Source organism: Mytilus edulis, chromosome 13, assembly GCF_963676685.1.
Source record: "Mytilus edulis chromosome 13, xbMytEdul2.2, whole genome shotgun sequence".
Lineage (NCBI taxonomy): Eukaryota > Metazoa > Mollusca > Bivalvia > Mytilida > Mytilidae > Mytilus > Mytilus edulis.
Window position 1 is genome coordinate 14,133,138 of NC_092356.1, and position 72,089 is coordinate 14,205,226.

Below are 72,089 nucleotides of genomic sequence, written 5' to 3' on the forward strand. Positions count from 1 at the left end.
TTATGGGTTTTTTTAAATGCAGATTTTTCATGTTTGCTTTACTTGTCATCATCTGAACTGCTGGTTAACTCAACCGCCGGTTACCATATCTATATAAATAGGGTGCAAATGTTGATCCACCATTCTGCCTCTGATGAAGGTCCTTTTTGGACTGAAACCGGTCAGGCTATGAAACATCACCAGGCGTAATCAGATATACAAACTTGTCAGAAATGGAATGGTCATTCTTGATGTTACGAGATACAAATCTTTGAAAGTTGCATGCCATCTTTTAAATTGGTACCTAACACTACAGGAAGATAACTCTGTAAAGTCATTTAAACGTTTTAATTACGTTGTGTTGTAAAGGGAACATGAAGCTTCTCAGTGATCAAAATTGGTGTTTGTCAAACTGCTATAAAACCAGTGTAATTTTTCTGATAAAATGGTTGGTTCAAAACTTTTGAAATTTTTATATTTTTGTTAAAGGGTCAAAGTAAATACTTTGTCAAAATTTTATGAAAATTAAACGAGCCAAATTAATTTTAGCGAAAGTGTTGGGTACCACCGAAACAATCACAACAGCAAATAAAGAAAAGAAGTGTTTTGCCATGCTGTTTTTAGGCTTGTCACAACCATAGTTTTAGAGACCTCTCAAGAAAATATACATGTAAAATTTACAAAAATTGGCCAGGAAATTTTCATTTGTTTATTCCTTTTTTTTTACACAAATTGATGAAGTGAAAATGATACATGTATATTATAGTTGGAACATCCTTGTTCTTTATAGGTCTAATTGGACAGCAAATCTTTTTGATATATTGGCAAGACATTGGATGTTGCTGTAATGATTGAGATTTCTTGATTCCTTTTTTTGCCTTATTTTGAGTAGATCAAGTGACAAAATTTGTCTTTTATTTTTTTCAAGATATCTCAAAAGTAAAAATTAAATGATAAAAGCTTATTGATAATTTTGAGAAAAAGTAATAACAAATAGAATTTAGTATTTTAATAAAAATTAAAGCAGTTGTGTTATCACTGAAGTTGAAAAACAAATAGAACTTACAAATAAATCTTAATATAGTTTGAAACTATCAGGTATATGCGTATTATGATGTGTTGTGTTTTTATAGTTGTACCTAATCTTATATTATTTATTGATGTGTGTTAACGTGTGTGTATGTTTGTATGTATAAATGACTCCTTCAAAATAGTATTTGACTTTTTACATCAGTTTTTGGCCTCATTTCTCATTATTTTCAAATTGTTTTGATAAAATATCAAACTAGCCCCTTGCAATGTGACTTCTTGTTCATTTGATAACAAATTGGTTATTAAGTCGTTCATACAAAATTACACCCTAGACAGAAGCAACAAGTCAATAGCAGATGGTTTTTATTTCTTTGAACATCCTATACTTACATGTACATGTAGCTGTCAAAATATGAGCTGCATCAGATAGAAATCTATTTATTGCAAGTGTACATGTACATGTATACGACTAGTTGATTTTGGAACTTTTAATTATGAAATAAACGAGGATTTTTGATGTACAAATGTATTTAATAGGGTTGTTATATCAACACAATTCTCAAACAGTTGCAGACTTTGCATAGAGAATTTTAAAACCTGAAAAAGGTTAACATAATGTATTCCTTTGCATAAGGAAGATTTTTTTCTTCCACAGTTCATTTGTTTGCCAAGCCGAAAAAGAAATCTTGAAGACTGGACTTGGTAACACTAGTAAATGCATTTTGAACATTTCAATCATTTTGGTCTAAGCAGCATCTGAAAAGTAAGAACTTATAACTTGAGTTTTAAGTTGTTTTTCAGATATATTGTATAGTCATTGTATTTATATTTGAATTTACTGTTATTATGAAGTGATATTGTTTCAGGAATGAAATCCCTCATGCACATACTTTCATTATGCACTAGAAGGTTGTGTTACATGTGTATTGTTGTTTTGAATATATTTGTTATTTTTTTGTAAATGATGTATGAAATTTTATATTGTAAATTTTTATGGTGAAACTTTAAATTATAACTAGTCGCTTAAGCTCAATATGGGAATAGGAAGTCATATCATGATACAACTGCCAGTAGAATTTATTATTAATGATTTTAAACTATTAAGAGATGACTATTTTGGATGTTTGAACAATCTGATGTAAGTTATCTCCCATGGGGATTTAAAAAAAAAATTCTCTGCTGCCTTTGGTTTAATTAAAAAAATATTTTATAAAAATTATTATTGTTAGAGTTTCATTTCATACATTTATAATGCCTTTTCAGCACCACTTGTAGATTTACACATTTTAAATTATCCTATAGTGTGCTTTATCAAATCAGAAAATAAAAAGAAATCATTTATCTATTTAATCAGAAATAAAACATAAATGGTTTAGTTTTAGTTGAATATTACTACTATATTAAGTTTAGTAGATAATTTACATGTTTGAATGGAAATCATCCCTTTTTGCAGGTTGATTTAATACAACTTGTACTGTAAATTCAGAAATTATTGTGTGATGTATTATTGCCATTTTTGAAGAATGGAAATACACAAGATTAATAATAATGATTTCAGGAAAATGTGTGTACAGATATATGCATCAGATATCAGAATGCAAGTTTTAATTATTATGATACTCATCCAATTGCATTATTTGCTATACTTAAAAACCTGGCAATAATTTCTGGATTAACTGTAGATTGATCTTTGTTTTCAAACCTATTGCACACACAAAACATTTGACAATCAACCCTTTAGCCAATGTAAATTAAAGGATAAAAATGATGTATTAAATTGTGATTTCAATCTCAAAGATTATTTTACATTAATTAGTTTAATTTATGATGAATTCAGGATTAAAAATGCATTTTTCCATATTAGTGTGGTGCTAAAAAAAATGTATAATTTTACAGATTTTCTTTTTGGTTTAAAATTCTGTGCAGTTTAGCGGCTGAGTATTTTTAACCTTTTCAAATAGTTTTCTATTTTGCACATGTCTCAAATTGAACAGTAGATTTTATACAAACCTTAGTGTACATCCATCAACTTATTGTTATATGTCATGAAAGTTGTTATAATTGGTGCTTTGGAGGACCGTTATCTCAATAAAAGCGAAAAGAAAATTATTGTTTGTTTTAGTTGTTTCTCTGACTTTTAAACCTTTTGGATCTGGATAAGTTTTATTTATTTTTCTTCTGTAAAAACCATTCTGTCCTTAACTAATACCTTGGAGGTACCATTATCAATGAACAAAATACATATTTAAGGGGTGTAGCTCTGTATACATTATCACCCTATAGCCTTCACACTTTCTACTGATACTCATTAATACTATGACTAGTTTAAACATTGTCTGACCTTAGTAATGCCTCTAACTTTTGTTTCCATTGCTGGGCGACAAACTAAGGCAACAGGAATATACCAGTTCCAGCTCAATAGATTATAACTACCAGAAATAATGTTCTGCCCTGTAGTTGATGCTTTAATATTTGCAGGTGGCCTCGATGGACAAATGATCTATGTAGTCTAACAACTCTTGCACTTGTCTGTCAACACTGGGGTTGTGATTTCGGAACCAGTATGTGACAGGTGCATTCCAATCTTAATTAACTTGGATTTTCAGGACTCCCATGTGTTATGCTCCCGTAACTCCGAAATATGCGTCAAAGATATCATGATGCGACTATTTGCTGGAATATCTACACTTTTAACCTACTAGTAATGTATGTGACCACCTGGGGTTGAAGTGATAAAACTTTTCTCAGTGCTCCGAGTACAAAATTCATGCTTTGGAGTTTGAGTACAAAAATCTGACTCGAAAGTTTTATGACTTCTAGGCCTGATCTCTCTTGAAAATCCCTACCCAACTTTACAGCCCAATTAACGAGAATTAAGTCATAAAAGAATAAGTAAAGTCACAAAATTACCAAACTGCGAGGAATATTGAAATCAGAAAGTCCCTTCTCAAATGGAAAATCTAAAGCACAAACAGACGTAATAGGTAAAAATGTAACAGCAGTCAACATTGTTTTATAATCTTTATCTCATAAAAGACGAACAAATATGTACACAAAGAAAAAAAAATGCCATACAGACAAAGCACATTTATTAGCAAAATGACACGCAAGAATACAAAAAATGACCACTGCAAAGCAACACATTGCATATTTATTTAAGGTTTTAAAGTTCCACAACAAGGATATTCCCAAAAATTTACTAAATAGTGAAAATTAATAATTTATAAGGACAATTAAAAGAACACTATAACGCGAAATTAAGATGATTAACAACGTCAGTATCTAGCAAGACCATAATGTATTAAGAATATTTTATTTCCAATTAAAGGGCCCTATAGGTTGCACTTTGTAAATACAGCTGTTTCTCAAAACATGCCTCTTTTGGGGAGTAATTGAATATTCATAGAAAATTCATTTTGTTTACATACTGGTTCCCAGTTATGCTCTCTGTGTTCCATATCGCAGAGACAGAACTTGGGAATCTTACCAGTAAATAAACATGTGCATATTGTTTACATTGAAATCTGTGGTAACCTTTCATTCGAGGTAGGGGTAGTTAAGAAAATTAGTGTTAGTTTAAACTCTGAGAAGTTCAGGGCATATAAACGTTGAAAATATGCCCCACAGCCCTATATTTTGACCTTTGAAAAAAATTGTGGTGCATATGAACTTTCAATTCTAGGATAAGATTTTTTTCAAAACTTCATAGTAAAAGTGGTACAGTTTTAGCCGTAAAAGGAGTTCCTATGGGAAATTGCATTGTCAATATTTACAGAAATGCAACCTATATAGGGTGAAAAAGGGGAACATTCAGAATTTAACCAAATTTGCTTTATTCCACAGATTTTAAAGAAATTAACTCAAATAAGAAGTTTTATAAATATTTAATGAAGATTGATAGAATCCTGGGCCTTAAATATGATGACTCAGCATAAATTCACAGTTTACAGTATGCATAGTTTACTTAAAGTCCTGGATACAAAATTAAATCATAATATTTGCATATTTGTAAGTTAAATTGTTAAGAAGTGCCTATATTTACTCTTCACAGTCATTGAAACTCATAGATCCTTCCTGAATATTATTTATGGGGTATTTGTGTCCTTTCGATAACCCAAAAGTAAGCCGCAACACCTAAATCTGCTTTTTTGTCACCACGGCATAATAAATACAAGCTAGAAAAACAAAAATATCTCAAGAAAACTTACAATAGTGTGTTCTATCCTGAATATGTACTAAATATTCCAAATTGCTAGAAACAGCAGAATTATTTAGGAAATTTGAGGCCCCAGGGGCAAGAAACATAGAAAATTGCCTACCCCCTGGGTCATAAAACATAGTTTAACTTGTAAATGCTATGATTTTATGATTTTATAGTTCTTGATATAGTAAACAATAACTATGCTTGGAAGTTATGCAAAAATCAAATGTTAGCAGTCATCTCTACAACATTTTAAGTGAATTTATATCTCAGACTGGTATCTGCATACATACAACTATTGCAAATATGGCTTTGTTTGAACACTTCTAGTATATATAGTAGCTAAATTGTGTCAGATATATGGTTAAAGATGATACTGTTGTGACAAGAATTCTAAATTGACCATTTGAGACAGAAAATGTGTTCTTTAATTGACAAATAGGCATACCGTAAGATGTGGACTGGAGATAGAGGCTGGATTGGATACTTTATATAATCTTGAATGTTGTAATGGTTGACTGCTAAACATTACATTTATGATATTTTGATATGCTTTCAATATGTTATCAAAACAGTTTTTAACAGGTTCTAGGCATTTTTTATCAGAAAATACGCAAATAGGGTAAGCTGGCAATAATTAAAGTCTTGTTTTCAAATTCTTTAAAAAATTGAAACAGGGGAAGGGGTATAAAATGTATAGTAAAGAAAAACTTAGAGTATACACAGTGATTTCTTTAAGACTTTAATTCTGATAAATGAGTATTAATGTGAGAAAACTGATTTTAGAGAGTTTTCTATTTGAATAAATGTCTGTATAGGTTGCACTTTGTAAATACAGCTGTTTCTCAAAACACGCCTCTTTTGGGGAGTAATTGAATATTCATAGAAAATTCATTTTGTTTACATACTGGTTCCCAGTTATGCTCTCTGTGTTCCATATCGCAGAGACAGAACTTGGGAATGTTACCAGTAAATAAACACGTGCATATTGTTTACATTGAAATCTGTGGTAACCTTTCATTCGAGGTGGGGGTAGTTAAGAAAATTAGTGTAAGTTTAAACTCTGAGAAGTTCAGGGCATATAAACGTTGAAAATATGCCGCACAGCCCTATATGTTGACCTTTGAAAAACATTGTGGTGCATATGAACTTTCAATTCTAGGATAAGATTTTTTTCAAAACTTCATAGTAAAAGTGGTACAGTTTTAGCCGTAAAAGGAGTTCCTATGGGAAATTGCATTGTCAATATTTACAGAAATGCAACCTATAAAGAGCCTTCATGTGTATTATTTGCGAAGTTGATACGGGATATTTATCAACAAGGTCTTCGGATCGTCCAATGATTTTTTAGAAAATCTCCCTGCTCAGATACTACAGGTGATATTGAAGTCAAGGAAGCAACTGCAGTAATCTTTAAATTATAATATTAATGCCAGGACCACTTCAAATCATACATCTGTCCAAATTTAGTTTTTTCGTTTTTAACACCTTTTGTTTTATTTATTATTTTTGTATTCTGTGGCTTCCTCCGTGTTATAGTTAATGGGCTTTTGGTACATGTGATTATAGTAATCAAGAGACATACATAGGATATACACATGTAAATATGTAAACACGTCTCTGAGTCATCATTTCCATTGCAACTGAATTTATTTTTATTGATCACTTGTTCTCTCTTCCTCTAGAAGTTTCACCATTTTACTGAATTATGTTTATGAAAAAATATTTACATAAACAAAAACATTTTATACCAACTCAAACTGACTAACGAAATTCAAAAATATTTGGTATGTGCGAACCTTGTATGGTCCTCATGCCCGCCAGACAGTTTTCATTTGACCTTGACCTCATTTCATGGATCAGTGAACAAGGTTAAGTTTTGGTGGTCAAGTCCATATCTCAGATACTATAAGCAATAGGTCTAGTATATTTGGTGTATGGAATGATTGTAAGGTATACATGTCTAGCTGGCAGGTGTCATCTTACCTTGACCTCATTTTCATGGTTCAGTGGTCAAAGTTAAGGTTTTGAGTTTTGGTCTATTTATTTAATACTATATGCCATAGGTCAAACATATTTGGTGTATGGAAATGTTTTATGATCTATATGTCAGTCGTGTAGGTTTTATTTGACCTTGACCTCATTTTCACGGTTCATTGCTCAGTGTTAAGTTTTTGTGTTTTGGTCTGTTTTTCTTTAACTATAAGCAATAGGTCAACTATATTTGTTGTATGGAAAAATTGTTAAAATGTCTGCCTGGCATGGTTCATCTGACCTTGACCTCATTTTCATGGTTCATCGGTCAATGTTTAGATATCTTGGTTAATGTTAAGTTTATGAGACAGTTGTAATAAAGCTTTATATTTAGTACTATCAACATAGTTTATGAGACAGTTGTAATAAAGCTTTATATTTAGTACTATCAACATAATATCAATGATTAGTAAAGAAGGCGAGACATTTCAGCGTGTGCACTCTTGTTTTTATATAGATTAGCCCGTTAGTTTTTCTGTTGAATTGTTTAACATTAATCATTTTGGGGCCCTCTATAGCTTGCTGTTCTGTTAAAGCCAAGGCTCCGTTTAAACAGCTGTACTTTGTCCTATAAGTGTGTACTTTTTACAAAGAGGAACTTGGATGGAGGGTTACCTCATTGACATACAGATGCATAACACATCTTCTTATCTCTATATAATAGATACAGGAAATCTTACACGACATTAAGTATTTTCCTTTTTTGTTTACTGCATATGTTTTTTGTTGACTGCATACGCTTTATGAATTCAGATCAAAATTTAATTTTTCAATAAAATTAAGTAGAATCCCAGGCTTTACCTTATAACATAAATAAAGGCAACAGCAGTTTAATGCTGTTCATTGGTCATTCATTAAGCAGGAAATAAAGTGGGTTTAAAAACCTGTCTCTGCATGATCATTTATTATAAACATATACATTAGTTTTGAATACAAAATATGTATTGGATGTCAATAACAATTCAGTTTCTAGATCAAACAATGTCGTACCAGTCTACCGACCCATCATGACTATATAATAATAACCGTTTGTTACGTTTGTCATAATGGACGGAAGATGGGGATCCGGATCTACGTAACAGCTTCCTGGCATATTGTCCGTCGGGAGATACAAGAATGACGTCATACGAATTCGGGGCAGTAGTTTTTGCTGCATCTGAGTAACCAACGACAAACACATTTCCACTGCTGTCAGGACCTAGACCATGTGGCCGGCTAATGTTTTTGTCTTCGAATTTCCACATTTCCTTTCCACGCATGTCACAACAGTGAACAGTTCCAGCATCAGTATTTGTATAAAACAGTCTACTATTTGACGTTGTGAAGAATCGAACGCCATTGACGTTTATTGAAATTCTCTTCTGCACATTACCGGAAATATCCATTACTTGAATACCTTCGGTTTCTACTACAACGTAAATTTGGCCGCTCATATAGGAAATTCCTCTGCAAGGATAATTCGTTCGATATCGATTTGTTACGATTCCGTTGATTTTTGAAATATCGAGCATTTCTATAAAAGACATTTTGTCATAGGTGACGGCAAACGTATAATAATTGATAGATGTAACATCAAACGGGTGCGCAGAAACAGGTATGTTATTATAAAAGTTACCTTTTGAATCATAAATACTTAGAACTTTCTTCGATGGTTCTGCAAATATCATTTGTCCATTTGAGGAAGAAGTGCATCCTTTCATATATTCACCGGAATCTGATGGCGATTTTATTGTTTTTCGCAGATGTAATTTGACCCTCATGACAAATCTTGGCGGCGTACTTATTTTACCAGCACGGGATTCCGAAAGTTTATGCTCATCGTCTGTAACTTTGTCTGGTTTATTCACCATTTCAACAATTCCGAATGATGTTATATCGGACACGAGCGACTGAACTACCGGACTAACGCTCAATCTCAAATAAACATGTTTGATTCCACGGAGCATGTCGGAAGTATGCTTTTCGTCTATGGCATATCTTTTCCGAAGCTGTTGAGTCCCAAGAAAAGTTTCGACATTTGTACTTAAATGCTTTATTTGAATTGTTTTATCTTTCAAATCGTGGATCAATGTTTTCTCTCGATCTAGTTCTTTTAGACTTTCATCCAGCTCATCTTTTGTGCGTTCGTACACTTTGTTCAGTTCACCGAGCAAATTTTTCTGAATTTTGGTAATATGATCGTTTATCTTTTTTCTGAGAGCTTCCAATTCCGTTTCAATTTTCTTTTTCTGGTCTTTGATGGTGTTTAGATTTTTCGTTCTTGAAGCTATTAATTTCTGTAAAGTCCCCGATAATTCAGATACTTTTTTCTCTAGATCAGACAACTGAAAAGATGTTTTGGCATTTTTTGATGCTTCTTGGATTGTCTGAACACCATTGCATTTTGAATGAGTTTCCGGTTTACATTTGTTACACGTGATGTCATCATGGAACTTGCAGTAAATGTGAAATTTGGAATCATGGTCATGTTTGCAGATTTTATGCACAGTAAGAGCAAGTTTGTTGTATTTTTGAATGGAAATGAATTTATGATTAGAGTTACCAGATAAATGGGTATATCTACATTTATGACAAAATGCTTTTTCGCATGTTATGCACCATGCATCTGCGTCTCTACTGACATGCCGTGTCTCGCAGTGGTAGCACGGTTTCGTATCTAGTCCTGACATTTCTGGAAAAATAGAAACGAAGAAGCATTAACGGTATCAAATTAAAAGCACCATATTGGCATTTCAAAATTCAACATATCTTGAGTGATGAGAGCCCAAAATATTTGAAAATCCAAGACTTATTCATAAATGAACCACTTATATTTACAACCACTGAGTCGATGCCACTGCTTGTGGAGTTTTAATTTCCCCGAAGGTATTACCAGCCCAGTAGTCATCACTCTGTGCTGACATGAATTATCATTGATATGGTCATATTTATAAATTACCTGTTTACACAAACTTTGAATTTTTTAAATACTAAGGCTTTTCTACCTCAGGAATAGCTAGATGACCTTAGCTGTATTTGGCAAAACATTTTGGAATGTTGGTCCTCAATGCACTTCAACTTTTTACTTTTAAACTTTTTTGCAAAAAAATTCATAAAAAAGGAAAGGAATGAAGGACCTTCATCTCAACCCTCAGAACCAAATGTTTATTTATCTTGTGTATCCATGTTGATAAGAATAATAATTTGTGTACAAGTAGTTTCTGTTTTTGATTCTATCGCTTCACTTTAGACTTGCAAAAAGTGGGAAAAAGTCAAATAAAATACAGGAAATGGAGCAATTTCCAAGATAATGAAAGCAGATATACTTTAAAAAAAATAAACTAAATCCATTAAGACAACACTCAGATATAAACTAATCAAAATAAGAGAGGTTGCCACCTACTTGTGAATAAATATATACAAATAATCCCAACCCAACCTCAAATAAAAGTATACATTGAATTAGTTGTAAATTCATTTAGTAGCTTAGATTTGCACTTTCTTACCTGACTAACTTTCCGTTTCGGAAATAAGTAATATTAGATATATACTATAATTATCATATTTCAGTATAAAACCTCGTAATGAATTTGATTTATTTTCTTGTTAGATGTTGATATATGGCTCAGTATTGTTGCTTTTGAAATGTTTTTCTTTTTCTCTATAATCATAAACGAATATACATTTGTTTTTGCCAAATATCATCTTTGTCTTTAATCTGGCATAATTGATCATTAATTTGATTAAGTTATTAATCGAAAAAGATAAATATATACTCACGCTTATTCTAGCTCGTAAATTAATCTTATAACGTGGTTTAAATTTTAGTTCAAAAGATAGAGATCTTTTAAACTTTGGCAACAAATGCGAAACAGTAAATTAAATGTGTCACTCTTTTTAAAATAAAGTATTGAAGAATAAATAATTTTGAATACATTTTGTAGTTCTATACTTTGTAACATTTGAAAAGGGCTAAACGAATTAGCTATGTCCATTTAAGTAAAACAATTACATTAAAAAAAGTTAATCACCATGAAAGGACACTGACAAAAGACAATATATCGTATTATAGTTATACTTTAGATCATATTTTTTTTCTTTTTACTACAACGTATCTGAAGTCTTGGTTGAATTGGGTGGCTTGGGTCTTTATTTCTGTATTCTTTTATTCTTTAATTCATTAGGCTATTTTTTTCTATATTCTTTACACTTTTCAGTCCATTTTTCTCTTTTCCTTTTATCTGCACTTTATTTTCCCCATTTTTATATTTAACGTTACACCCAAACATTCTCTATTTGTTGTTGCTATTATTCTCTTCTGTTAACCCTTTCTAGAGCCTCATATCTATTCGTGCTGATGTACTTTCAGAATATATTAATAATCAGTGTCTATTTTTGGTTTAGAGATATATAATACAAAAACAGCACAGTTTTAACCTAAGTGAAAGTCGGTCAAAAAATAAAGAATCTAAATATGTTTTTGCTAAATCGAATAGAATTTCAATCAAGCCAGATCATGTCCTGGACTATACTATAGCTATGAGATGGAAGCTTCTAATCCAGCAACAACTTTCTACTTAATCAGTTGTGCTCAGTTGCTACTCCTCGTTGAGCTACATATATGATAAATGCATAGTTTTTTTACAAGTATCAGTCCAAACATTGGCTGAATAATTCCCCCTATTAAAAAAATATCTGGATCCTCACTACACTGATAAGTCTTTTGTAGACGAAACTCGCGTCTGGCTGTATTAAATTATAAACCTGATATTTTTGATGAATTTATTCGTTACATTACGTTAATGATTGAAAATTTATAGCAGCCTCAGCTCTTCTTTTTTTATTACCTAAATTGGAAGAAGATACATAATTGGAAAAAGATACATAATTTGAAGAAGATACATATTTTTTACCAAAATTGGAAGAAGATACATATTTGTTTACCTATATTGGAAGAAGATACATATGTTTTACCTAATTTGGAAGGAGATACATATTTGTCTACCTAATTTGCAAGAAGATACATATTTTTTTTACCTAATTTGGAAGAAGATACATATTTTTTAACCTAATTTGGAAGAGGATAAATATTGTTTTTACCTAATTTGGAAGAAGATACATATTGCTACATATTCTATACTCTAAGAATTGCATTTGTATAGAGGATTTACAGTTCCGTTGTTTAATGACGTTTGATTTTGTCATTTTCTATGGACCTCCCCTTTTAGTCTTTAACTTGGGAGTTCGATATTTTTGTTATACTTTTATAGAAATACTGGGATTCGGAAACAAAAAGAACTTATTTAAATCTGTCTAGAAGTTTAACATGTAGATGGTCATCAAAAGCCAAGGCTCCGAGTTGAAATCCGTTTTTTGACCTATAATGGTTTACTTTGATAAACTGTGACTTGGATAGAGAGTTGTCTCATTGGCACTCATACCACATCTTCTTATTCTATTAGTAAAAAGAAATATACATTCGTATTTTTTCAGTTTACACATTATAGCAATTGTCTTGAAATCTTTATAAGCAAACCGACCTCGTCCAAACTGGTAACTGCCACAGTTCATAAATGTTGTGCTTCTTAGGCACTTTCCTGTATTCATCTCCACCAGGGACTCTTAAATTTGATTATATGAAATCATGGAATACGTTGGAAAGTTATGAGTTAAATGACCAAAAAATATCCAAGCCGAATATCCAAATTTATAACAGGCTTACTTTTTTTCTATGGGAGATGGAACCCTTTTATTCTTTATAAATTCTTAATTTATGAATGGAAATTTAAAATAAGTATATATGTTATAAATCAAGTCAGTATTGAAACTCTGACCACTGAGCTGGTGATTTGAACAGGTGCTGGTGACATGGATTACTTTTTGTTAATTATTATACAATGTATGAACATTTATTTGAAATGGTGGTATTATGTCATCTTCTTTTTCCTTTTTTGTTGTAACCCACAAAAAAGATACAAGGTTTATCACTTGGAATATCAAACACACGTTGCGTCTACATATATAGATATACCCTCGGGCAAAAACGTCCGCCAACACACGTAAATAGAAATTAACCAAAGAAATATATAATTCGGTACGCCAGACTAACTTTTCGTCTACATATAACATGTATAACTCATCAGTGTCGCAAAAAAAAATATTTATGGAGAGGCTTAATCGAACAAAAGTTGAAAATTCTGAAAAGTTGTGCCAAATACGGCGATGGTAATGTATGCCCAGAGATACCAAACCTGAAATTGCTATTTTTGAAGAATTGACTTTCACGATCATATGGGATGTGTGTCTCGAGCTCTACATTCTTTTTTTCCGGTATTTAGCATGTGCGTTCATCTGCTGTTACACATGCTTATGCATGTTATGTATAGCCAAAATAATTTCCTTTTTATTTTCCGACAATTTTTGTTGTACAATATGCATTTTCATTCGGTCTTTTGCTACGCTATTTATTTTCAGTTCATATCAGGCTAATATATTTATTTCTTAAATTCTCCTGTATTGTACTGTTTTGACCACTGGATGTCAATTTGGTATTTCTTTGTCTATGTGTTGCTGTTATTGCGTTTTTTTGGAGATTGTTTTTAAGCATTTATAAATATATTTGTTAGTTGGTTCTGTAGACGTTTGAGTTGAAATGTTATTTCGATGAGTTAATTTGGCACTCTAGATCACAGAACTACTTAATTGGTGCAAATATTTATTATTAAACTATCTAAAAAGTTCTTAAATGTACATAAGATAGACATTCAAATAACGGCATACAAATCTGCCGACCCATCAAGACTGTATAGAACTAAACGCTTATGTTTCTTGTCATAATCAACACCCGATGGTCGACCAGGTCTCTTCAATACAACTTTACTACTGCTTCCATCGGGTGCTATCGCAACGACGCTGTACGAACTTTCCGATGGAGACTCTGTTTCTGTATCGACCGCGTTCGATCCCAGCACGAAGACAATTCCTACGGAATCCAATGTTATTCCCTGTGGACATTCCACGGATTTCTCCTTAAAGGTCCAAATTATCTTTCCTCTCAGATCACAACAACTAACTTCTCGCGTGATTTCGTTTGTAAAGCAGAGTCTGCTATTGGAAGCAGACAGGAAACGAACATCGGCTACATTTATTGGAAGTATCTTTTTTATCTGACCCAACGTGTCCAGAATCATTATTCCCTCATCTTTGACAACGACAAACAGCTGGCCGTTCATGTACGATATACCTCTGCACATGTTTTTTGCATGAATCGTTTTCGATACCTTTTGGTACGTTGTATCAAGAATCTGAATGGAATTTTGTTTTTCAAATGTTACTGCGACTGTGCAGTAATTAATCGCGGCAATGTCGAATGGATGACCCGGTACAGTAATACTTGTAACGAATGAACCTTTCTTATCATAAACTACAATCATTTTGTTCTCAGTTTCCGTAAAAACTATTTGCCCGTCTGATTTAAACACGCAATTTTTTATAAACCCTTGGTGTCCAGATGGTTTCTTCACGCTTTCTCTTAGTTCGACCTTCAACTTTTCTAAAGACTTGGTATTCGACTTTGGTCCATTTTTAGGTTTTGTCTGTTGCTCTGGTGTCTTTTTATTGGAACCACCTTTTTGTACCTCTATATTTCCAAACTCCACTACCTCGTCATAGAATGTCTGCAAACCAGGCGCATGTTTAAGGACTAACGTTGTTGGTTTCGTATTTTTAATGGCGTCTGTAACTGCTGTTTCCTCTTCTTTAAATTTCGTTCTCATCTGTAGTGTTCTCAGGAAGTTATGGATACTGGTAGATGGCGACTGGTTCAACATAACGGACTGTTCTTTGAGATTTTGCATTTCTTTTTTGCTCTTGTCTAAAGTTTTTAAACACTCTTCTATTTCGTGCTTCTGTTTTTGATAAGTCTTCTGTAGATCTTGTAGAAGTTCGTCCTGGACTTTATTTAATTTGTCGTTGATATTATTTCTTAAAGATGTAATTTCGTCCTCAATTTTAATTTTTCGGTCTTTCATAGATGTCAAATTCTTAGTTCTATTAACAATAACCTTCTGTATGTTGCCTGCCAATGCTTTTATAGTTTTATCAAACTCCATGGTAACAGTTGATAATTTTAACTCCTTTGCCGCTGCATGTAGTGTCGAAAAAGCGGCACATGCCTTGTGAGTTTCCGGTGAACACACGACGCAAACGACCTCATCGTGTGATTTGCAATAATAGTGAGATTTGTTCTCGTGGGTTTTGCATATTGCACTTTCGGGTGCGGTTTGCTTTTGGTATTTTTCGACTGTTATGAATTTGTGGCCCCTATTTTTACGGTTAGATAAATGATTATAACGACATTTGTTACAGAAACCCTTCTGACACATGGAACACCATGCTTCTGCTATTTTGATTGTGTGACGAGTTTCGCAAAGTGCACAATTGACATCTTCTGGCTTCATGACCTACATTTGAGAAAACAAAATCAAATTGTGAACATTCAGTGTACAGAACAACAAATAATGTTCATGATAATAATGATGAGCTTTGAAACAGAAAGGCCATTTTAAGAAGATTTTAAGTCAAAACCTTTACAAACATATGCATTGGGAACAGGACATTTTTATAGCCCCCCCCCCTTTCAACAACCCTTTATTTTTTTCCATTATGTTTAATTATTTTTGCGTCTTTTTGTGTATTTTCAAGAAATAACTTGCAATTGTTATTTAATATCAATTCCAAGTTAACTATCAACAGCGGGCAAAACATGGGCTGATTTAGCGACTCTGCATGCAGAGGTAAATATATCAGTGACTGTTGTGGGTAGTAAAATTGAAATTGAAAGTAAATAGCAAATACAAGATATTCCTAGTATATTTGTGTACGTATAATAAAGTAATGCGAAAATAATTGAAACGAATGGGAAACAAAATAAATAAAGGACTTTGGAAACTTAAGGGGGAATAAAATCATCCTGTCCCCAAGTACCTACATGTAGTATATGGTTTTAGAATCTATTGTACATGAAGAAGTTGTACCCATACCGCTATCAAAGTAACAGCAAGTTTAAAGGAAAATAATTTAATTTTTATCATGCCCCAATTTACCGAAAAACTAACTGCTCTTTTTTTATATATAGCATTTTGATATAAAAATTAGCATGAAAATACAGATAGATTCTTCTTAACGTGGTTTCAATAACAAAAATAATAATAAACTACAATAGAAATAAAAAAAACCTTTAAAAATTAATAACAATATTAATAATAATGATAATAAACTTTAATACTAGTAATAAAAAAAATATTTGAAACACCCTTACCTTTGTCATGGGTTGCAATTACTTTGTATATTTGTGTATATATTTTTTATTCAAATGTGTGTCAATGTATGAAAGAAAAAATATTATATAGCAGTAGTAATTGTTGTTCTTTTAACCATTTCACTGAATTTAAAAAATCTTTTGAAATTATTATATATATTAATCTTGATTACTGATTTTTTTTAAACAATTTTCATTCATTTTTTGTAACTAAATGAAAAAATGCTAAGATTATAAAAAAAATAATGAAAATACCAGTGCGCCCGAGGTATCTCGGTTTGCCTGTATTCATCAGGAACTCTCAACACCGATTTTTTTATAAAACAAATGATGTATAAAACCGAAATAGGACCAAGTATGACCAACAATGATAGCCTAATTCATATCAAATATCAACTTTGTTGTTATCTTTTTTGTTTACTAAACTTCGACGTAGTGGCTTTCATGAACTGATCCGTTGTTTGAAGAAAAAAGGGGGAGGATGTCGTGATTGTGTGTAAAAATTCAAATGTCCGATCAAAAAGAATGTCTATCCTCCTCGATTAATCTTTCACTGGCTTAATGTTCTGCGTAAAGATGGTGGTTTCAACATGGCCAAATACCGACCCGCGCCGAATCTTTATGGTTTAGTGGGCGAATTGGACATTTCGTCCACGAGTGTATCACCAGCCCAGTAGTCAGCACTTCGGTGTTGACATGAATATCAATTATATGGTAATTTTTATGAATTTTGCACAACGTTTTGGAATTTTGGATCCTCATTGCTCTTCAACTTTGTACTTGTTTGGCTTTACAACTATTTTGATCAGAGCGTCACTGACGAGTCTTAGTGTAGACGAAACGCGCATCTGGCGTATTAAATTATAATCCAGGTACCTTTGATAACTATTTACACCAATGGGTCGATACCACTGATGGTGGACGTTTTGTCATTGAGAGTATCAGCAGCCAAGTAGTAAACACTTCGGTGTTGACATTAAGATCAATTATATTGTCATTTTTATAAATTTCCCGTTTACAAAACTTTGATTTTTTCGAAAAACTTAAGATTTTTTTTAATCCCAGGCAAAGATTACCTTAGCCGTATTTGGCACAGCTTTTTGGAATTTTGGGTCCTTAATGCTCTGCAGTTTTGTACTTGGTTGGCTTTATAACTATTTTGATCTGAGCGTCACTGCATGATGAGTCTTAATTATCATGATTATGTAGACGAAACGCGCGTCTGGTGTAATACGTTATTAAATTATAATCGTGGTACTTTTGATAACTATTTACACCAATGGGTCGATGCCACTAGACATTTTGTTCTTGAGAGTATCAGCAGCCCAGTAGTAAACACTTCGGTGTTGACATTAATATCCATTATATGGTCATTTTTATAAATTTCCTGTTTACAAAACTTTGATTTTTTCGAAACACTAAGGATTTTCTTATCCCAGACATAGATTTCATAAGCCGTATTTGGCACAGTTTTTTTTTTAATTTTTGGGTCCTCAATGATCTTCAGCTTTGTACTTGGTTGGCTTTATAACTATTTTAATCTGAGCGTCACTGATGAGTCTTAATTATGTAGACGAAACGCGCGTCTGACGTATTAAATTATAATCTTGGTACCTTTGATGACTATTTACACCACTTGTCCACTGGGTCGATGCCACTGATGGTGGACGTTTCGTATTTGAGGGTATCAGCAGCCCAGTAGTCAGCACTTCGGTGTTGACATGAATATTAATTGATTATGGTCATTTTTATAAATTTCCTGTTTACAAAACATTGATTTTTTTCGAAAAACAGTAAGGATTTTCTTATACCAGGCTTTATAGCTACATTACCTTAGCCGTATATGGCACAATTTATTTTGGAATTTTGGGTCTTCAATGCTATTCAACTTCAAGTTGTACTTGTTAAAGTTGTTTGGCTTTAGAACTATTTTGATCTAGAACTCTGTTTGCTGAAAATGACACACACACAGTCAAATGAATAACGTAACGGTACCCAAATTGCACCTATTTAGCAAAACTAGCAGCGAAAATCTTACAAGATTTTCTAGAGACTAAACAATTTGTTTTTTTATGATTTGATACTAAGCACATCTTTCAACATAGGTAAAACTATTTAGATATGCACAAAACGTTCACAGTATCTATCAAAAGATGAAGTATTTACTGAAAAAGCAAAATGTACTGAATAGTCGCCATGCGACGTCATCAAAACGTCATCTTTTTAAAATGAGCAAATACAATATGTTACAAGTATCCATTTAAAAAATAATGAAGAGTAAGCATGGACTAATATCCAATTGTTCAAAATATTTAAAGAAATTAAACAAAAGCTCTGTTATTAGACTTTTGACTATGTGAGTTTAAGCATGGAAGCAATTTGGGTACTCCTCATTTCAGAATCATTGATGGTTTGGAGGTCAGTTTAGACCAATTTTTCTATGATTCCATATGGAATAAAAATCAAATTGGTGTACCTTTATAATAAAGAAGGATAGGGCTACAAAATAAACACAGAATGGACATTTTTGTTTTCATCATAAAAAAACGTAGATGAAAAAACTGTCAAAATAGGTGCAACTTTGGGTACCGTCACGTTAGAGAAATGTAACTGACAAAAGATATAAAATGAATAAAGGATAAAAAGTATACTGAATACTGTTGCCAAATAAAAGAGAATATGTTTTATTATATGGTAATTACAGAAACTTGTAGGCCATGATGTGCCACCGGACAATTAAACAACAATCGAAAAACCTACAAGTTGTTGATCAAGGTGCTTTCATTTCAATTCTTTTAATTCAAAGTATACTTACCATTTTGTTTTCTTCGTGATGAACTTTTAAAGCTATTTTATCATCCCACAATATTTAGATAACTAGCTTTTAATATTTTAGCAGTTTGAAATCACGTCTATTGAGGTCCGTCGTTGTTCTTTCGATTCGGTTATTAGTTTTTATAAAGAAGGTAGACAACTCTGCAAAAACATGTGAAAATGTCCTGTCCAAATGAATTAAGAATTTTCCAAAGGTTATTGAGAAGAACGATATGCTTGCATCGAAATTTCTCTGCTGGTAAAGGATCTTGACATTTTACTTTTAATTTTGTTTAAATTGTGCACATTTAAAATGCTTTATTCCAAGGTTGACGGCACAGGCACTGTTTTTTTAGGGGTTCGTATGGATAGTAAACCCGGCAATTGTAACAAGCCCCTGTGGGTAGGTACGGAAAGTGATTTTTTTTAAATCAACTATCTAAGAAAACTTTACCTCATTTTAAAGGCATTGTAAAGACATTTTCAAAACAGTTTCACTTTTATCAATACAAATAATAACAACGAAGAAATAGCAAATTTTCAAAATGGTAATTTTTTACTGTTCTGGAAAAACTGTTTCCTCTCTTGAAAAAATAATAAAATATATTTTTTGAATCATTTGGGTTCTAGTTTTGTTTATATTGCTTCTTTTACATCTTGTTAGTCAATTTTAATCCTCAATATTAAGTTTTTTGGTAAAAATAGAAGCATAAAGCATGAAAAATGTCAACCACTCTCATGAAATTCTATCGTCCAAAGTCACATAACATGACGATACCGTTATATATTCCTTTTTTCAGAGCATCAGTTGATATATTGAAAATGTAAAGAAAACTTTATAAACATTTGAATGTAAAGAAACAAAATTTAAATATGAATATTACTCTTTATATACAATTTTGTGTGTGTGTATAAAAAAGAAGATGTGGTATGATTGCCAATGAGACAACTCTCCACAAGAGATCAAATGACTCAGAAATTAAGAACTATAGGTCACCGTACGGCCTTCAACAATGAGCAAACCCTATACCGCATAGTCAGCTATAAAAGAAATGACAAATGTAAAACAATTCAAACGAGAGAACTAACAGCCTAATATATGTACAAAAAATGAACGAAAAAAAAATATTTAACACATCAACAAACAACAACCACTGAATTACAGGCTCCTGACTTTGGACAGGCACATACATATAGAATGTGGCAGGGTTAAACATGTTAGGGGATGCCCAATCCTCCCCCCCCCCCCCCCTGAACTGTGACAGCTAGTACAACATAAGAACAAACTATAAAAATCAGTTGCACCATGAGAGACAAGAAAAGTTTTGAAATATGTCATCTGTCTTATACATGTATAGTCATGATAGTTTTAGAATGTTCCCTTTTCATTAACATTCTATTTAATGAAATATTCTTATTCTTATATATAGCATGCATAGTGAATGCTTATAAATTAAAATAAACAACAACCTTCTAACAATTATTCTACAGGACTAAAATACCTGTTGCACTGTAAAACAATGAAAATAATATAACATTATTTTTATTCAAGAAATTTCAAACAAAATAATTATGTCAGATCACTGTAAATACTTGTATGTATACAAGTAAAGTAAATTCATAACTGTATATCAGTTACAATATTTATACAGTGAAATCTGTAAAACAATCTCATTCAGGACTGAAGTTCAAAATGCAATACAGCATTGAATGTGAATAGTATTCAGTGAACTGCCGCTACTGCAAGGATTCCTATGTATTTTTTTTTATAGTTGAACATGTTGAAAATACCAAGGATTTGTATAGTAAGATCTTACTATACAAATCCTTGAAAATACATATATATTGTCATTGATTGTTGTTAAACCACATTATTCAGTATCCTTACTATCTCGTGTGCAATGGCAAGTGCTCGAACTATCTTTAAATCTCAATAAACTGGCTGTATAATGCAAAAAAAAACCTATCACCGCTGATTTCCAATCAAAACTAAACCAAAAGTTGTCCATGCAAGGGAAATAACTCTGTATACACAAAAAGGAGGGTTATTTATAAAAATTAATTTTGATATGAACACAGCTTTCTAGATTTATTTATTGGACCTAATTATTTAATTAGTATATTAAATTTAATAAAAAAGTACATTTTATGGCTGTATAACGTTCCCTAGTATTTTTTTGAAACGAATGTAACTTTCAAACCCTTGTTTGTACCTCAAATATTTCATCGTATTCCCGAAAATTATAATATACAGAATCATGAATATTCATATCATATCTATCAAAAGCAATCAGAACCTTCTGAGACTTAACAAGTTAATAGAAGGCCGTAATCGGAGGTCACCCAAAGATTTTATTTTTACACACATCTGAGAACAATTATTTAGGGTAATTTGGAGTTATCTCCCATTGGTTTGCCATACCTACCATTGGAAGACCCACTATCAACGTATATTTTCTGAAAGAAAAACTTTTCATGAATCGAATGGTGTATGGAACAAAAAAATTGAGATTGAATTGACAGAGAAATAAGGGTTTTAAGCGGAGAGGTGAAAAAAGTAGTTGGGTACCTTCTCGTAAATATATCCCCGAGGAACCAGTAATGACGCACCTAACGTTGTGTTTGTCTCTGCATTTAATCTACCATTTAAAAGAAAAAGAAACACGGAATAGAATGAAAGATTGATCACTTGTTAATGTATTTCAATCATTAAACAGTTGATTTTTGAAACAGTAAAAGCAATAAAAATCATGTTTGCTAACATTACAAACGGACTGTCAACTTATGATGGGTACCAGTAATGACGCACTATAAACAAACCAGTAAAACCACTTGCAGTGTACCTGATGTTCGAAAAACTGCTTCAATCCGGATAATTTAAAGTTAACACTATTCAACAAATTTAATTTTAATAACAAATTTTGACATTTACAGTCACTTTTATGATCATGTTGATAGCAACACAATTTTTTTCATTAATTTAATTGTAACCTATATTTTATTTCAAATTTTATATAAAATTGTTCAAAATTTATCAAAGTGACATATATATTCCATATACTTGAAAATAAGAAGTAATTGCATTCATAAAACAACATTGACATTAAAACATTTATCAATGTATACTTCGTACAATGAATGAAAAAAATCGATAAACAATAGAAAATTATATAAGCGACGATCATTTGTTCTACAGTGATTCCCGCTTAAATGTAAAACCATGTCACATGACAGTCATATGATTTGAAAAACACAAACTGGGGCAGCATGTGCATACATACTTTTGACGGCCAAAGTGGATTTAGGACTGATAATCATTCTGGGAAGGGTAGACTGTTTTTGACCTTAATAAAATGGCAGAAATTGCATTATCTTTACTAATTCAAGCAATAATAACATTTCTGGACAGAGTTTGAGGCATCTATGTTGTAGTCATATGACCTTCACCATCATGTTATGAATAGTAATTATCGATGACGTCACATCTTTTGTTTAGAAATATAAAACCCAAAACTAAATTTGTGCGTCATTTCTGGTCCGCGTCAAAACAGGTACCAAGACGATACGTTGATAGGGTACGTACTGAAACCCGGACCGGACTCTGGACCCAGACTTTGGTATGAAACCCGGACCCGGAGCGGACGCCGGACCCGGACTAAATACCAGACCCGGACTGGGTAATAATTATGAATTTTCTTAGAATCACCTTTTCTTTTTTTAATCAGGAGAAGGAAGATAATTTTTTGAGAACTGTAACACAGTACATTATAATAATAATCAAATTTTGCTCTTACTCGTGTATAGTAATATAGTCTAGAAGAGTAGACAAGTATGCAAGTTAGCCTTGCAATGATTCTGTATCTTCAATTTACAGTTGTGCAATTACTTTAAAAAAAATCATACATGTATACAGTATGAATGTTTACAAATGACTTTAAAAAACATGGAAATATTTTTTTATAAATTATAGGGAGAAAGTGGATTTTCTTAGAATTATTTTTTCCGTTTTTTATTAAAATTATTCAGAAGGGAGTTAATTTTGGCAGAAATAAACAAGATGCATTACATGTATAATAATTATGAAAATTAATCAGACCTGTATAACCGGCCCCATATACTGATATATACCGTGACAGTAGTTTATATGGGCAGCAGTGACGCGATGCATGAACACGCATTACGTAATTGTGTACTATATGTGTTTTAAAGTCCGACAGGAAATCACTAGAATACCTGGTCATGTCACCTCACAATAACTCTGGCAATAATTCTGTTAGTCATACTGATAATCAAATTAGGGAAGGACTGAATCATAAACAAATGTATTACATAAAAGTGTTATGAACAAAATGATATTTTGAAAACTGTTGAACTATGAAATGATTTAAAAAATTAATCTTATTTATAATCCCATACATGTATTTGAATCATAAACTTAGAAAAAAAACAGTTTAAAAACGACTGACTATAGTTGGCAGTAGTCCTTTTGTGACAGTTAATGTTTTTCAAGGGTATCATTTGCGCCATTTTTTCTTTCAAATGTATCAATTGCGCCAATATTCGGAAATTATTTGCACCAGTTTACTTGTGACACATTTGTATCATACATAATAACGATAGACAAATATTTGATGATAGTGCGTTGGTTTCACCATCCGTAAGTGCTTAAATCCCATCTACCGAAAGACGTACAACTAATGGAGCAGAGGCATTCTACAATAATTACAATGAACTGTTTATCGATCCCATCTGTCAATATTTGTGTTTTTTTGACAAAATAGGCAAGCGACAAGCTACTACATATATTAAATTGCGAAATACTTATGCAGCAGCAGTAACATTCAGGATTCTACTTCGTCAAAATTATCTCCCCATTACGCCATTTCATTTTCACAATCGTAGAAATTGAAGTCATTGTAGGCTACCAATTTTGCTCTTGGAAACCGATAAATTTATCCACATTGCACCATTACGATCCTTATATGTCAGTTGTATTTTAAAAGACAAATGTATCAACTAGCTAATGAGCATCAGTTAATGATCTAGTCTGCATTGATTCAACTTAAAACTATTGTCTGATCGGTTGTCAGGTGGAATTTTCGAAAATTCATAAACATTTAAAAAAATTCTAATTTAATATTTCGTGGAAGGGCAGACTAGATTTTTTTAGTGGTTGAAGACTATAAACCCTAGTTATCACACACAAAAAATTCTAATTTTTCGAAGATATGCATTTTCATCATCCAACTTGAAAGACTGTCGTCAAGTACTTTCAGTAAAAAAATAGCTATTCGAACACTCCTACTCTGTTTTTGTGATTCATTAGTGAGTATATCACTTGACCCATATATTTCATCTTTTAGTACTGTGATTTTTTTTATGTTATAAAGTCAACCTGTAGCTTTGATATATAAAAATGATAGAATCTGAAGCGAGACGATGTATGAGATATTCTTGCTTTGTACGATATCAAGACAAAATATTTAACTCAAACACGCCCTAACATAAAAAGGTGAACTCGATTTTCTATTTTCGATACACTTGTTACCCATTTTTTTTATTTTTTTCTTGAATCACATAATGGAAGGGCAGACACGAAAATTACTGAACTAATAGATTGATATGTTTTCCGTCCGTGGTAATTTTATTTTAAAAATCGGAGGTTATGCATTTTCTACATCAAACTTGAAAGATACCCATGTCGTCGACTTGATATCTAATTGTTCTGCTCAACTATGTACTAAATAAATTGAAAACTTATGCAAATGGTGTTTTTAAAATAAAACACTTCGTAATTGAGAAGAAAATTGTAATTTTGTTTGTTTCTATTGACTTTTAAAAAATCCAATCAGGAGCCGCAGAAGATTTTATTCAGAGTACCATCTTGGGGTAAAAAATATCCCGGTTAACGTGTAACACAAGATTATTTCTGTATTTCTTACCAAAGGAATACTACTGATACGGAGATTACGAGTGAATAATTCATAAGCGATGTATCTTAGTTTATTTTGACAATGGCTGCTAAAATAAAATTATTTCACGATATTGAACATTTTTATTTATCATTTCATTATATCTCGGAGGTAATGCCCCTTTAAATCTGACTTCTATACATGCTTGATTATGATTGATAGTGTAGTCTTTGACACCTTTTGCATGAAACATTGGATTGTTGAATTATTTTTATAGACTTTGTGATGACAATCAAATAAGAAAGTAAATCTTTTTTTTATTATTTTATTTATAAATACCATGTTATCGACAAGTGACGCGTTATTTGCGATGTTGATATAAGAATAAGAATGATGTGATGTGATGTGATTGCCAATGAGACAGCTGACAAAGAAGACCAAATGACACAGACATTTACAACTATAGGTCACCGTACGACACCAACTACAGATATGAGAATACTCGCAGTTACTGATCACAGCTAGTACAAAAAAGCAATCCATCATAGTTTTAACTTTGGTTATTTAAACACTGAATTACCAATAGCCTTAATGTATTTTGTAAGTAATTCCTGGTTGTGTCTTCTTTTTTCTTTTTCTTTCAATTAAACCAATATCCTAAAGCGAGTGTAAACCTTTGTCAATAATTCATTTTGAGGAACAGTATTAGAGAAGAATTTAGAGAAACAATTAAAACTCATAAGAATTCGGAGAAACCATACAAGTCTTAGAGATTATAATAACTCGGAGGAACAATAAAAAGTCATAAGGCTTCTGAGGAACAGCAAGAGATCATAAGAATTCGGAGGAACAATCAAAAGGCATAAGAATTCGGAGGAACAATAAAAAGTCATAAGAATTCTGAGGAACAATAAGATATAAATTTGGAGGAACAATAAGATATCATAAGAGTTCGGACGAACAATAAGATATCATAAGAATTCGGAATTACAATAAGAGATCATAGGAATTCTTATATGATACTAGTTGACAATTCATAACATATGTACAATTGGCTAACGAAAGAGGTTTATATTGATGAATAGAATGTGACATTCACCTGCAATTAACCTGTGCACAATCGGCGCAAATGAAAGATTGAAACTTTAAAAAATCGGCGCAAATGTCAAACACCCAATAAAACACGAGACTTTCATTACACAGTGACATAACAACGCGTAATTGATGTTCTCATAACAGGAAACCAATATTAAAAGTGATTAAAATAATTAAGAATGCCAAAACAATGTTTTAGAAAAGCAGGAATTCTATTTTTCCCTTAATGTCTAGAAGAAGAAAACAACACAAAAAAAATATAACCCTCGAATGTTTTAAACTATTGCGCTTTACTCTTCCTATGAAAAGAATTTAATTTGCTTTCATTGATAATAAAAAGATTTTATTAATTTCAATAAAACAATAACGACAAAGGAATTATTATATATCTCTTCCTTACTTTACTTTACTCTTTTTTGTTCAATTTTGCGCTCGGAATGTGGATTTTTTTTTTTAATTTATATATACTGTAACTAATTATATGACAGTAATCTTAAAAAAAATCAAAGTGTTAAAATACCCACAGTCTGGGTCCGGCATTCAGTCCGGGTCTTGCGGCCAGTCCGGGTCCGGGTTTCATACCAAAATCCGGGTCCGGAGTCCGGTCCGGTCCGGGTTTCAGTGCGTACCCGTTGATAGTGGGTCTTCCAATGGATAGAAACAAGTGACTGTGGTTGACGGACTAACCATGATGTTCAAAGCTTTCGAGCTGTTTCGGCAACAGCGACACATATTATCAGTTCGGCCCTAGTTCATAACAATTATGACATCTGGCAAGGCTATTTTTTTCTGGGACGCCTTCCTACATTTTATTTGGACTAGTTCGGCCCCACTACTAATATTTCTTATTGATCTTAACAGATGTACATGCATTTATTGTTTTTACAAAACTCATAAGTTTGTTTTGAGATAGAGTAGTACTTAACAAAAAGTATGTTGGCATATATACAACATGTACAATTATGTGTACATGAATTATGTAGTTCCAATTGGCTGTGAAACAAGAAGATGTCACATATGACATTTCCCTTTGACTTTGGTGTTTCTTAGTTATTAATATATTTTATTATCGTGAATAAAGAAAGATTGAACACATACCAAATATTGTGTTTGTTTTTTTGCAACAATTACAAAAGCGCGCTAGCTTAATTAATTTCAAAAGAAATGATAGCTAACAATTAACATGATTAACAAATCTATGACAACTCCACACCAAATCTTCTAACTTTTTCACAAACTTACATGTACCATAACTCGACTCACTAATGAAAAAGGTAAAATACTGTTGAATATGGTCTGCCAAGTCTCCCACTGATGAAAAACAGATAAATCGAGATAAAATTTGTCATGCCAACTCGTCCCACTAATGTCATGTCAAGTGTTGCACTCCTGTTGAATATAGGACCTGTCAATTCACACCACTTTTAAATAAAATGAATACTTATGAAAACCTCAGTGATCTTGTTTTTTGTGTATTTCTTTTCTTTTGGTTGAAAGACATCCCTGACTGACCTGGGGGGTGGGGTGTTGGGACCTTTATCAGGACTCCAGGCATGCCAGGATCGGGTGTTTTTAAGCTCTGGATTTCGGGATTGATCCTTTTGGGATCCGGGAATTCTTTTTTCTATATTTCGGAATGTCAGGATTTAAATTTCAAGACCTTGGGATTTTATGTTTGTAAGCGTGGGATTTTAGGTATTGAATCCCTCACTCACATGTTTCCTGCAGGTCACACCTGAGAATTTCACCCCATAACCAGGATTTTTGAAATAGCAGCTAGGTTTTTACAGAACCTACCTATTATATTTTTTGTTAATTTGCCCCTATTCTTACCATATCATGCAATGAATATTTGCCACATGATGTAATTCAAAGAACAATCAATCAATCAGTTATTTGAAGAAAAAAAAAACACAAATATAAACCATATATTTTTTTAAATAACTATAGCTTCAGTGATGTCCTTGATTGTTAAAACTGTGTTTTTTTTCATAAAAAGGTGCAAGCAGTTCTCCTGGAAAGTCTGCCAGCTTACACAACAAAGATCCTTTACCAGTATTTCTCCAAGAAAGAGTTCAGACAATACTGAAGCAGATGACTGGCTTTGATATGGCCAAAGTGTTTTCATTTAATTTAACATTAAAAGGAAAGAAGCCTACATTTGCATTAGTAACAGACGAACAACTTGAAGAGGTGAATAGTCAATACTATTGAGAATAATTAAAACAAATATTTTATACTGATTAGTCATGTTTTTTAAAGAAAAAAAGGTCAAATATACTTAAAAATAGACAGAGAGAAAGCTATATATCTAGACAAGTTCTCAAATAAGTCAAGATGGTAGAAATTGTCAGTCTATTTCTTAAATGTGTTTATAATCCCTTCAAAGGAGTAGGTTCGGTAAGGACCATATTTGGCCCCCATTATAAAGTTCCATTTTACAAGATAAAAAAAGGTTTTAAGTTGAATTAAAGACTTGCATTGAGAGAAAGTTAAATAGAACCAGTTGTGTCATAGTTTTGTTCTAAAGCGTTGATTTTTACATCCTTAATAGGCCAAGATATGAGATTTTGACAAAATTTGACAAGATCGACCTAAATTCAACCAGGAAATACAGAGCACAGGAGCCGACAAACAAAATATTCAAGTTTGGCATGTAAAATGTCCTTACAAACATTATTTTAATAGAACTTTTATGTCACCTAGACACGCTCTTTGTTTCCTGTCATACATGTATAATCAAAGGGAATTACCCGTTTTCTATGATTTTTTCATAGAAAATCAAAGAAAGAGTACTATTTGTGACATCTTCAATAAGACGCAGGAAAGAAAATTTTCAACAAAAAGGTGTTTTTTCTATCAAGTCACTGTACTAGCTTTGATTCATTGTGTTAATTGTCAATAACTCCTAATTTGAATTTTGTGATAAAACAAACCAGTAACACTACATCTCATATGGACTAGCTTTTCCAATTCATTGACAGTGGCTGACTTAACACTACATCTCATATGGACTAGCTTTTCCAATTCATTGACCGTGGCTGACTTAACACTACATCTCATATGGACTAGCTTTTCCAATTCATTGACCGTGGCTGACTTAACACTACATCTCATATGGACTAGCTTTTCCAATTCATTGACCGTGGCTGACTTAACACTACATCTCATATGGACTAGCTTTTCCAATTCATTGACAGTGGCTGACTTAACACTACATCTCATATGGACTAGCTTTTCCAATTCATTGACAGTGGCTGACTTAACACTACATCTCATATGGACTAGCTTTTCCAATTCATTGACCGTGGCTGACTTAACACTACATCTCATATGGACTAGCTTTTCCAATTCATTGACCGTGGCTGACTTAACACTACATCTCATATGGACTAGCTTTTCCAATTCATTCACAGTGGCTGACTTAACACTACATGTACCACTCAACAAGTTTATATATTGATCAATACTAATGTATTTAAGTATCAAAAGGTGACTTGTAATTTATTTTGATGAAACAAAAGATACAACATATCAGCTACATAGTTTAGGGAGAGTAGATAAGCTGAAGGTTTGCCTGTCATATTTCCATTCCCATAGTTTGGTAGGGATTTGGTTTATGAGTCTGTGTTTTAAAAAGCCATATCCTTCTCATGCATTTCTCATAATTATATTATTAGAATTTGATAAGCAAAAGAAAAAAGCTCATTCACTCCATAGGTCTGGCAGGGTCAAACAAATTTATGTTTCCCCACTCACCATATATAGTGCACTGTAATTTAACAAATTTTTGCAATGTTTTATTATTCATTTGTTATTGGGATTATATATGTAAATGGAAAATTAAAACAAACATTTTCAATGTTATTTGCTTTATTTGAAAGACATCATACTTTTAAATCTCAATAATTGTTATTAATTATCTTGTTTTTATTTATTTGAATAATAAGGAGCTATGGTATAATTGATAACCAATGTGACAAGGCCTTGACATGAAAAATGTTTTAAAATACATCAGCCTAATTTACAACAAATAAATATGACCTACATGAACCAATATCAACCACTATTATCTTATGACATTTTGAATGTACATTATAAAAAGAAGATGTGGTATGTTTTCCAATGAACAATGATGAGACAACTCTCCAAAATTAGACCAAATAATTCAGAAGTCAACAACTATAGGTCACCGTGCCCATATGGCCATCAATTGCAATAATAAATCCACATGAACGCAAAAACTTCTGAATTAACAGAACTTCATTATTTATCTTTACAGATGCATTTGAAAGCCATAAGAAAGGCAGTATACAAACTACAGATGCCACCAGTAATGAAGGCTGATGAACCAGTGGAACAAGTGTACGGTCAAGATCCAGAGATAGCTAATCTTTTAGACTTCAAATTTGTCTTCACAGACATAAGTATAGGACTTAAAGATCGAGTAAGTTAGAAAAATAGTAAAACAATAATACACAACTCCAAGGTAAATTCAAGATTATAAGTTATCAATCAGCTTTAGGTAAAATCTAGAGACCTAATCTGTAAGACTATATATTGTTAGCTTATGTTAGATCCAGAGATAGCGAATATTTTATACTTCAAATATGTATTCATAGACATTAAAATGGAGAATGGAAATTAAATAGGGAATGTGTGACAACAACCTGACCAACGGGACTTCAATACAGCAAAAAAATCTCGCACCTGGAGGCGTGCTTCAGCTGGCCCCTTAACAAAACTGTGTACTTGTTTAGTAGTAATGGATGTCATACTAAACTCTAAAATATATAAAAGAAACTTAAATTAAAAATCATACAAGACTAACAAAGGCCATAGGCTCCTGACTTGGGACAGGCACAAAATGAGGCAGGGTTAAACATGTTTTTTGGAGATCTCAACCCTCCCCTATACCTCTATGTAGAAAAAAAAACACAATCGCACAGCAATACACACAGTAAAACTCAGTACTACATTAGTATGTGACTAAACATAGATTTTAAGAAAAATATACAGAACTCCAAGGTTAATTAAAAAAAGGGAAAGTTCATTAAAATCAGACTTAATGGAGGAAGATGATACCAAGGGAACATTTATTACTCATTAGTTGAAGAAAAACTAAAAATGCCATGGCTGAAATGAAAAATGACAAAAAGACAAACAAGGCTTGCAAGTCACTACATAGAAAACTAAAGACAGAGCAACACATGAACAACCCCAACCAAACTATAAAAGTGACTTCAGATGCTCTACAAAGAATCAGTACATGCTCGGCATGTGGCACCTGTCAGTTATGAGTGAGTTTGTTAATTGAATGACAAATGTGTATTTATGAATTAGTTATACTTTTGTTTTATGTTGTTCATACAAGTTAAGAGTAGGTACAATGTATATGACAAATTTTTATTTTGAAATATGAATTAGTTATGCATATGTAGTACTTTTGTTTTATTCAGGATAGGCATGTGACAGTGAGGGACACGGATGGTAGTCTGAGACCTGCAACATCAGATGAGAAACAGAGAGCATGTCAGATGTACAGTACGAATGAAGTTCGCAAAGTTATAATGCCAAAAATGTTTGAACCAGATCATCTTGAGGTTAATATATATAGAATCAGGACACCCTGTATAAGGGATGTTCCATAAATTAATTTATCGCACAGCGGGTAAATTATCACGTTGTGATTGGTTTAACGCTGTCACGTGGTAACCCCCTATGAGACCGTAGGGGGTTAGTAAATTTCATAGGGGGTTCATGACGCTTTAATGGTGACGTCATATATTAATTTTGATCTGTTTTATTGTTTATTCTTCAACAAAATGCAGCAGAAAAAGTCCAGCATGCGTTAAATTCATTATACGGTTAACTACTAACCCCGGCCTCACCCCCTAGGGATTTTACTAACCCAGTGATATTGTAGTCTTTTTTCAAAACTACCTCTACCGTTTTTTATTGGGAAAAATGCATATTTTTTATTGAAATTGGGAAATTTGTATATTTTATTCTGAACACATCTCCGATTTTTTCCTGACCTTTGCTGTCTTTTTGCACTGTTTTTTCATGTATATTTTGGTTGGCAGACATTTTCAACCTGAAAGATACTTTCGGAGAGGGGAAAGAAACAGAAGCAACGATGGTACTTACAATGCATTGAAAACTACATGTGTTACAAACACCATGATGATTCTGATCAGAAAACCTGATCTCAAAAGTGCTTTCTAATATCAAAATGATAACATGAATACGATATTTACAAACATTACTACCAATGCCATCACTGTTTGGGGAAAATGTAAAACTTTTTGGGAGGAATTTTAAGCCATTTTTTTCAGTAATTGGGAATTTTCTCTAGGGGAAAAGGCCGAATTTCGGCTGTTATTTGAGCCAAACAATATCACTGTAACCCTCTATGGATCCGTAGGGGGTCAGTAGGGAACCATATAACTCATGGTATATGGCTGGGTAGGAAGGCATACATTCTGTTTTCTGGTCTGTGCGTCTGTTCGTTTGTTTGTTTGTCAGTCCGTCTGTCCCGCTTCAGGTAAAAGTATTTCCTTGAGGAAGTTTTTGATGATGTTAAAGTCCAATCAACTTGAGACAAAATCTTTTAGTAGATCTGAGATCAATGCACAAGAAGTTATGCAATTTTTAGCAAAATATACAGAAGCTAGGAACTGTAAATAACAAAACTGATTAGCAAAATAGAAATTTTTAGCCATGATTTATTTAAAAATAATATTGTCAGCATAAAAAGGCCCTGACATGAAAAATAAAGGTTTAATGGAATTCCACACCAGTATAAAGTCTGATCTGTTTGTAGAGTTGAATTTAAAGTAAAACATTTGAGAGTTAGGTATGATGAAAGGTCAAAGCATGGTTTAAGTAGTCAAACTACTCTATCAATAGCCTGTCAACACTGAGGTTGTGAGTTTGAATCCCACATGGCTCAACTCCAATCTTAATTGACCAGAATTGTTATTTTACAAAAAGTCTATTGCTTCTCCAGACTTATTGGCTTCCTACACTGATAGTAGTGGCATTAAACACCAATAATTCAATCTATAAATCATTTAGCATTTTGAGATTTCACAGTAAAACAATCAATTAAATTGCTAAGTTTGAATAACACAGTACTTATATCTACATGAGTAAATAAAAACAATACACAATGTTATTCACTGGTTTTACATGTTAAGTGAATCATTTTGTTATGTTTTGTTATTTAAGGTAAAAAGTTATGTTAAAATATTGTTCCTTGGTTATAAAAATTGAAATATCTATTTTTGGTTTTAGAATATATTGCATGAAAAGAACTACATATATTTATTAGAGCGAGCTTGTATACAGTTTGAACCAGACAGTCCAGATTTTATTAGGGTAAGTCATTTTATAAGATTTCTTCATTTAGGTATGATTTTATGTTTTATACATATATGGAAAGCAAAATCACAAAAATACTGAACTCATAGGAAAAATCAAAAGGGAAAGTCCCTAATCAAATGGCAAAATCAAAAGCTCAAACACATCAAAACGAATGAATAACTGTCATATTCGTGACTTGGAACAGGTATTTTCTCATGTAGAAAATGGTGGATTAAACCTTGTTTTAAAGCTAGCTAAACCTTCTACTTGTATGACAGTTTTATCAAATTCAATATAATACACACATGACATATAATACATATGACATATAATACATATGACATACAATGTATAATACCATCATTTTGATTTTGACAATTTAAGTTGGAGTTATGGGACTTTGACAATCATTTACACAATGATACCTTGTGTTTTGTGTTTTGGTGTTGTCTTTTTTTTTTTTTCAATGGCGTTGCAAGATTTCTTTTTGAATTGTCAGTTTGAATGTCACTCTGGTATCTCTTGATTCGCTTGTACATAAATAAAGAAAAAGTTGTATGATTTCCAGTGAGAAAAATGATAAATGGAAATAACATTGTGAAATTTATTATAGCACTCTTGCCTGGAAATTTGATTTATAAAGTTAATATTGTAGATAATACATAACATTTGATGGTAATAAAAGATAAATGGAATTAGAATATAGAAATAACCTTTCAAAGTTCAAATAAGTTATCTTTTCAGAAAAAAGTGTTGCATAGTAAAAAGTATTGTTATTTTGTATGTGTTTAATTTTTAATTAGTTTGAACATTTGTTTTCTAAAGGTATCAACTCACAAACCTTTCTAAAAGTGTCTGTATAAATTTTGAAATAATAACTGATACAGTTTCAACTCCCTTAGGCAAAGTTGACCTTAGATATTGATGGATTTTGCTATTTTTTGGTCCTTTTTGTTGTTATATATTATATTATAGCTCTGTTATATATTATATTATAGCTCTGTTATATATTATATTATAGCTCTGTTATATATTATATTATAGCTCTGTTATATATTATATTATAGCTCTGTTATATATTATATTATAGCTCTGTTATATATTATATTATAGCTCTGTTATATATTATATTATAGCTCTGTTATATATTATATTATAGCTCTGTAACTATTTTTTTTTTTTATCTTATATAACTTTGGCTTTCAACATTCCTGATGATAAATCAAGAAAAATGCTACAGACACATGAAATTTAAAACAGATTGGTGTTTTTTTTACATATATAAGCTTTGAAAAATTATTCATGCAAAGTTCATCATAGTTTTATCTCATTTAAGGTTTGTAACAGAGTATACAACCATGTAGCAGAAACACAGACATTCAATGCCTTGAGATCGACCAGATTTTTTGGACCAATGACATTTTATTTTGCCTGGAATAATCGAATAGAATCCTTACTTACAGATATGATACAGAATGATTTGTAAGTTGTTTTTTATTAATCTTAAGGATGTGCTAATTAGGTGAGGTTTAGAAAGATGCTTTAGATGTTTGCCCTCCTTGGTTTTTTTTCTAGAGTTAAATACTTTTATGTTCTTAATTCACGATGTTCAAACGAACATTACATATTTATGTGCTAAATTGCTCTATTTTTCTTGTACAACTCTGCTCCTAATTTCTGTTCTAAACTGACTCATATTGTATATATGTATATAAATAAGACAAGAATAGTTCTGATACTAACAGGCACGGTGACCATTTCTATTTATTCATCATAATTCACAATCTACTAGTAATCAATTTTCTATAAATGTCTCTCATTTCATTTCATCAAACAATGTCCCAAACATCTCGGCATAAACACTTCATCATATCAAATCTATAAAATAAACATTACAAATCAGTATACTATATATACATATCCACTACAGACATCTTATACACATTTAACAATACAAAAAAAATTGTCTGCAAGTCGAGTGGTCACCGCCCAGCCTTCGATAAACTTGAAAACCCTTTTTCAATCTATTATATACCTTACTAATTTGCATAACTAGTTTATTCTATTGTTAAACAATAGACTAAAATAGATCCGAAAATTCATACGCATACCGCACACAAATTTATTTATGTTCTTAATTCACGATGTTCAAACGAACATAACATATTTATGTGCTAAATTGCTCTATTTTTTTTGTACAACTCTGCTCCTAATTTCTGTTCTAAACTGACTCATATTGTATAAAAGACAAGAATAGTTCTGATACTAACAGACACGGTGACCATTTTGACGTACAAAGAAAGCAGAAAGTGAAAATGTTATAAACCTAAATTCTTAGAAACTGATAATCGTTTTTCTAAACTATCTGATACGTAACCATCTTTAGCTAAATCAGATTTCCATCTTCCATGTATTTTAAAAAGTCTATCTGGTATATCATATTTAGCGGCCGCTGTGGCACCGCCTGCTCTGAAACTGTGTAAACCAAATTTGTTTACATTTAAACCAATTTGTGATAAGGCCTCTTTGACTAACTCTCTTGCTCGAGTATACGAAATTTTTACATTTTTTCTTCTCAATATAAAAGAATTAGTTTTCTTTAAAAAAGACAATGCACAAAATATAAAGAATTCTGAATTATTCTCAATCTTAGCTAAAACTAGATAACTTTGCAAAAGCTTTACAGGACAGTAGGAACTATCAAATCTAGAAATAACGACATTATTACCATGTCTATAACAGTCTGTTTTGCTCTTACGAATAAAGATATTGACATAGGAAGTATGAAAAACTATGTCTTTAGCTGTGATGTTGCATAACTCGTTGAAACACAAAAATCCTGTATACATTAACGAACACATTAACAATAAACGCACTTCTTTTAGTGAGTTACGATCTTGGTATTTATCAAACAGTTTAATCATTGAATTCGAGTCAACTGGTTCTTTTTTCTTTTTCGGAAGAGATAGTATTCTCTTAGCACCTTCTAGTATACTCTTGACTAGTTCAGATTCGCTTGGATCAGTTACGCCAGCAATACGATGAGCCCATTTTATGCTATAAAATGCTGTATCTACTGATGACTCAATCAAATGTTGCAAGTATAAACCCACATAAAGTTTATTACACGGAAGTACTGAAGTTATCTCTTTGTATTTTTGTGTCCACTTTAAAAACGTTTGAAACCTCCAATATATTTTGTAACAGTCGTCTTGGCCCTCGAATCTAAGACAGTTGCATTTAGATTTGAGTAAAGTAATCTGAGTTCTGTGTGCTTAACCGAACTTAACTGTGACCAGAATCCAGTCGAAAAAATGTTCTAAAAATAGATATACAGTAATTATAATCTTTTTGTAAAAAGATAAAAATTCTATTACATACATAACATATTTACCTGAATCAATGCATATCAATCAGGTCCAGTGACCATACAGTATTACTAAAAGATTTAGTCCAGTGACCAAAGAGCATAACGTCCAGTGACTTCCAACACACACACATTACATCAATATTCATATAGTAAAAACAATTCTGTAAATAAAAAACTTAATATTAACAATATGAAGCTTCTAACAAAACAGGTAATATAGTTCCTTTGAAATCTCCTCTCACAAAAATAGAGTTCAAATTATTTCCAGATTCGAAAATTCTCTCTGGTTCGTTGAACTGAAGCACATCATTTGTGTACTTTCTATATTTTAGACCAGTGTCAAAAATCAACGGCCAAAATGGCGATGAAGGCCAATTCGGAACTATCAAAGTTCCTTTAGCTTTGCATTTTACTAAATGATTTATAACCCTGCTAACCTCGGTTACTGGAGGTACTAGCCAGTTGTTCTCACCGGACCAGTCGCACGTGAAAGCGTCGACGCATAAAGAACCTGGGTTCCAGTATAAGGAATTAAACTTTTGTAATTTCGTATTTTCAAAGCTAGCAAACCTATCCACTGAAAATGGACCCCATAAATCATTCAAGAATGTGAAAAATTCATCTGAAATACGCCAGTCGTCAATATCAACAATTCTACTTAGCATGTCTGCTTTTTCATTCTGTTCCCTTGGAATCCAGTTAACAAAAATAGTAATATCATTTTTGCGACAACAATCGTATATTGATAAAGCTAAAGACTGTAATTCTGGTACTTTACTACCCTTGTGAACTATTGTTACAGCGTTTTGATTATCTGTATAAAACGATACCATGCAATGTTTAAGCAAACGTGCAAAACTTAGTATAGACAACTCTATTGCTTTGACTTCCCTCCAAGTGGAGCTCTTCAATTTCTCATCGTCCGACCAAGATTTATGCATAATCTGTTTTAGATTATCAATATATCCAGCAGCCCCTGTATTGCTTGCATCTGTAAATATGTAAAACTCAGAATCCAGTCCCAACAATGAAACTGGTTCTAACTCAAAAATGTTATCTCTCCAAAATATCAGATCTCTGATACAAGCGTTATAATGATTTATATTAATATATTGGTTCCAATCTTGTCTTAAATTTATAACTTCAAACAAACCTCTTGACATGATCTGTGTAATGTGACCTAAAGCAGGCGTAAAAGAAATGATTTTACCAGCTACTTTTGCTAGCAATCTTACTTTCACTTTGCAGGAACTGTTAAGTATAATATTAACTTATTCAATTAAATCATTTTTTTTTCTATCTGGTATATTGAGTTTACATATATCTAAATTCGATATAAAACCAAACCACTCTAATTTTTGTGTTGGTGTCCAGTGACATTTATCTCTGTTTGGTACGAACCCCGATGCTATAAGATCTGACTTTACTAAATCAGAATGCATTTTACATGTGTTTTCATTATCGGCTAAACGGAAGCCGTCATCTAAATAAACAACAACTTTGATTCCTTTCTTTCGCCAATGTTTTACTAAAGGTCTAACTACTTTAGTAAAGATATATCCGCTAGATTTCAAACCAAAAGGAAGTACAGTAAAAACAAAAAACTTTGTTACACCTCCTAATTTCCAGGAGAAACCTAAATATTTCTGATGCTCGTTAAAAATATCAATATGATGATATCCTGATTTCTTATCAAAAACGAATCCGAAACAGTTGGAAGATAAATACTGTTTAACTACTTTCCAATCTTCAAATTTAATCTTGCTATTGACTACCTGTTTGTTTACGTGTCGTAAATCTAAAATTAACCTGTGTTTATTTTTCGCAGTCGAGATGGTCAAAGGATTAACCACATGCGGTCTACTTGATACCTCACGTATCAAGCCCCCTTTCATTAAATCTAAAATAGCTTTTGATACAAATTCGCTGTTATCAAATGCTGATTTGTTATTTCTTAAGAATATTTCTTCGGGCTCATTAAGCAAAAGAATTTTGTAACCATCTGTAATAATATTCAAAATGAAATCTGAAGCATTAAAAGTTGTTTCCAAAAGTTAATAGATTTTTTCAAACGACCTTTAACATAAATATCAGAATTACAATTTTCATATTCATAAAATGTTTCGACAATATCATAATCTTGTACCTTGAAAATGTCACTGTTATGGTCTTTAAGAAGAAGATCCTCTGGGAGGTCCTATCCTTGCCTTTCCCTTCCTGCAGTCTCTTGCCCAGTGCCCTTGCATGCTGCAGTTGTAGCAGACGTCTGAGGTCTTGAAGCTATTTTGGTTGCGGAAACTTTGGCCGCTGGCGGCCAAGCCCCCTCGAAAGGGCTGGAGGCGAAATGCAGCATCAGAACCACCTGTACCATTATGTGTCATTTGAGCTGTTGAACCAGATGCTTCTGCCGGACGCTTTCTACTGCTGCGTTTATCTGTTTTCTCTGCTTTGATCTTTTTAACTGCCCTGTTATCTGCTGCGCATATTTTTTTCTCGTCCTCCGAGTCACTGGCCACTTCATCTGAAAGGTATTCGTTCACCGTTCTCCAACCACCCTCGGACTTATCCGCAATTCTAATTAATTTATTTCTCTTCTTGAGCTGAACAGACGAATCTTCTAAAACCCTAACTGCCTTTTTAGGTCTATTCTTCTCAATATAACCAATTGCCGTGCTTATACTGTCTTGAATATCAGAGTTAAGCTCAAATTGTAACTGATTCCCCTTAAATTTAAAGGTATTCTCTGCTTTCTTTGCTCTCTTTACTAATGTCTCTGTAGTATCTATTATTAAAATAAGTGGTCATCAAAGAAAACAAATCTGCATTTGAAACTTCAGGTGCCCTATCTTGCTCTGAATTACCTTTTCTCTTAGTTGGTTCAGCAGCCGAACATAAGGCTTCAATTGACTTGTCAGGAGACTTGGTTAATTATCTATCGTCGAGGTCTAGATCTGAATCGGACATCTTGAAAAATTGTCTGCAAGTCGAGTGGTCACCGCCCAGCCTTCGATAAACTTGAAAACCCGTTTTCAATCTATTATATACCTTACTAATTTGCATAACTAGTTTATTCTATTGTAAAACAATAGACTAAAATAGATCCGAAAATTGGTACGCATACCGCACATAAATTTATATATACATGTAGTCCATAGTAAAATCACAAAAATACTGAACTTAGAGGAAAATCAATTCGGAAAGTCCATAATCACATGGCAAAATTTAAATAACAAAACACATAAAAAACAAATGAACAAGAACTGTCATATTCCTGACTTGGTACAGGTATTTTCAAATGTAGAAAATGGTGGATTAAACCTGATTTTGTAGCTCTAACCCTCTCACTTTGATGACAGTCACATCAAATTCCGTTATATTTACAATGATGGTACTATTTTACTATTCATATTAGGTGTTATACCATCCATTGATTTTCCCCTATTAGTCTGTGTTAAATTCACACTTTTCAAAAAATTGTGCAGAATTTATCTCTGTTTCAAAAAAAGAAATACTTGAGTAAAGTTTTATCCTGTTCAGTACTATAGAAAAAAATTCACATAACATTTCATTGCTTATAAAAAAATGACCATCAAATTTCACTTGACCTCGACCTCATTTCATGGATCAGTGAACAAGGTTAAGTTTTGGTGGTCAAGTCCATATCTCAGATACTATAAGCAATAGGGCTAGTATATTCGGTGTATGGAAGGACTGTAAGGTGTACATGTCCAACTGGCAGGTGTCATCTGACCTTGACCTCATTTTCATGGTTCAGTGGTTATAGTTAAATTTTTGTGTTTTGGTCTGTTTTTCTCATACCATATGCAATAGGTCTACTATATTTGTTGTATGGAATGATTGTTAAGTGTACATGTCTAGCGGGCAGATGTCATGTGACCTTGACCTCATTTTCATGGTTCAGTGGTAAAAGTTAAGTTTTTCAGTTTTGGTCTTTTTATCTAATGCTATATGCCATAGGTCAACTATATTTGGTGTATGGAAATATTTTATGATCTTTATGTCAGTCGAGCAGGTTTTATTTAACCGTGACCTCATTTTCACGGTTCATTGCACAGTGTTAAGTTTTTGTGTTTGGTCTATTTTTCTTAAACTATAAGTAATGTGTCAACTATATATGTTGTATAGAAGCATTGTTAGCTGTACCTGTCTGCCTGGCATGGTTCATCTGACCTGGACCTCTTTTTCAAGGTTCATTGGTCTTTGTTTAGTTATCTTGGTTAATGTTAAGTTTATGTGACAGTTGTAATAAAGCATAGCTTTATACTTAGGACTATCAACATAATATCAATGATTAGTTTAGAAGGCGAGACATTTCAGCGTGTGCACTCTTGTAAAAATATTCTTTAGAAAGCCCAAATAAAAAAAGGGCTTTGAAATACTCAAGATATATGTTAATGACCCAGGAATGTTTTTCTGCAATGAAATCTAGGATTGATAACCAACAAAGTTCTGTCAAATTCAAGGAATCTTTTTTTCAACTTATTTATTGTATTCAACCGTATGTGACATAGTTTATTAAGTGGCATTACCCCTAAAAGACTTCAATAACTCATAAAAGGTCATTTACCAAAATTTAAACAGGTTTTTGATTTCTTTTCTTTTGATTTTAGACCCAAATAATACCAATGCAATTATTCTTTTATTTTTTGTCATTTAAACTAGAATATGAATATTGAATTGTCAATTATACTGAATTCCATTTTTTCAGGTTAGAAGATGCTATAGATTTGATAGAGTTATATCAGATTATTCATCCAGGTGTGAACATGCTGGAAAGTATAAATATGGTTACCATGGAAATTGATAATGTTGAACAGTCTGAAGAAGCTATGAAACAATTAAAGAAAAATAAGCTTATGAATGGATACTGCATTAAAAGGGAAACAGATGAGAATACTATTAGTGAAAAACTAAAGATTTTAATGGTAAAGTTTTATTTGTAGCAGTATTGAGTTTAACATTTATAATAGCTTATGATAAAAATCAAATTGCATGACATAAACTATTCAGTATAACAAGCAATTAATTTCATATGAAAGATATTTTATGCCTTGAGCAAAAGCATTACTAAATAACGATCTGCAGTCTGTTTGTCCAATGGTATATAAAGTTTTCTTGGATTTTATGAATGGGATTAATTATATATTTGGTCGGCAGATTGATCCTTTAGAGTTGTAGTGTGCAAGTTTAAATTTAATGTTTGCCAATGAAACAAAACTTTACAATGCTCATTGAAACAATTGAAAATTTTCAACAAAAAAAATAAGGAGGTATGGTATGATTGCTAATTAGACAATTTTCTACCAGAATTCAAATAATGAAGTTAAAATTAACAACCACAGTACAGCCTGCAAACTGTATTTTGATAATGAAAAATGATTTCAAACTGTTATGACTTGTTTTATTATTTTATGTGTGATTAATTTACATTTTCAGGATTTTTGTAAGCACCATGCCAGTAAAGAACATGCAGCAGAATTAGAACTTTCTATTCAGACATATGAAGACAGACTACAATCACACAAGATAACACAACAAAATGCATAGTTGTCATAAATGTTTATTTCTAAATTTGTATAATGATTGTTTGCATTAAAATTGTATATATGATGTTTGTGTAGCCATTAAAAGAAGAAAAATACCCTGAATACAGTCAGTTTGTTCATGCCTGTTTACAGGACATATTATGGTATGCCTGTCCCTCCATCTGTTTGTCCGACCATCTGTCTGTCCACATATCCATCCTTCTATTTGCCTATCTGTAAGTTTGTGGTCAACATGTCAGACCATAACTCAAAAAGGTTTTAACCAATTTGCATGAAACTTTGGTGAATTGTTAATATCTGTTGACGTGAGGTACCTTACAATTTTAATTATTTTTAGATATTACATTTACGAGTTGTGGGATTTCATTTATAAAAAAGTGGTTATTTTCCAGTTTTAGGCCTATAACTTAAATATGCTTTGAGCAGTTTTCATGGAACTGGTGTGATTGCTATTTATCTATAAATCAATCTATCAAAGATACCAGTATTGACATTTTTTGTTTGCACCTGACACACATTTCGTCTCCAAAAGACTCATCAGTGACTCTCAAATAAAAAAAGTGAAATAGGCCAAATAAAGAACGAACTTTAATAGCATTGTGGGCCAAAAATTTCTAAAGTTTTGCCAAATACAACTAAGGTAATCTATTCCTGAAGTTAAAAAGCCTTAGTATTTCTAAATTTCAAAATTTTGTGAACAGTTAACTTATAATTATAACCATATCAATGATAATTCATGTCAACACAGAAGTGCTGACTACTGGGCTTGTGATACCCTCAAGGAATAAAAACTCCATCAGCAGTGGCATTGACCCAGTGGTTGTAAATAAACTCATCATAGATAACAGGATTGAAATTGAAATAAAACCTGCTTTTAGTCTGCAACTTCCCAGAAAGCTTGACATAGGGACAGTGGATGGGCGGCTGGAGCAGTGGAAGCATTAACTAACTACTTAGCTTTATATTTTAGAAGATGTATGCTTCATACTTTGTATATAGCTGCTTCATACTTTAATTTGTTTATAGATGCCTTATGTTATGAAGTTTTCGTCTGTCATATGTCCATTTTCCTTGACCTCATTTTCATGTTTGAAAACAGTTTTTTTTTGTAATGTTAATTTCTCTCTCATTATGAGTAATAGGATAACTATATTTGGTATGTGAGTTCTTTGCAAAATCCTCATTTTCATCTGACCTTGATATCATTTCAAGGTTAAGTTTTCATGGTCAAAACCATATCTCTGATACTGTAAGCAATAGGTCCACTATATCTGGTATATGGAATGATTGTAAGGTTTACATGTCCAATTGGCAGGTGTCATCTGACCTTGACCTAAATTTTCATGGTTTAGTTTTTATACAACCACAAAAATTTTTTGCGTATATGTATATTGGTATCATGTTGTCGTCGTCTGTTGTCGTCTTCAGCATCATCAGAAGACACATGAAATTTTAGTACAAGGTTTGAAACCACAAAAGGAAGGTTAGGATTTTGGGGGTTATGGTCCCAACAGTTTAGGAACAAGGGGCCAAAAAGGGGTCAAAATAAGTATTTTTCTAGTTTCCAGACAATAACTTGTGTGTAAGTGCATGAATCTTTCTGAAATTGTACAACATGGTTCCATACCAAAAAAGGTAGGTTGAGGGGTTCAAACTGTTTAGGAAAAAGGGGCCAAAACAAACTTATCTAATACTTTGTATAAATTGCTTATTTCTTGAACAATTTCAATGTTTTTAATTCTTGGGGTTCTTTTAGATGCTGAATGTAACCGTGTATTAAATTTTTGAAATTTGGTCCACATGAGGTCCAAAGGGTCCAAAATTAAACTTTGTTTGATTTCATCAGAAATTAAATAATGGAGGTTTTTTGATATGTTGAATCTAACTGTGTTTTTAGATTTTTAATTTGGGGTCCCTTTTTCAAATTGGTCTACATTAAGGTCCAAAGGGTCCAAAATTAAACTTAGGTTGATTTTAACAAAAATTGAATTCTTAGGGTCCAAATAGGGGTCAAAAATTAGATCTTTGATAATGAGCCTAGTTTTCAAGTTGGTCCAAATTGAGGTCCAAAATTAAATTTTGTTTGATTTCATCATAAATTGAATTATTGAGGTTCATTAATATGCCGAATCTTACTGTGTATTTAGATTTTTGATTTTTGGTCCTGTTTTTAAATTGGTCTACATCAAGGTCCAAAGGGTCCAAAATTAAACTTAGTTTGATTTCAACAAAAATTGAAAATATGGGGTTATTTGATATGCTTAATCTAACCATGTATATAGATTTTTGATTTTTTTGGCCCTGTTATCAAATTGGTCCACATTGAGGTAAAAAAGGTCGAAAATTAAACTTTATTTGATTTCATCAAAAATTGAATTATTGGGGTTCTTTGATATGCCGCATCTTACTGTGTTTTAAGATTTTAAATGATTGGTCCCGTTTTCAAATTGGTCTACATAAAGGGTCAAAGGGTCCAAAATTTAAATTTGTTTGATTTAACAAAAATTGAATTCTTAGGGTTCTTTGATATGCCGAATCTAAACATGTAGTTATATTTTTGATAATGGGCCCAGTTTTCAAGTTGGTCCAAATAGGGGATATGCTGAATCAATCCATGTATTTAGATTATAGATATTGGACCATAATAGGTAAATGTAATTTTTTTAAGTTGGTTAGACCACATTCATTCTGTGTCAGAAACCTATGCTGTGTACAATATTTATTCACAATCCAAATTTCAGAGATGTATTAAGCTTGAAGGTTGTGTCCATACTGGCCCCAATTGTTCAGAGTTCGACCTCTGCGGTCGTATCAAGCTGCGCCCTGTGGAGCATTTTATTGTGGGTTTTTTTTTCTAAAACTATATGGAATAGGTCAACTATATTTGGTGAATGGAAATATTTTATGATGTACATGTAAGTCTGGAAGGTTTTAATTGACCTTGATCTCCTTTGCACGGTTCATTGCTCAGTTTTAAGTTTTTTTATGTTTTGATCTATCTTTCTTCAACTATAAGAAATAGGTTAACTATCTTTGTTGTATCGAATGATTGTAAGGTGTATATGTCTGTCTGGCAGATATAATCTGTCCTTGACTTCATTTGCATGGGTCATTGGTCAGTGTTCAGATTCCTAGTTAAGTTCGTTTCTAAGAAAATGTATATATTAGGTCAACCATATTTAGTGTAAGGAATGATGTTAAGGTGTCAATGTATTTCCAGTTTAGTATATCTGACCTTGATCTCATTTTATTGGATCATATTCAGTTTATTTGGTACTTGTAGTTAGCTTTATATATAGGACTATAAAAACAAAATCAATAATAATCAAACTAGGCGACACATTTCAGAATCTGCACTCTTGTTTTTATAGGTATCTGGTGACATGACGTTGAGGAGTTCTGGACTTTGTTATTAAAAAAAAACCTAAAGGCTTATCATGCGCCATGAGGCAGCTCTGTATTATATATGTTAGCAATTAAGTAAATATCATTTACATATAGATGATTTGGAACTGCCCACTCTGCTATGGTCTATTGATTTTGAATCATTTGCTTAGTTTACATGTAAAAGTCAGTGAGTAGGTTTAAATGGTAGGCCAATCATATGTAGTATGCAGATGCAGTAGCATTGGAAAATCTCATTTCATTGAAAATTATTTTGCCAAGCCCCTTATGTACTGGTTTATTGACAGGAATGGATTGCAAATAGTTGGTTATTATTTTCCCCAGTCCCCCTCATTGATGGTTCATTAACTTTAATATTTTGCATATTTTTCATGTACAAGTTTGTAATTAGGTCAGTTAAAACCATGAACATAAGACCAAGGCCAGATAAACAATATCAGACAGACATGTAAATCCAAACATCAAGTATAGTTGACCCATTGATTAGAGTATTATATGAACATCATTTTTGTTGTTCATAGGGTCAATCTTATTTTTTCTTCTTATTTGGTCTGTATGTTAGATACTATATGCAATCGGACCATTTGTTGTATTGAAAGATTGCTAGTTTTACCTGACTGTGACCTCCTTTTTATTGTTCATTTATTATTTTTGAAGATTAAATAGTTTTGTCTGTTTATCATATACGTTAAGCAGTAGGTAAACTATACGGGTATATGGTATGTGGAATGATTGTTAGGTTTACTTACCTGTCCGGTAAGGTTCATCTGACCTTGATCTTATTTCATAGTAAATTTGTCAATGTAAAATATTCACATGGCAATGTCTGTTTCTCAGATATTTTAAGCAAAAGGCCAAACTATTTTTGGTGTATGAAATTTAATGCATGGTGAAAATGATGACTGGCCAGGCTCAATTGATCTTGATATCATTATCATGGGTGGTTGACCAATTTTACGTTTACTTAACATGCACATCATGCAATCATTCCATGCACAGCATAGGTCAGTCTGACCTGCATTTTGACATTTGACTCTTGATAAGGTAAATTCTTGTCCGATTCATGCTAGGATCCTTACTTAGAAAGTGAAAAATGATCATTCTTTCTTTGACCTTTGAGCCCAAGAAGTGGATTGACCTTTATCATTGATATTGTTATGATATTGTAATTATTGTATTTATTTATGTTGGCCTGATTTGTGTTGTGTGGCCTGATAGTTGTTTACAGAATAATCTTAGAACTGTGCAGTTTAGAAATCACTGGAACAATCACAGAATGATTGTAACTTTCCATTTGACTTACATAATGATTCCAGAATAATCCTAATAAAAGATGCGTTATATAAACTTCTACATTTTACTAGAAACTTCCGTTGTAACTTTCTAGGACGTTCTATTATAGAGTCTTCTAGAATTTTCCGTGACAACTATATATATAGACACTAAAGTTAAACACACACTTAGACTTAGACATCGATAGACATTAATATTCATAGCATTTGGATTGACACTTTTATTCTACAAACAACATCATACTGGATTGTGACCGTAATATTCAGACTGGATTCCGAAAGATATCCGGATACAGATAAAGATAAAAGATTGGACTCATATTTTGACAGTTAAGTTGACAGTAATATTTGTATAATACTTCTTGTAAACTTTTGTATAATAAATATTGTTAAATTTTAGTATTGATTTGTGTCTTTTGTTGGCTACACTTTAAAGGTAATTCCTGGCCGTAACAATATGGCGGAAAGCCAACGATCTAAAATGTCATTTTCTCAACAATGAATTCGAATTTCACAGCAGTAACTAAGACGCATGTACAAGGTGTATGAGTCCCGTCATGCTAATATTTCAGCATATGATAAAGATGAGCAACAATGGCGTGTTTGGTTGCTAACGTATCACTTAACTGTATCTGGTGTACCAAGGCGGGGTCTCTTAACCATGTAATTTTCGTTGATTTTCTCTTTGTTTGTTTTTGTTTGTTCAGTTGGATTTTTTGTGTGGCTTGTATGTTTCAATATGTTTTGGAAATTATGTTAAGTGAATTGATTCTTGATACTTAAGATGGTTAACATACATATTTACTATAGAAATGAAGTGTGTCAATTAGAAGACATTAATTTGAGAAAATGGAGATTTAAATAAGAGCCTTTAGGCACAGAATTCACGATGTTAAGAATACTTCGAATGCTTTGTCATATCGGTCAATTTCATGCGAATGTAATACAAGTGAGATGATTAGCTAGATATACAACCAGATTCTACATACAAAATGCATGTACCAAGTCAGGAATATGACAGTTGGTATCAGTTCGTTTGATGTGTTTGTGCTTTTGATTTTGCCATTGATAAGGGACTTTCCATTTTAAAATTTCCTCAGAGTTCGGTATTTTAGTGAGATTACTTTTTAAACAGAACTTGTACGTAACTGATTTTCAAAAATGCCACTCTAATAATTATATATAACATAAGATTATTTTATTAACCAAGTGCAAATCATCTTTCTCAGCCAGAATAGGAACACAGCATGCACAAAGTCAAATGTTTAATTTGCCAATAAAACAATAATAATAATTTTAATATTTAAAAAGAAAATCAGTGTTGAAACAAATGTACAAAATGCTTATTCTTTTCGATTTACAATACAATATGATAAAAGATGTCACTAAATAAAATACTTTGCTTTCTTAACTGAATATTTTATATATTTGCTGAACAACTTTCAGACGAAAAACATCAAAGGTAGAAGAAACATTAAGAAATACGTCAGACAGACATGTATATTACTTACAAAATACACTCAAATATTAAACTAAAGTATAAAGTATAAGTCAATTAAGTACAAATAAAGGAATGAGTGAAGTTTTTTTGTGACACCTTTATACACCGTAAAACATTTGGAAACATGTGAAGCTTCAACTAGTGAATTTATTTAAGTCTTAAATGTAATCAATGAAATATAAAGTCATGTAAAATCTTTCAGTCAACTCTCAGCCTTAATAACTGCGGTAAATTCAGCACTGTTTTAAGACACTTTACTTGCAGCCATCTCAGCACTGTTCAGTAGCTTAACAGAAAATTCAGTATGTTGTATATTCCTCAGTGTTTCTTCACTTGTTAATGTCTGCCTTTTTGTTAAGAAACAACTTTACTATTTCTACATGATTCAGATTTGTGTGAACAGTACTGAATTTATCACAGTCTTCAAATTAATTGGAACACTGAAAAAGACTTAACAATCATAATGACCGTGTCATATCAAAATTGGTTAAAGTACATACATTAGAAGATTTAATATTGTTCTATAAAAGTAAGGTTAACCATATTTCAAATTTAATAGGGAAGCACAGTTTTTGTCGAGCCTGCGACTTTTGTAGCAGAAAGCTCGACATAGGGATAGTGATCCGGCGGCGGCGGCAGCGGCGGCGGCGGCGTTAGCTAACTTCTTAAAAGCTTTATAATTTAGAAGGTGGAAGACCTGGATGCTTCATACTTTGTATATAGATGCTTCATGTTACAAAGTTTCCGTCCGTCACATGACAAATATCCTTGACCTCATTTTCATGGTTCAGTTACTACTTGAAAAAAAAGTTAACATTTTTTATAATGTTAAATTCTCTCTTATTATAAGTAATAGGATAACTATATTTGGTATATGCGTGCTTTACAAGGTTATCATGCCCGTCAGACAGTTTTCACTTGACCTCGACCTCATTTCATGGATTAGTGAACAAGATGAAGTTTTGGTGGTCAAGTGCATATCTCAGATACTATAAGCAATTGGTCTAGTATATTTGGTGTATGGAAGGACTGTAAGATATATATGTCTATATCATTTTATTCTGGTATCACCTAAGTTGGACAACGGTATACAGAAAAACACATTACATTGCATATATGTACATGTCCAACTGGCAGGTGTCATCTGACCTTGACCTCATTTTCATGTTTCAATGGTTATAATTAAGTTTTTGTGTTTTGGTATTTTTTTCTTATACTGTATGCAATAGGTCTACTATATTTGGTGTATGGAATGTTTGTAAGGTGTACATGTCTAGCTGGCAGGTGTCATATAACCTTGACCTCATTTTCATGGTTCAGTGGTCAAAGTTAAGTTTTTTAGTTTTTGGTCTTTTTTCTATTACTATATGCAATAGATCAACTATATTTGGTGTATGGAAATATTTTATTATCTATATTTCAGTCGCGCAGGTATTATTTGACTTTGACTTTGAACTCATTTTCACGGTACATTGCTCAGTGTTTAGTTTTTGTGTTTTGGTCCGTTTTTCTTTAACTATAAGCAATAGGTCAATATATATATATATTATATATTATATATTATTCAATTATATTTGTTGTATGGAAGAATTGTTAGCTCTACATCTCTGCCTGGCATAATTCATCTGACCTTGACCTCATTTTCATGGTTCATTGGTCAATGTTTAGTTTTCTTGGTTAATGTTAAGTTTATGTGACAGTTGTAATGAAGCCTTATATTAAGGACTATGAACATAATATCAATGAGTAGTAAAGAAGACGAGACATTTCAGCGTGTGCACTCTTGTATTTCGAAAGCACTGACAATGATGATAGTTAGGAATTAAGAGGAGCATATCATAGCTCTGTTATGGCGGACAGCAGGAAAACATTGTGCCACACATTCTATGGAGGTAAAAGTATCATTCAAAAATACAATAACACATTCGATATACAAAAGAAATGATCAAAACAATTACGATACAAAATACAATATATAAAATTGAGAAAGGAAATGGTGAATATGTCAAAGCGACAACCACCCGACCATAGAGCAAACAACAGCCGAAGGCAACCAATGGGTCTTCAATGTAGCGAGAATTCCCGCACCCGTAGGTGTCCTTCAGCTGGCCCCTAAAATATGCATAATAGTACAGTGATAATGGACGTCATACTAAACTCCGAATTATACACAAGAAACTAAAATTTAAAATCATACAAGACTAACAAAGGCCAGAGGCTCCTGACTTGGGACAGGCGCAAAATTGCGGCGGGGTTAAACATGTTTATGAGATCTCAACCCTCCCCCTATACCTCTAGCCAATGTAGAAAAGTAAAAGAATAACAATACGCACATTAAAATTCAGTTCAAGAGAAGTCCGAGTCTGATGTCAAAAGATGTAACAAAAGAAAATAAATAAAATGACAATAATACATAAATAACAACAGACTACTAGCAGTTAACTGACATGCCAGCTCCAGACCTCAATTAAACTGATTGAAAGATTATGTCTTCATCATATGAATATCAGGTACAATCCCTCCCGTTAGGGGTTTAGTATCATACTATCATAAAATATATGAGAAGAACATAACCCGTGTCATGCCAACAACTGTTTTTTTTTTTTTTTTTTTAGAAATAAATGTGTTTAGTTCCGATGCAAAGACCCTATCAGTGAATCAATGTTAAAGCCAAAATATGCAATCTTTAATGACCTGACAACAGTATCGTAACTATATCCCCTTTTAATAAGTCTATTTAAAGGTTTTGTTAGTTTCTGAGGAGAATACTGACATTTTTGTGCTTTATAAAGAATATTTCCATAAAATTTTGGATGTGAAATACCTGAACGTATAAGATGTCTGCATGTTGAGTTATATTTACGAATTATTTCCTTATACCGGTGATAAAATTTAGTAAATGTTTTGACCAGTTTGTGATATCGAAAACCCTGGTGTAATAATTTTTCAGTAATACATAAATTTCTCTCGCTAAAATCTAATACATTGTTACATACACGAGCGAATCGTACAAGTTGAGATATATAAACACCATAAGATGGTGACAAGGGAACGTCACCATCTAAAAATGGATAATTAACAATAGGAAATGAAAAATCATCTCTTTTATCATAAATTTTTGTATTAAGCTTCCCGTTTATGATATAGATATCAAGATCGAGGAAAGGGCAGTGGTCATTGTTATCATTAGCCTTATTTAAAGTAAGTTCTACAGGATAAATTTCTTTAGTATACATACTGAAGTCGTCATTATTTAGAGCCAATATATCATCCAAATATCTAAAAGTATTGTTAAATTTTTGTATCAAATGTTGTTTTGATGGGTCTTTGCTAATTTTAGTCATAAATTGTAACTCATAACAATACAAAAACAGGTCCGCAATAAGTGGTGCACAGTTAGTCCCCATTGGAATTCCAATAACTTGACGATATACGGAATCTCCAAAGCGAACAAAAATGTTATCAAGTAAAAATTCAAGTGCATAAATAGTATCAAAGCATGTCCAATTGACATAGTTCTTTTGTTTATTGCTACTAAAAAATGATCTAAAAGAGTTTGAACATATGTACTCGCATTCCGACTTTTTAAATGCCCAGTTAATTAGGGATGTGAATTTTTTCTTAATAAGAATATGAGGCAAAGTGGTATATAGGGTAGAAAAATCAAAACTTTGAACAGATTCAAAATCACCAATATATGCATGCAATTTATCAAGTACTTCCAACGAGTTTTTGACACTCCAAAAGTAATTAATTCCACTATTTTCAAAGGCCTTATTTGAACAATTTATTATCAGGTTTTTTATTGTACCAAGTGTACTAGTAAGTAAAACAGACAATTTAGTAGTTGAACAATGGCTGGAAGATGAAATAAATCTATATTTGTAAGGTTTTTTGTGCAGCTTCGGAAGCCAGTACATAGTTGGGACTTTCATTGTGTTTGGTTCTACTTGTAAAGAAGTAGCTAAAAGTTTATGTTTGTTACAGATGTCGTTTTCTGAAAATGAAGTCAGTTGGAATGTTGGTGAATTCGTGATTTCCTTTTGCAGAACCTCTATATAAAATTTACGTCAAACAATAATGATATTATTCGCAGCTTTATCAGCCGGGACAAAAACAAATTCCTTGGCTAGTTCTGTTAGTTTATTTTTGATACGCGAAATAGGGTTTTTATAGTTTTTGTTGAGGGTAAAATGTTCTTTAAAATGTTGTATTCGAATATCAACTATCTTCATTACTGAATTAAAAAAAGAGTCCAAAGATTTTTTGTCAGCTTTTTCCCGTTTTACCCATTTCAAACAGTAGGCGCGGAGTGAGTCGTTGATGATATTACGACACTCATTCCAGTTAATAGTTGACGGGGGACGATATTTAGGTCCTTTACTGAGGAATGATTTTAACTCTCGGTCGCGAACGATGTTAAGGTCTCCTGTTATAACATGGGAAATTGGTCCATAGGTGTATTCTGAATTACTGCAATTACACGACATAGGTGTATTTTCAGTGATATTTACATCTTTACACAATTGGCTATAATTAAACACATATTTTCGGGTAGATTTCTTGTAAATATAACAAATGAGAGGGAGTTCAGTATTATCAAAATATCCAGGAATTTGGTCTTTAACAGAATGGTCGTTAAAAATACCGGCAATATTTACAAAATCAAAACCTTTATTGACATACTTTATTTTAATAAAATGTTTTTTATGATCTTCAGGGCGATCAATTTTTGGAAACAGTTTAGAATAACAATATGCCATTATAATTTGGACAATTTCATACTTAGGACTGTAATATGAAATTGTGTTGCAATCCTCTAAAATTTTATTTAATTTATTTATAGGTAAAGAACAAAGCTTGGTTAACAGATAATGTCTGCCGTTGTTTTTTGAAATGGAAATTAGGTCCGAAATATTTGTATGGTTGGTCCGAAATTTTCTTTGATTGCGATTTTTTCTGCGTCCATGAGAACGATTTTTACGAACAGTTTTAGAAACTATATCCAAAATGTTAACAGAATCGGTTCTTGATATATTGCCAATTCCCATGATATTATCATTAAGACCGAGAGGGTAGACTGTCTGTAATTTTTTAATCCAATTTAATTCATTTATTTTTCGTGATCGTACAAACTTGGAATGAGATTCACCAGGCTGCTTATTTACTACTTCTAAAGGTTGAACTGTTAAATATTTAATAGGATGACTGTGTTTCTTAAGATGTTGATAAATGATACTTTTGAATTTATTGGGTCTTTTAAAACGATACAGGTGTTCTTGCGTGCGTTTAGATAAATATCGCCCAGTTTCACCTACGTACTGAATACCGCATCCCGGTTTGTTTCATGTGAGTAAATAAATAATACTGTTTGTTTTTCAAGTAATATCAGTTTCAAAATTTAGAGAAAATGTGCGACCATTAAATGTGGACCTTACTGTATTGTTGGTGGAAAGACGGGGACACGTAAGTCATTTTTTGGCATGACACTTATCGATAGAAGGGTAACACGATTTTTATTGTTAAAAACGTTAGCTATTGTAGTATTTTTAGATAAGCGATTCTGAATATTGAGACGTGTAGATACCCTTTGAACGAGTTTAGTATTTAATATTTTTCCATTTCTAAGCTTCATATTTGTTTTTTGGTATGTAGATTTATTACAAAGGAGCAAAGACTGGCGTCCAGAATATGAACCATCACACAGTAGATTAAATTGTGTAAAAATGATAAAACTGTTCGGCTCAAGACGTCAATGCTTATTGTCATAAGTTACCCGACAAATTTAACAAAAGATAGGGTATATCAAGGTAGCGACTGACGTCTGACTAAATAGATGAATGGGGCTGAATATTAAAATACTACTTTTTGATAGATATTACTAAAGTAATGAACATAGAGAAGTTCTCGCTCGGACACACACTCCATAATCTAGTATAATATAAGAGCATAACCTTTTAATTAGATAAAATTTTAACACAATACATAAACAATTTATTTTTGTGTTCAAATAGCGAGACACAGGTTAACTATTTATTCACCAAGAATGGTTAAATGGTACTATATAATGAAAATATAACAATATGTACATGAACCAATATGAACATTTGTTGTTAAAAACTAATTCTTGACCATATATCCAAGAATGGTTACAATCTAATCAAAAGTATTGGGTAAAAGATCTGAAGAAAGACTGACAGACTAACGGAAGGTTCGGAAGCTTAGTTGTTAGCATAACTGTTTTGTTCTGTCATATAACTTGAAAGTTTCATTTTGAATTTACTGAGAAAGTAAAAGTCCATGCATTAGGTACTGTCTGTTCCATAAATAAAGTGACTATTTATACCAAAAGCAAGTAATACCATTGTTTAAATCTTAAACCATTCTACATCTTGAATTGATACTTTCTAGAATGTTCACATATTAAAGCAACAATATCATTGTACCCTTGTTCTCTTGCAATTTGTTTTGGCGAGTAGAAAACACCATCAAGGCTTGCACATTTATTGTAATTTGCCCCTTTCTCAATTAATATTTGGACTATATCTATATAACCATGACCAGATGCTATAAAAATAGGGGATAATCCATTAATATTACACTTCTTATTACACAATTATCTTTATGATTATTCCCACATGCAATAAACAAGGGAGATACCTCATTGTTTCTACAATTGGTAATGTCTGCCTTGTTGTCAAGTAACAACTTTACTATTTTTACATGATTAAACGCACATGCAATAAATAAAGGAGATGTGCCATCATTCTTACTTTTATTAATGTCTGCCTTGTTTTCAAGCAAGAGCTGTACTATGTTTTCATGGTTATTTTCACAAGCAATATATAGGGGAGATGATCCGTTATTTAAACACTCATCTATGCCTGCCTTTTTGTCAAGTAACAACCTTACTATATCTACATGATTCTTCTGACAGGCAATAAACAGTGGAAATGAATCTTTACTTATACACTTATTAATGTGCGCCTTATTGTCCAGTAACATATGTACTATGTCTACACGGTTCTCGAAACAAGCAATATTCAGAGGAGATATTCCATTATTTCTGCACTTATTAATATCTGCCTTGCTGTCAAGTAACAACTGTACTATATTTTTATTACCTTCATGACAAGCCTTTAAAAGGGGAGATGTTCCTTCATCTGTACACTTATTAACGTCTGCCTTGTTGTCAAGTAACATCTTGACTATACCTGCATGATTATTCTGACAAGCAATAAAAAGGGCCAATGTTTCACCATTTCTACACTTATTAATGTCTATCTTGCTGCTAAGTAACAACTGTACTATATTTGCATAACCTTCCTGACAAGCCCTTAAAAGGGGAGATGTTTCATCAACTAAACACTTATTTAAGTCTGCCTTGTTGTCAAGTAACAGCTGTACTATGTCTGAATGGTTATTCTCACCACAAGCAATATACAGGGGAGATGTTCCATCATCTAAACACTTATTTATGTCTGCCTTGTTGTCAAGTAACAGCTGTACTATGTTTGAATGGTTATTCGCACAAGCAATATACAGGGGAGATGTGCCATCATCTCTACATTTATTAATGTCTGCCTTATTGTCAAGTAATAGCTTTACTATATCTGTATAACCGTCCTGACAAGCAATATACAGAGGGGATAAACCAGGTTCTTTACACTTATTCATGTCTGCCTTGTTGTCAAGTAACAACTTTACTATATCTACATGATTCTCCTGGCAGGCCATTAACAGAGGAGATATTCTGTTATCTGTAGACTTATTTATGTCTGACTTGTTGTCGAGTAACAGTTTTACTATATCTGTACATCCTTTATAACAAGAAATAAACAGAGGAGATGATCCTTTGTCTGTACACTTATTCATGTCTGCCTTGTTGTAAATTAACAGTTTTACTATATCTATACGATTCTGTTGACAGGCCATATAAAGTGGAAATGTTTTATCAGCTCTACACTTATTTATGTCTGCCTTATGATCAAGTAATAACTGTACTATATATCCTAGTTGACAAGCAATAACCAGGGAAGATATTTCATCATCTTTGCACTTATCGATGTCCGCCTTATTGTCCAACAAAAGCTGTACTACTTCAGTATGACCTAGCTGTGATGATGCAAATAGTGGACTTCCACCATCATACCTACACCTGTTAACATCAACACCATGATCAAAACACCACTGAATCAATGGAATATCACATATAAAACAACACTGTATTATTACAGTATCTTGGCTATCAATATCACATGTGTGTGCTAATTGTCTTTGAGATAATATGTCAAGTGTGTTCAAATAACACAGGTATCTATTTCTGAACTTTCGGTTGGTCATATTGTTATTACAGTAAACATTTACTACTTTACCATTGGACCAGTCATTAACCATTCTCTGCATGTACATTTCAATGTATTTAGGTGGAACAATAGTTACGAACTGATCCATATTTTTTTCTTTTTCTAATAAAAATCGTTCCATGATACATTGACTGTGTGCGTTTTTTTATTAAACACTGGATCATAGTTTTTCCAAAATAATAAGATAAAAAATCAAAAAGTTTATCATGTACAGTTTTGTATATACCATATTCTTTCTTAATAAATGTATGTTCAAGTGAGTCAAGTTCATCCAATAAAATTAACCTTGATGTTCCTTTATCTAGTCGGCATGCCTCAAATGTGTTCTCTATGATTGCTCTTGTGTTTGTATCCATCTCGTCTGTCAACACTTTTTCCTCTAACTCATTGTTGAACATAACACACAATGCCAAGGCACAATATTTACTAAAACACCCATTCCTTTTCAGCTGATCAATCTCGGCTTCATAAACTAAAAATGGATTCTGGAAGAAATTGGAAATATTGAGTTGATGATTGTCATGATGCAATTTACACAGAAGCGGGAAACAATCAAATAAATCACTATATTCAATAATATCTGAGGCTTCTATGCCCAAATACATCTCTGCTATTAACCGCTTTTCGGTTTTTGACAAGCACAAGTCTTCGGATAACAAGTTGCAAACATTGGCTTTGAAAATTGATAAAGAGTCAAACTTTTCATCTTTGTACACTTGTAATCGACAAGCCACAATAATTTTAGTGAGTTTATTCTGAATCAGTTTTTCGATACGCTTCACGTATGGTTCCCAGTTCAGTAGATCCGACTGGTTTATAGAATATGTCCCACAGAAGTCATCAATAACAAACAAGGTCTTCTGATTTGGATAAAATTTAACAATGTCCTGTGGATTGGTTACAAGTAGTACATCATACCCTTCTTCTGCCATTTTCAAAACAACATGTTGTAGGGTTGTTGTCTTTCCAACACCAGAACTAGCTGTAATAGTTACACAACTATTTTCCTGGGCACATTCCAACACTTGTTTTGCAGCTGAAGTTTTTACAAAGTCACCATCATTCTTCTGCCATTGATCCAATATCTTACTGATTTGTACTAAAATATAAAAATGAAAATTTCTTCTGTGGTCATTTTGAATTTGATTTAACGTCCCATTCTGACCGGACGTGACGGTAATAATGCAGTCCACAAGGCAAAACGGACACCCCACTTTTGCAAAGATTGTATTGCCGGTTGGAAGAAGACCAGCAGTGACCATATGCATATACCACAGTAACACTTGGGAAGCAAGGATGAAGACATGCAATTGCACATGTCTTGTATGTACAGAAAATGAATATAAGAAAGACATGTTTAGAATTCATATTTGTGCAGGCACTCTTTCATACATTCAGTTCAAAATATGCACTTAAAATACAACCAATTTCAATATATAATTTATAAACGAATTTGGTTTAATGAGGTTATGCAGTACTAGAGTTCGTGGAATTTGATAAAGAATGAATTAAGTAAACGTCAATTGAAAAGAGATAGGAACAAATTTCTCTGAATATATAACTCATTTGGACCATTTTCAAAGAGTCTTAAACATTACAAAAATTGGGAGTATGAGTCATAACTCAGATACCTAATATAAATATTTTGAAAAATGTAAAATGGATAACATTGAAACAGTTTTTGCAGCAACTGTGAAAATCAAACTCAAACTACATTGAATTTTCATTTAAAATAGAAAAAGTATAGGTAAAAATACCATTCTCCATCAAACTAACTTTACCACCACATTGCATTTTTACATTTTGTTGTGGTAAGATCATAATATTGTTATGAATGGTTTAAAAAAACATCTTCTCAATTTCATAAGGCAAAGTATTGTCTCAAAAGTAATAAGTCATTATCCTATGTTAATATGGGGTTTTAAATATAAAGAAAAAACATATTTACTTTCCCAAGAATCGAATCTACATTTCGTAGTAGGTAGTGTAATGCTGCAATAATCTTAGCTCAACGAGACTTTAAAAAGCTAATGTATGGAACCTGTTTTCACCAACTCAACGAATTCAACCGGCACAAATCACACATAATGAAAATTGAACTCTTACCCTTGGTATCCTTACCTCTAATATTCCAAGGCACTGTTGATTGGTCTAAATGTTTTGATCTTAGTTCTTTACATTCCTCTTCCATATGTTGACCACCTATTCTTCGTACAGCCTATATAAATTGAAAATTCAAAAGTTGATATTTAAATCAGAAATGATAAGTGTCTGTACATATGTCAAAACTATGATTTACAGGAGCATACATGTATCCTTAAGCATGTAGAAAGCATTGATTTTAATTGTTTATCGCCACCATATTTTGTGCCTATGCTAAGTGAAGTTTACTGGAGCTTGATTGTTTGTCTTTGATTGTCTTTGTTTGTTTTTAGGTTGGAGTCATGTGTTGGTGTTCTATGTAGTTTGTACTACTCAACTGTATTTCGTCTTTTAAGTTTTTTTCTCTTTTATTTTTAATAAAATCATAACTCAAGAAAAACAGGGATGTCAAGTTGGTTCAATATTGAACATTGAACATTCAATATTGTGTTTGTTAAAGGAGATTATCTGTCAAAATCTATACACCAATTTGACTCAAATTCTCATATTTGATTATAACATACTAATACGTATATCAAAAATACAATAAGTCTGAAATAAACAGTAAACAATGCATGTACTTGATAATATTTATCAGAATTTCGTGTGTGTTTTAGTCTAGACGCCATCTAATTAACTATCGAGATGACCCCCGAAGACTGCATATGGTCATACAACCCGATATAAACATAAATATAAATAAATAGCGAACTCGTGCAATAAGATTTTTCTATGTCTGTTTGATTTCATGTTATACATGGGTTATATATAGGTTACAAAAATGAATCATTTTTTTTGTGGATCGAATCAGTCAACGAAATGGTTCACCTTTGTTTCACTTTCAATGTTGACATTCTTTATTTTTAAATAGCTGAACACGACTAAAACATGCGTTACCAATCTATAGCTTATGAGTTAAATTGAAGTTTACATGTGGATACAATGAGGTCGAATAATTCATCAACGATGTTTCTTTGTTTTTAAATTCGATCTCAACATTTAACATTTGTTTTTCAACATTCAACATTTAAAACACAATTTTAACATGCAACATTCATTTTTTTCAACATTCGTTTTCAACATTTAAAACACAATTTCAACATGCAACATTCATTTTTTCAACATTCGTTTTCAACATTCAGCATTCGATTTCAAACATTGAACATTCAATTTTTCCCCATTTTTCTTCTTTCAACATTCGATTTCAATAATCATCAATATCAACATTCAGCATTCGATTTTCAACATTCAACATTCAACATTCGATTTTAACATTCAATAAAATTGATAATGGAAATTGAGAATATGTCAAAGAGATAACAACCCGACGAAAGAGCAGATAACAGCTGAAGGTCATCAATGGGTCTTCAACGCAGCGAGAAAATCCTGCACCTGGAGATGGTCCTCATCTGGCCCCTTAATAAAATTGTGTACTTGTTCAGTGAAAAGGGACGTCATACTTAACTCTAAAACATATAAACGAACTAAAAAAACCATTCAAGATTAACAAAGGCTAGAGGCTTCTGACTTAAATAAAACAGGCGCAAAAATGCGGCGGAGTTAAACATGTTTTGTGAGATCTCAACCCTCCCCCTTTACCTCTAGTAAAACTAGTAAACATTTGTAATAAAAAAAACCTATCAGTCATCATGTTATTTGAATCACATACACATAGAGTTACTTTCTAAATGCGTAAGGTTGTCTAAAATATGTCAGTTTAAGTTCTATAATCATCTTGGACTGAAAAAGTACGAAATGTGGATTGTGAACAATTGGCCACAAACATAGTGAAATCCTGTATCTCTTGAAAGACTAGCTTCAACAAAAATCAATACAAAAGTGGCTTGTATTTCTTACAAATTTTATGATACGAACGAATTTTTCTTATTTCGTACAGAACGAAGCATGTAAAATAGAATAACGTTATATCATTATACAAGTTTAGTTAAGAAACATGGGTAGGCGTTATATTTGTCGATATTTTACACTGAGCGTTAGAATGAGCATGGAGCATGACATGAAGGAATTATTTGGATTCTAACAGGACAAATCTAGTATTTTTATAGGTGGAAGCGTACGAAAATACCTGAAAAATATTTGGCTGTTCTCGTTTCCTCCCTGTGAAGTCTGTACATTACATTTTTATATTTAATAACTTTAAAAACTAAAAGCATAGTAAATATATGTTGTTTGATAAACAATATATAATTAAAGTTTATATAAGCTGCTAAAATGTATGTATTTTATTTTGAATAATAATGAAAAAAGGAGAATATGAAAGCGTACATGTATGTGTCAGTTTGTGCTAATTAGAACAGCTTTGTTTACAAAGGGTAATAAGGACGTCTTACTAGAATGTATAATATATGACGGAGGTATAAAACCTTCTTATTTTAGATATGAATTTGAATCTGGTCCTTACCTTGGGGAATAAATCATATTTTTACCCTTCTGATTTTCTCCAATTCAATGGCTGATCAATAATTTAAGTAATGCAAGATATTCTTGACACATTGGTATCCACATATGCAGTGACTGAATGATAACTGATATTCTTTCCCACTGATATCCTTCCATCTAGTGGTTGATCAATACACAGGGTGGAAAATGATATTCTTAAAATAATGATATCCCCCGATTTAGTGACTGATCATTACTTTAGTGATGATTTATACTCTTATCCTACAGATATCCTGAAATGCAGTGATAATTACCTTATATAATCAATTATATTTCTATCCCACTGATAAATATATCCTTGTATTCTCTTAAGCAGTGCTTATCATCACCCTAGTTATTTAAAATGATGTTCTTACCTCATTTAAAATTATTCCTAGGTCATAAGGTACATCCTTAACCCGCTGGTTATACACCCAAGCAGTGGCTGGTCATTGTCGTAGATGAAAATATTGCATTCAAACCTCTACGATACATGTATCTTCTAAAATCATGAATCTTCTAAAATTTTGGTAAATGACCTTTCATGAGATATAGAGTCTTATATGAAAAAATAAATGGGTGTTATGGGTCAAAATATTTTACATTGTATTGTATGGAAAAACACCAAGGAGTCCGAACATTTGAAACAAATTCCAAAGCCTCACCGAAGTACATCCTTAAAGTATATAACTATGCGTAAGTCTTATTTTAGTATTGGTATTGTCATTTGATAAAGTCATGCCGATTATAAGATGCACAGTCTTTTCTGCTTTAAAAATCTTTCTGTTTGAACCCGTTGACCTGGAAGTTATCAATTATTGGTACTATTAATTATTTGGAAAACAAAAGGGCCTGGAATGGAGTATTTTTTAATCAACAGCATTGTCCTATATTAGTTATAAATAAAGTTAAATTCTTTTATTCGCTGTTTTAGGTCATGCCGGCTAACAAATTGAAAACTGTACCTATACGCCTTATTCTAAGTCCAGATTTTTAGTATTCGTATTGTCATCTTAGAAAGTCATACTGATTAAAATACTACAATATGGAACAATGTAACAATGATTGAATTTAGTAGTGTCAATTATTGGCAATATTAATTAATTATGTGGAAAACAAAAGCGTCTGGAGGGGTGTAATTTTTAATCTACACCATTGTTCTATATTAGCTATACATAAAGTTGAATTTTTTTATTTGTCGTTTTTACCCCATGACGGCTGACAAATTGGACCTCGTTATTTTAGTATTATAGATACTTTTTTTGTCGTTTTATTTGGATAAGATATAAGATATAAGATATACGATTTTATTGATATAAAAATCCAAAATTTGGATTGTCATCAACACATACACAAAGAACAAACAAAAAATAATCATTACAATCAATTATATGTACATAAAATGGTAATATATATTTTCTTTCTTATCTATCTATTTGACTGAGGAGGTACAGTTTTACATCATAGTTATACAATTTATATACTAAATAACGTAAAATAGCTTAAGTTAGTGAACATCTGAACTTGTACATCTCACTAATACCTTTTATGCAACATTTACTGACATCATAATCGTTACTTCGAAATATGAGGTGAAATTTTTCTATGTCTGAAAGTTTATTGAAAGATGGTAAAATATCTGAAATATTCTGAAAAAATTTAATTCTCAACTCATTGAGTTTGGTACATTTTATGGTTAAGTGTAATTCATCCTCAACTTCAAATTTACATAGAGGGCATATTCTGTTTTCTAAATCAATCTTTCTGTGTCTGCCCTTTTCAATCATAAGGATACTATTACTTATTCTAATTCTCACAAAGTTTGAAATATCAGCTCTGTCTATATCTAATTTTAAAAAGTCTTCCATCTCAAATTTCTTTTTCAAATCTTTGTAAGTTCTTAATTTATTTCCTCTTTTATCAATAATATTTTTTGAAATAGAATGGTCCCAAAATTTTATGAAATCATTTTTCAATTTTTTATATATAGAAATAGTCAAACGATTTTTACTAAATGAATTTTGATTTTCCCAGACATGGTCAAATCCAACTTTTTCAAATAACAATTTCATTTTAATTCTATACCAGTCTGACTTATTATTAAGGTTTGATGAATAAATTTTATTTATTAAGCTATCCGGATTTGAATTGACTATATGATGCCAGTAACCTACACAAAGTTTAGTAGCATCAACAGAGCATGGGATCATACCCAATTCTCCCAAAACTGCTAAATTTGAAGCAGTTTTGTTAACTCCTAAGACATATTTAGCAAATTTAATTTGTACTTTAACAGGTTGATATAAAAAATATCTAGACTCCATGGAAACATTATTTTTCAACAAAGTATCTAAACATAAAACTTCACTACAATAAAGAAGTATAGGTTTAACACATGAATCAAATAATTTAAGATTTGGTAATATATTTAATTTGTCTGAATGCAAAGTTTTATAAATGCAAAATGATGCTTTCCTTGCTTTTTTACATAAGTATTCATTTGCCTTGGTAAAGCTACCTGAAGGTTTAAATAATACTCCAAGATATTTGTATTCTGGTGTAATTTCTAATACATAATCTTTGTACTTAAAATTGTGTTTTTTAATTACTCTCCCAGATTTATTGAAAATAATAACCTTTGATTTGTCTATATTTACTGATAAATTCCATGTATCACAATAATTTGATAACTTACTTAAACAATTTTGCAAACCATTTGCAGATTCTGATATCAAAACAATATCATCTGCATACATAAGACAAGATAAATTTACATTATTTATTACAGTAGGATCACATGTGTTGTCAAATATATTAACCATGTCATTTGGACGATTTGATGATGTTGAGGAATATAGCTGTCGGTATAATTATGTTATAGAGTTTTGATACGTGTATCAATAACTTACCGTTGAATAAAAAGAAATAGTATGAAATAATTACATAAATAAGTACTTGTCCATCCACTAAGGAAGTTCATGATCAAAAAGGTTATAAGCCGTAAGTTTGCTCTTAAAAACCGGAATTCTTTTTAAACGCGTCATTGTTTAATGTTTTACAAGTGTTTTATTTACATTGTTCCCAACAGTAGCACATTATTGCTCAAATATCTTCTACTAAAACAGTTCTTTTATTTTAATTCGAAACGACTTATTTCTAACAAATGTATACAATTACATTTTATAATCTAAAGTACTTCCTATCTTAAAACTCCAAATGGGAATTCCACAGGTTCCTCAGCAATGCTATATATTTCAGCCAAATCTCGCTTTATGATATTCAATGATCTTGACCTGCAGATTGTAACATTGATTTGACACTGAGGTAAGCTTTTTAATAGCTTTTATCATTAGCTGAAACACTCTCTACTACCATCAACGGGTACATGCTTTGAAGACAGAGAAAGGCTTCAGGTTCTGCTCATTGTTGAAGACCTCCGGTAATCTATACAGTGGCTTACTGCTATGTCATTTGTTCTCTGGAAGAGAGTTGTCTCATTGGCAATCATATACCACATCTTTGTATTTTCATATTCAGTTATAATCAACACGGACATTAAAAGAATCAATAAATTCGACTAAGGTAATTGTATACAGGAAATATTTAGGAATAAAACGTTTATATGTCTTAAAAAACAAACTACTTCTAATTCTAAATAATTGGTTGACATATCCAGAGCAATTGGCAATCCTCGGGTTAATCCGCTGCACTCCAGAATCGGCAGAGTTGTGACGAATGCATTCAGAGAGCACATGATCCGTCTTGTCAACCATGTGATAATTGTGTTGCTTATATACGTGCAGGGTTAATTATAAAAGCTCTTCGAAAGCCACATTTTCTATATGTTTGACCTCTCATTTATTTAGAATTAGTAGTAGGTTTTTTAAAGACATATCAACGTTTTATTTCTAAATATTTCTTGTATACAATTACCTTAGTCGTCCAGGAACAGGCTAAGGGTCCCTGTTTACAAAATGAACCATCTATCCAGGGGAAATAGAAAGCAATGAAAATTTAGTCCACTTTATACCTTGTATTTACAATTAGTGTAAAAAATATATCCATATAATGTTAGAAGCATCTCACAGTTCTATACTGTAATTTCAAAATATTAAGTAAATAATAAGATACTCACACAAAAGATGTGCAATTACTACAAGAAACATGAAAGGCTAATACTTTTTTTTTATCGTTTTTTTTTTTTTTTTTTTTTTATGTTTGTATAAATTGATAAAATCGATATTCTTTCTTATACGATAAACCATAAAAATGTTCTTTGACTCAAGCTTATACATACTATATTTACTGTCTAAATTTTCATTATAACCGACTCCAATTTTGTCTTATCAATGATGTCAACGCCTTTCAAAAGAAGAACAAATTTTAGATTATTTTTCAAGTTTTGTTTCCAGATCTGATAAAGTTAAATAAATATCTTGCGGTTGTCAAATTTTATTGAATTCCTAATTTCCCATATAGGTGTCCATTTGAAATATATGATAATGATGTTTAAAAAATTATCATATTTTAATTCTCTCGTGTTTTTACCTTAGTGAATGTCCTTTTTTAACAAAAGGATTATTTATTCCTATGTTTGAATTGATATTAAGTACATGTATTTCTTGGAGATTTGTTTTAATTAACTGTGATGTACTACAACAGAAAAACAAGTGTTGCAGCCAGGGTTTCTATACCACTGTCAATTCAAATGGCAAATGTGGCATTTTCCATTTGATGTCATCTTTTTTTTTTATATCTTTCTTCAGTATCTAAAATATTGTGCATGGATCTCCATTGAAATTCTTTTTACTTTATTTTTAATTTTCAAATGTTCTAATCCCGACCATATATTTTCCCAATGTATATCTGTTCCAAATATTTCCTCCCACTTAATTTGACACGTTGGAGAGACATCTTTATTTAAAACCGTACGAATATATTTGAGTTTTAACTTTCATTGTTTGATTGTTTGGTTGTTTAAGTGACGGTTCTCAAGGTCATTTGATATCTTTAATTTATTTCCATGATGCAAATTCTGGTTTCCGCAAGACTTCAAAATTAGCACGAAATCTTTAGGAATTGCCTGTTTAATTTTTTGAAAATTCGGAAATACAATTTCTCCTATCAATCAGCCTCCTATAAATTTCATTACAGCTAATAAAATCTGTAGTTTCTGAATTCCAAATGTCCTGAATATTTGTGATATCGCTTTTTAAAAAAGAAGAGTAGAACAATGGTTTATTTTTTAAACGAATAGAAGAGTTTCCAAATGTCCTCGTATTTAAAATATCACTTTTATTTGAAGGTGTATCAACATTTGGAACGCATCCTGACCACTTATTTTTAATTTTCTAATAAACTTGTGGTAGTTGGTTCATATCTAAACCATATAAGCTTGATCATTTATATACAAAAAAGGCATCATTATATTTTTCATCAAATTTCCGGAGCCAATACTTACCGATCGCAATTCAGCTTTCCAATGGCTCCTGAATTAATCGATATACAAGTTTTGTTTGTTTACTTTTTATAAACGTATCTATACTTACCATTCCCATCCCCCTTTTGTTTCATTTAAACAGCAGACATTTCTATCTACCTGATACACTTTTCCGTCCCATATAAAGTTCCAAATTATACTATTTAGCTCTTTAGTATATTTATCCGGAATTCCCTATATTTCGATCTCGTAAGAACAGAGAGAAAGTATCATATTTTTTACTATAAGTGTTTTACCTTTAAATGTAAGTTTACTACTTTTTCATACGTGTATACAATTTTTAACTTTATCAATTATTTTTTTCCAAATATTATCGTCATCTATTTCATAACCATGACACATCCCTAATGTTTTAACATTACCTGTGATCCATTTGATTTTATCAAAGGAGTAGTTTCGGTAAGGGCCGAATTTGGCCTAAAATGTCAGGTACATCTGACGAAAGATTTTTGACACTTTTTAAACACTTAATTGTCTATTTCATTTGATTCAATTAGTTGATGTGAAAGATTTTGACTAATTTAGTCATTAAAAACGCTCCGATTCAAGCTCAAATATGAAAAATCTATCAAATATGCCAAAAAATGTCATTTTTCAGATGGTTTTTGTCGAAAACGGAAGTGGCCGCATCCGTGTTCATCCTCAACCTTTATATATGTTATTTATTATCATCAAATACAACTTAAATTTCAATATGAAGAATGAACACAAATGCGGCCACTTTCATTCTAGACGGAAACCGTCTGAAATCTATGCTGAGTTCACACGTAATTCGAATTCGATTCGCATTAACTAATTCGAATTAGTTTAATTCTCATTAGAAACGTTTTACGTCCTAACGTCAATTCTAATTCGAATTTCAATGAGCGTCAAATTCGCTTTAAATACTGTCCAAACGACGTTAACTTTAATTCTTATTAGCAAAAGCGTATTTCTATTGCGAATTAGATAATTCGAATTAGCCAATTCGAATCAATTCGAATTAAAAAAGAAGAGTGTGTGAACGCTATTAGCGAATTCGATTCGCATTCGATTTGAATTCAATTCGAATTAAATGTACGTGTGAACGAGGCATAACTAAAATGTTAAAATTGTGAAGATTTCAGTAATTTAGCATGACTTAATGGTGCTTGTACCCGATACATGTGCATTGTATTGTCAAAAACGGCAAATAATTATGTAACAGAAGTATTCTACTTTCCAATAAATAGCTACAAGTTTTCATTTTAACATTTATGTAAAACTGCTATATTTTTGGGCCAAAAAGGGGTCTTACTGGGCCTACTCCTTTAGATGACTGGGAATTTTCAATGCCATTTGATCACTGCTTGTACATATTAGATAGGAATAAAAAAAAATCAATATTCAAATATATTAAGTATTTATGTTTATACCTGCATTTTAAAAACAACTTATAAACTATAGGTAATTGAAGCGGTTATACATTCGTTCCGTCCAATGGTATGTTTAATGTTTTTTTCTCTAATTTTTCCATGCTTTGAGGATGCGATAAAAACGATGATTTAGTTTTGTAAATTTACAATTTTGTTCCCACAATCAAGTTGTAGTCTTGCATATTAAATCATCATTGCATATATTCTGTTCCAATATTAAGTCAGCTTCATTATTTTTTTTCCTGTAGGGACATTTCAGCTTTCTATGATCAAATAATTACTATAAAAACGGCCAAGTATAGTCACATAATTAAAATCCCGAAGATGAGGCTCAGTAAGAGGGTATCAAAATTAATTGATTTGGACAATCTATATGCATTTTTTTTCTTATTGTCTCGACGTTAGCTGACCATTACAGTGTTGTTGTTTTTTTAAATCAATTGTCTTTCATCTTGTCAATATATTTCTACTTTTTGTCACTTTGAAGTAGACGAGAACAGTTCAACTATGCTCATTTTACGTGTAAGTATCCATATATTGAAATATGCTGTTTGTCAGACCGTATAAGTATACGCGTACGGTCCAGTACGAGATGACCATACTTCTTGTTGGATCATATGGGTTAAATTTAAACAAACATTTATCACAATCTTTATGTTTAGTTTTACGAATTGTTATTATTACAATTAGATGGATAAAATTAAAAAACAAACGAACAATTAAAATCCAACATTTGTTTTATTGTATATCCGAATCCTATTTTGGTACTCTCGCCCAAAGTGACACTTGCTACCACAAGTAACGTAATATTTTTTTTAACATTTACATGTTTGCAGATCATGCATATTCCTTTGCCTTTGCATTATTTTTTGTAAAGTTGCTAAATATTCTAAAACAATTGTCCTCCCACATTATGTTTACATCCGATATCTTCAAGTTCAGTGATCATAATTCAATTAATGTATTACTGATCGTAATGCTAAATACAAGAGATTAACATATTTAATTAGCGTGACTTTTTTGAATAGTTAAAATGTAAAGTTTTTATTTCAATTACAATTGAACTTTTTATATTAATTTGAGAGTTAAGTTATGTTGATCTGTTATACGCATTTGTATCTAATAAAATTGACCAACGACTTAATTTCAGTCAGACCGTACGTGTACGGTCCAAATACTCGTAGGTTTGGAACATATATACATATAATTCGTCTAAACATCAGCCCAATAATGTAAGATTTTTAATTTCCGTTAGCAAATTGTTTGTTCTTTCCTTGCCGGGATTCGCACTCATGCTACTGAGATATCGAGGCACCAAATCGCATCGCACTATCTCCGACGCACTAGACCACTCGACCACCTGGGCTACTAAAATTACAGCTTTCGGTGGCTCTAGTCAGTTTTTAATCTCGCGTCGTAACACAGTACATGATATATAAGGCATGAAGTTGGAATTGTTACAGATCAGCTGAACTATCTATTGTAAAGGATCCTACAAATTATTGTAAATGCAGTCACAGGCATAATTATATTATAAGTACGTCCGAACCAGTGACCACACTTCAACGGATTTTATCTATCGGATCATCAGCAGTGATGGTGATAAAAGGCTGACAATATATTCTGTACACATTATTCGTCTAAACATCAGCTCAACAATGTCAGATCTGTTAATTTGCGTAAGAATTACGCAAATTTTTTGTTCTTCTCTCGCTGGGATTTGAACTCATGCTACTGAGATATCGTGGCACCAAATCGTATAGCGCGTCAGACATAGTGCATAAGATATGCATATCATCTTGTCAAAAATACGGATTTCCTGTAAATTAAAAAGCTGTTTTAAAGAATATTTTAATTTTATTTATATATTTGTTTTTTTTTTTATATTTCAGAACCTTGCTGCATCGGTATTGTGTATCATCGTGTACTTTGATTCTCATAAAGTGGGTACGTAAGCAACAAGTAGATTCTTACATATATCTTTAGCCGATTTAAAATTCGACATGTTGATAAATTCTTGATAGACAATCAAATGTGTCCAGTTGTTTATTATCATGAATTGATTCTACTGATACTAGTATTTTTACTGTGTTCACCCTTACTTAATTACACTGGTCAAATTTGTTTATCCGTCTTTAGTCTTCATTAGTCCTCATTAAGAGCTGTTGCGAGATGACCATATCCTCAGTGTCCAATATCTTCTTGCTACAGTTCCATTAAGTTATGGGTAGCAGAAACTCTGCAGGGAACTGGTGTGAGATGATATCGAACACTCCTGGAGTACCAAAATGGGGATATACCTTTCCTATAGATTCTAAATAAGACAATGCTTAACTTTTAAGCAAACAACAATCCAAATGACTCAGTATAACAAAACCAATCAAGTCTATGTCATGAAATTAGCAATTAGGTGTCATGATTTCTATCATGTCTATTGTTCAACTCCTATTATGATGGACAATAAACATCAAAGACTAGAAGGACTTGTGGTGCCTCTGCATTGAATAAATTAAAAACAAAAATAACTCAACATTTCACATACAATCCTGTATATCACATTTTGGTACCACACGACTATAAACAGACAATGGGTGGGATGAGGTGGGATTAAAATAACTTCACTTGCAGGCTATAAACATACATTACAGTACAAACGTTGCCTATTCTGTCAAACGTTTGCCTCCTCATTGAGTGGATATTAAACAAATGAGACAGAATCACATGGACTTCCGCCTAAGTTAATTGGCCAATGAGGTTATGACCATATCCTCAGTGTCCAATATCTTCTTGCTACAGTTCCATTAAGTTATGGGTAGCAGAAACTCTACAGACTTCCTGAAGATGAAACCCAAAATCTCAAATACAGTATAATGCCTCTTCCCAAAACTCAAAATAAAACATATCTTCTTTCTTAATATTATTTATTACATAACAAGTGTTGTACAGATAACATAATTATACATTGCTCTTAGATTCACAAAATGTATGCATGGGTATTTTATAAATTTAACAATAATAACTTGTGCAATTTCAATTATTCAAATAAAACTTATCAAAATGATAGTTACGATGAAAACATTTTTAATTACCAATGCAAGTACAATGAATATGGTGCAAATACTTCATTAAACTTCCTCAATCTTAGGGCTAGATCACAATTAAGATTACTTTTACTCTTTGTTAAAAACATGAACTAAACTAGAATAGTCAGCTTGTTCTTTAAATACAGTTTCAATATTTTCAGACCCATTTGCAACTTGAGATAATCTCAATGCAATACTGCCTGCATCAACTAATGTATGAATTCTACTATAGTACTCGGCACTTGTTCTGCCAAACCAACCAATATGTTTCATTGCCTGGTCTACATTTTCAGCTGC

The 72,089-nt window shown here is 32.0% G+C and overlaps 6 protein-coding genes across 7 annotated transcripts in view; 2 read left to right on the forward strand and 4 right to left on the reverse strand.

Moving 5' to 3' along the window:
• Positions 1 to 8,140: 8,140 nt before the first annotated feature.
• Positions 8,141 to 11,113, reverse strand: LOC139501724 (uncharacterized). Its single transcript, XM_071290870.1, has 2 exons — positions 11,006 to 11,113; positions 8,141 to 9,917 (listed from the first exon to the last, which is right to left on the reverse strand). Exon 2 carries the CDS (start codon positions 9,913 to 9,915, stop codon positions 8,221 to 8,223), a length of 1,695 nt encoding a protein of 564 aa, XP_071146971.1. The 5' UTR covers positions 9,916 to 9,917; positions 11,006 to 11,113; the 3' UTR covers positions 8,141 to 8,220.
• A 2,844-nt stretch (positions 11,114 to 13,957) lies between these two features.
• On the reverse strand, positions 13,958 to 19,460 carry LOC139501725 (uncharacterized). The gene is made up of 2 exons (XM_071290872.1): positions 19,360 to 19,460; positions 13,958 to 15,687 (listed from the first exon to the last, which is right to left on the reverse strand). The coding sequence occupies exons 1-2, from the start codon at positions 19,360 to 19,362 to the stop codon at positions 13,990 to 13,992; spliced, it is 1,701 nt and encodes a 566-aa protein (XP_071146973.1). The 5' UTR covers positions 19,363 to 19,460; the 3' UTR covers positions 13,958 to 13,989.
• Positions 19,461 to 42,772, forward strand: LOC139501726 (small ribosomal subunit protein mS22-like). 2 transcript variants are annotated; one of them, XM_071290873.1, is made up of 8 exons: positions 19,461 to 19,617; positions 28,365 to 28,558; positions 30,648 to 30,812; positions 31,825 to 31,968; positions 33,665 to 33,748; positions 35,070 to 35,215; positions 41,833 to 42,049; positions 42,561 to 42,772. In XM_071290873.1, the coding sequence occupies exons 1-8, from the start codon at positions 19,539 to 19,541 to the stop codon at positions 42,669 to 42,671; spliced, it is 1,140 nt and encodes a 379-aa protein (XP_071146974.1). In that variant the 5' UTR covers positions 19,461 to 19,538; the 3' UTR covers positions 42,672 to 42,772. The 2 variants fall into 2 exon arrangements, with proteins under 2 accessions (XP_071146974.1, XP_071146975.1); XM_071290874.1 differs by lacking the exon at positions 19,461 to 19,617 and adding an exon at positions 22,963 to 23,035.
• A 12,052-nt stretch (positions 42,773 to 54,824) lies between these two features.
• LOC139501727 (ankyrin-1-like) lies at positions 54,825 to 59,461 on the reverse strand. The gene is made up of 2 exons (XM_071290875.1): positions 59,356 to 59,461; positions 54,825 to 58,333 (listed from the first exon to the last, which is right to left on the reverse strand). The coding sequence occupies exon 2, from the start codon at positions 57,353 to 57,355 to the stop codon at positions 55,436 to 55,438; it is 1,920 nt and encodes a 639-aa protein (XP_071146976.1). The 5' UTR covers positions 57,356 to 58,333; positions 59,356 to 59,461; the 3' UTR covers positions 54,825 to 55,435.
• Positions 59,462 to 70,598: 11,137 nt separating this feature from the next.
• The window catches only part of LOC139500116 (basic phospholipase A2 acanthin-1-like), an 11,615-nt gene continuing 10,124 nt past the window's right edge, over positions 70,599 to 72,089 (forward strand). Inside the window, exon 1 of the mRNA XM_071288853.1 lies at positions 70,599 to 70,656. The gene's annotated coding sequence lies outside the window, so the exon portion shown is untranslated. The remainder of the gene's footprint in view (positions 70,657 to 72,089) is intronic.
• Positions 71,880 to 72,089, reverse strand: part of LOC139501728 (uncharacterized) — a 1,170-nt gene continuing 960 nt past the window's right edge. Inside the window, exon 1 of the mRNA XM_071290876.1 lies at positions 71,880 to 72,089. This exon is cut by the window's right edge and continues 960 nt beyond it. Coding sequence (XP_071146977.1) covers positions 71,880 to 72,089 — 210 coding nt within the window.

Excerpts from the sequence above, each read along its gene's own strand:
- LOC139501724 (XM_071290870.1), bottom strand. The coding sequence starts at position 9,915 with ATGTCAGGACTAGATACGAAACCGTGCTACCACTGCGAGACACGGCAT.
- LOC139501726 (XM_071290873.1), top strand. The coding sequence starts at position 19,539 with ATGTCCTGTCCAAATGAATTAAGAATTTTCCAAAGGTTATTGAGAAGA. Across the intron at positions 28,559-30,647 it reads CAGACGAACAACTTGAAGAG|ATGCATTTGAAAGCCATAAG; the intron begins GTGAATAGTCAA and ends TTATCTTTACAG. Across the intron at positions 30,813-31,824 it reads GTATAGGACTTAAAGATCGA|GATAGGCATGTGACAGTGAG; the intron begins GTAAGTTAGAAA and ends TGTTTTATTCAG.
- LOC139501727 (XM_071290875.1), bottom strand. The coding sequence starts at position 57,355 with ATGGAACGATTTTTATTAGAAAAAGAAAAAAATATGGATCAGTTCGTA.